We start from the raw sequence: 72089 nt of genomic DNA, 5'->3' as shown, positions 1-72089 counted from the left end.
TCAAGATGCGCTGTGGTGGGCTGCACAGATCTCTACATCACGTTCCAGCCTCAGAAGACACGAGCGAAATGGATTGAATTCATATTTGAAGGCAATGTCCCTGAATGAACTTCAGGCGAGGGAAATGTAAGTATTTTTAAAAATAATTCTGTTACTTGCCCATTCAGTGTGGTGGTTAACGACGTTAGCATGTTGTAGGGGGACTAATTCAAACAGCAATTTATGAACCGTGTTATTTTAGTGGTGGTTAATTGATACAATCGTGAATAAGTGCTGTGTCTCTCCTGAGCAAGCAAGAGTGACAATATGGGCTAACGAGTTGTAGCTAAAGCCCATAGAAAAGAGCTATACAGCTCGCTAGCTATTAGCACTCTAGCTTGCTCAGGAGAGTTTAGCTGCAGAGAGAAGACAGCAATTATTCACGATTGTATCAATTGTACATCTAGGTTTCTTTGGTGTCTGTTGTCAAATCCAACAGCACAACATATCACGGGCATTTAGAACTTTGTGTGGGTTGTGGCCGTAAACAGCTTGCTAGCTATTAGCGCTGTAGATTGCTCAAGACAGTATCATAGCTAATAATAGTAGTTGATAACCAACGGATAATAATGTATCGCTAAAATGTATGATTCCCGTTGTTAAGGTTAGAGAATTCTCGCACTAAAAAGGCATCATTCATAAACGACTTGATAAGCAGCTTAGACTCACCTGCAGTTACCAAAACAGTTTGTCAATGTGGGGCATTTGAGGGTTTTGTGTATAGTACAGCACAAGTTAAAAATACTGTTCACTGTATGATTATTTCATTATGATTTATGAGAAAAATGCCGGGTTGGTAGTATGCCAATTGTGGTGTAGTGAAGCTTCAGAGTAACGACAAGCAGGATGATATTAACACTCTTTACTGAGAACTGTCAGCAGCATGAAAGTACGTGACTAGTAGCATGGAGGTTCACTCTTCTTCTGCCCCATGTACGTAAACTAGCTACCATTCATTACGGAACAGTGCCTCCTAGTGGTAGCACAATATAGAAGAGTATTACAGAACACAACATCTCCTCTTTCTGTAAAAGAATACTCTTACTTACTTCGGCAATAAAATAAAAGAGCTAAATATGATCCAGCATTGGATGACAATTCAAAAAGTGGTAACGGGTCATTCCTGCCAATTATCAAGCGCACAAAGCATAGTTTAGTGTTAACTACATTGGCATGCCCCAAAAATGCATTAACCTGTAATATAAAATAACGCAACCCTAGAATAGCAATAATATCTCTCCAAGAACATACAGTTACGTTAGCCAGGTAGAGTACAAGGAAAGGCTCTAATGTAAGTACATCAGGTCAATAAACAACATAGTCCCGATGCCACTTAGGTGTGACTCTGGTGCGTGCATGGTCTGTAGGAGTGTGTGTAGAGTCCTGTGAGTGTGGTAGAGTGTTGCTGTTTGCATGTGTATCAGTTCCAAGTGGAAGGCGGGCCAGGTGAGTTGCATTCCACTTTTTCCCCTCACTTAGTAGGAAGGTGTTTGGACCCACTCGCTTTTCCACTTGTACCGGTGGAGAGAATCTGGGGTGAGCTTTGGGTGTTTCGCGGGGAATCCTTATCCTCACTCTCTCTCCCTCCTGAAATGGAGGATCACGTGCACCACGCCTTAAATCAGCGTAGTGTTTCATCTTGTCCTGATTCCTTTGAACTGTATTTCGCACTGCAGTAGGTGAAGGCATCACCGAGGCAGACAGAGGGAAAATGTCCAGCTTAGTGCGCATTTTACGACCGTAGAGCAGTTCATGGGGTGACGTGGAGGTTGTAGCGTGCGGTGTTGCACGGTACACCTGAAGCCAGGTTAGCACAGTCTCTTTCCATGGCTGTGTTTGCAGGATGGCTGTTTGTAGGCAGCTTCTCAGGGAGCGATGGAATCTTTCCACAGCGCCATTGGCTGCAGGGGGGTACACTGATGTGCGAATGTGACGAATGCCCTGTGTCTCCATGAACTTAACAAACTCAGCTGACGTAAACTGAGGCCCATTGTCAGTAACAATGTTCTCTGGATTGCCATGGCGGCTGAATGTGGACATCAGGAACTTTATGACATCTGCTGTTGTGGCGCTGTGAGAGAAGGCAAGCTCAGGCCACTTGGAATAGTAGTCCACTAGTGTTATAGCATAGCGGCAGGCAGGGGGAGCTGTTTCAAATGGCCCGACAATATCGAGGCCAAGTTTCTGCCAAGGACCCTCAGGGAGCTGGACAGGTTGCAGAGGAACAGGGTGAGTAAATGCAGTTGTATCATTCGACTGGCAGGCAACGCAGGAGGCTATGCAGGTCTGGACCTCCGAATCCATTCTTGGCCACCAGTATAGTTCTTGCAAGCGCTGTTTTGTGCGTACAACTCCTTGGTGACTCTCGTGTGCCAAGGCTATCAAGGTCTGGCGTACAGAGGTTGGCACTAGGAGTCTTGAACCTCTGAAAATGAAATTGTCTTTAACTGAGAGCTCATCTCTCACCTTGTAGTAGGGAGTCATGTCCTGGTTTACTGCTCTGATGGAGAGTGGCCAGCCACGATGAATCTGTTCCCGCAGAGTAGTCATTTCAGGACATGTAGAGCAGGCAGCTTCAAAGTCAGCCACTGGAAGAGCATGTAGTGTGGACGAAATCTGAGCCACTAATTCAGGCTCCACATCAGCAGTGGCATCAATCTTCTCTATGACGCCAGCTTTCAACAGGCGATTCGGCTCAGCAGAGACGCTTTCTCTGATGGCAAAAGGCAAGCGCTGCAGCTTCTGGCGCACAGGTCTGATGGTAGGACCAAGTTTCACTTCATGCACAAAAGTCTTAGCACACCCAATCCCTGGGGTGTTGGTATCAGTATGCGTTGCAGTGTTTATGGACATCACCGATGTGGGTGGCACTGGAGCTGAGATGAGGACAGTATCCCCTCGGATGCACAGGTCCAAGGCAGTGAATAAGTCCATACCTAACAGTGCTGTCCCTCTCTCCACGATGAAGAAAGTGGCTGCTGTAGAGGTGTTGTCCATCTGTATGTTAGCATGCAGACATCCCAGCACAGGAATGTGATCTTGTGTGTAGGTCACCAGCCTGGTAGAAGCTGCAGACAGCGGAGTGTCACTGAAGGATTTCTGGTAGATGTGATATGGCAATATAGACACAGCAGAACCAGTGTCCACAACCAGCTGCATGGCCTTAGCAGGGGTAGTGGTAGTGGAAACGGTGACATTGCACAGCAGTCTCTTTGGTGCATGGGCAGAATTATCCACGTACAGTATGGTCACATCGGCTAGCTGTAGCTCATGCACATTGCTCTATGGTGCTGAACGGCACACCCGGGCAAAATGTCATCTTTTATTGCACGATTTGCATTGTGCTCTAGCTGCAGGACACTGAGAAGAATTTGCTAAATGCTCGTCTGAGCCACATCTGAAACAGAATTTGTGCAGTGAGGAGGTTGGCATAGCGGCAGCAGTATGGGAAGCAGTATGAGAAGGAGCTTGATTAAAGTTATCTGTATATTGCATGTGGGGCTTGGATTGTATAGCCTGCACTGGAGCGCTATTGCCATCAGTTTTCATTTTTCTAACCTGCTCAGCGGCAGCTTCCATCTGTATCGCCAGCGTGGTGGCTTTTTCTAGAGTCAAATCAAGTTCTAATAACAGTGTTTCTCTTATTTTGTCATTTAGCAAGTGTTCCAGCAGTTGATCTCGAAGCATCTCGTCAGCATTTTCCTTAAAGTCGCATTTCACAGAAAGCACGCGAAGGGCAGTTATGTACTGAGCTACCGTCTCATGTGGAAGTTGAGCTCGCTTTCGGAACATATGTCGCTCCACTACGACGTTAACTTTAGGAATAAAGTGTTTGTTTAGTGCTGCTACAGCCTGTTCTAAACTTGTACCTGAGTCGGGCAGTGCGTAAAAGATCCTCTGTCCTTCGGCGCCAAGGCAGTGTAGTAAAGTAGCTCTCTTGCGGGTGGTTGGCCAAGCATTCCCAGTTGCATTTATCACTAGCATGTAGTTTCTGAACATACGTAGCCAAGTCTCGAACGGTATGGACGGCTCTCCAGGACAAGGCAAAAACATTGCAGGCGCAGGAACGTGTACAGACATTTTGTCAGGTTTGCAGAAGAATCCTCGTCGCCAATTTGTGGTGTAGTGAAGCTTCAGAGTAACGACAAGCAGGATGATATTAACACTCTTTACTGAGAACTGTCAGCAGCATGAAAGTACGTGACTAGTAGCATGGAGGTTCACTCTTCTTCTGCCCCATGTACGTAAACTAGCTACCATTCATTACGGAACAGTGCCTCCTAGTAGTAGCACAATATAGAACAGTATTACAGAACACAACACCAATGTTATTGTACCTACTTTTCTGTGTTGTGAAACTGATATTAGGTGTAATGGAATACAACATTTCTTCAAATGCTAGAGATGTATTGGCTTTTAGTTCATGTTTCATGCATTGCAGTGCAAGGATAATGGTCAGTGAGATGACATTTTATTTACAGTATGGAGTATTTTCCTTTTATTACATTCAGGAAAAAACATGAATAACATTGCTGCTCTTGTGGTTAAGGAAGAACATCTGAACAGTGTCCTAGGCTACATCATGTGGCCTGTCAGACAGATCCTCCAAAGCAGCATCTGGAGCAGGAGAGCAGGACCACCCAGATTCTCCGTCCCAGAAAGCCCCAAGACCAGCTAACAAAGCTTCTGTACACCAAATACCTGTAACGTCTGAGCAAAGTTTACATTGTATTTAGAGAATAAATGGTGACACACATCTATTGAGTCTTCCTTTGTTAACAGTATGGCTACTGATGGCACAAAGTGTGATTTTGTAATCAATGTTTTTATTATAATTGGTCTTTTTTGTATTTATTACCCATGTACTAGCCAGTACATTTAATAACTATGTTTAAAAAGCTCTGTGGCATTCTTTGAAGCAAGTCTATAGAAACAGTTTTTGTATGTAACATGTCAACAGTTGACACATGCAAGATGAGCAGTAAGCAAAGTAAGACAGAGGGAAGATTAATTTATTGTATTTTCTTCCCCAGTTATATTTGTATTGCAGAAATCACTGATGACTCATATGCATAAAAAACAAAACAACTTACTGCTATATTCCCCTTAGACATAAGGCCCATAGTCTGCTCTATAGATGTTGAATGCATTCTGTAGTGAGAACACATTCAATCACACAGCTAAAAGTCCCGGATGATGCACGTTGTTTGGTTTGGAAGCTGCAGTAGTCTTCTTGTTACCTTGAATATTGAAAGTGTAAGTATCATGGAATATAAAACAAGATGACTGCATAATTACAATGTCATTTACAAATAATTTTACCTGTGGCATCTCCCTGCAGCATCCATTCTCAGGCTCTGTAGGCATTTGCTCACACTTGGCACAAATACGCCTGTATAGATAAAGAGTTTTAAAAAGTGACAACATTGCAGGTGAAGTGTATTTGAATGTTGTGTTACAATTACAGACACAAGTTGACAAATACAACGATATAATGAGAAAACAATGTTTGAACGCTAATAAACAGAGGTAAACACGTTACGTTATGTTCTACATCTGTGTTAGTGCCATTTTCCACATTGTAATTTAGACTCAGATTAAGATATTATGTTGTTTAGATTCATATTTAGTGATTGCTCATTATAATGATTGCATAATTGTATTTTATAGTTTTGCATTTCAGTTTAATATATGTTTAGTGTACATGCATTGCTTAGAATAACCAGATATGCATGGGACATAACAGTTGCTTTGGAGTGCGCGTGGTAGTGAGCTACGACGTAGTCTGCTCGCGCATTGATGGAATGTATAAGAACTGTGCGATTTATTTCATTGTTCAGTATTCAGTAAAGACGAAGCGAAAACACTGTTTTCTACCGTTATTAAACGCACTAAACACGCGTAGAGACTCGTTCTTTCCGTCTAGAGTGGTTAAGTGAATGAATATGTTGAAAATGAATTCCTGATAACAAGAAGGGAACTTTAGCCACTACAACCTGCTTGGTCCATTACTGTTGTCAGATAACATTTTACTTTACAGCTGGAGCTTTACTCGTGTAGCAGGCATAATGGCGTTCCCGTTACTTGCATTTACATAAACACTTTTCACAAACAGTAACTTACATAAACACACTGTATTTGTGACATACTCGTACATGCACACACTATTATCTAGCATTGCGATGTTCTCGTCACCGACTAGACCGTATGACCTTAGCCAAAGTAAATACAAGTGAAGTGACAAAGTTTACTTACCATTCAGAAACGTCCTGTTGTACCCTAAATTCTCGAACTTGTTTGGGAGCCTCTTCTTGTTCAGGTTCAGGATCTCGTATCCAGTCGCCATATTTTACAAAACTAAACTTGGTTAGAATGAGTAGCTAAAAACTAAAAGGTTAGAATGAGTAGCCCAAAACCGTAGAGGAGGGGGGAGGAGGGGTTAGCTGGCTCATTAGCATAGGCGCTCAAAACAGCTCACTGACAGAATGGCTGTGTTTGGCAGGGTAAAAAGGATGCCATTAATAATGATCCTTGTGGTATTTTGACCAAAATATGTTACAGACATTTCATTAAGACCCCAAGGAACCATATCAACTTGTGGTAAAATGGCCATACGATGGGTCCTTTAAGGCCCATTTGGGGCCGCAGATATCTATTGTTTCAGACAGTTCATAGATTGGTTTAATCAGAAAGAGTGTGATTTTGCTCTGTAATTTTGCTTGCATTCAGTATATGATAACACAAGAGACAGAATGACAGGGTCATAGTGAAATTTGACAACACAAATATACCAGCTGTGGTGAAATTACCTGTTCTGAGCACCAAAGCTGTCCTGTGGGTAGCCCTTCAGCTTAACCTGTCTGGGCCCTGTGTCTTTTTCACCTAACTCATTAGTTGCTGCAGCTGCTTGGTCTGTCTCTTCCTCTCTCTGACTCTCTGCCTCAGCCTCTCCTTCTGCATGACCCTTTAAGATAAGTTCAAACATTGAAACATTAACTGATCGAAATCCAGAAGCCAATTTTATGGCTTGGCATAAAAATATCATGTAATAATCTAGTTTAGGCTAACCCTTGGAGTAGCCTAGGCCTGACAACAAATGCCTATACATTTCTACCACAGTAGAAGAAAATAAAAAAAACTCCACTCATTTCCTTCTAGACCTGTAGACCACTAACCTCCATCACACCGGCTCCTTCAGCCCTGTCAATCTCCTGCTTCTCTCTCTCATCTGACTGGGCGGAGCTGCCACCTCTCCTAAAGAATGTTCTTATATCCATCTGGTCAATGAATTGGATGATATACCGGTACAATAGCGTTATGAGGGACACTATGACATTTAGTTTTCACTAGCATTAACTGATTATAAATAACAACATTATATAGGGACTGATAATATTGTTTTGAAATACTAGAGATATATCAATGCAAAGAATAGAGAGATGTCGATAGTTATTTCTTGTATTTCGAATTCGCTCGTTCACACTCTTGCTAACTGGTGACAGTTTCTAACAAAGTAGCAAGCTAGCTTAGTTTTAACATAGCCCACTACAATATTCGCTTTCATTTGCCTCATATCAAGTAAACCTAAAGCAGGTAACACTCGTTAACAACTACAGATAGCCACATTCTGTAACTTCTTGTACTTACAATTTCACTCCGTGCATCATTACAGTGCATGAAATGCCCTGTATTGTTATTCCTAGGCTTCTTATTCTTCTTCTTCTTATTATTCTCTTTACCGACTTCTGCGCTTAATTCAGCTTGAACCGCTTAACGTAGAAACTTCGTTCAAACTTTGCTGCATAGGTCTTCTAAACGACACTTATGCTATGTATTTTTCATTTGTCTAAACGTTACACTTTTTAAGATATTAAATAAAAACGAATACAAATTTTCCCATTGACTTACATTGGGCCATTATGACATCATAATAGGGTCATTAAACTGGCTTGCACCTGTGCTTCACTGACACCTGCGCCAAGGTTCCAAGGCTCCTCTTCTCTCTGTCCCTCTCCATTCAACTGTATAACTAGGAATATTATTATTTCCTTCTTCCACTCTTCTTTCCTTCTTCCACTCTTCTTTCCTTCTTCCACTCTTCTTTCCTTTCTTCTTTCTTTTCTTCTTCCACTCTTCTTTCCTTTCTTCACTCTTCTTTCCTTTCTTCTTTCCTTCTTTCACTCTTCTTTCTTTTCTTCTTTCCTTTCTTCACTCTTCTTTCCTTCATTCTTTCCTTCTTCCACTCTTCTTTCCTTCTTCCACTCTCCTTTCCTTTCTTCACTCTTTCTTCCTTTCTTCTTTCCTTCTTTTACTCTTCTTTCCTTTCTTCTTTCACTCTTCTTTCTTTTCTTCTTCCTTTCTTAACTTTTGCATTTCATGCACTGGTATTTCCTTCAGGAAATGCATTTTCTAGTTTACTTTGCACTCCTTGTCTATAATACTGGCTGTCGTTGACGAGAGACGGTACTAGTGCCTGGGGTTTATATCGTAAAGTATGATGAAAGGCTATTGGATTATGAGTTGAAGGGGGAGTAAACATACAAACCAGAACGCACGCACAAGTAGCATGTTAGAGTTATAAATAACTTGTCCGTGTCAGAAACAATAGTTTAATTTTATTTCATTTTTTTTTTTTTTTTAAGCCAATAATGCCAAATGATTTGGGGGGGCTGAAGAACATTTTAGGGGGGCTTCAGCCGCCCTAAAATAGGCCTAACGACGCCCCTGGCAATAAGGCACAATAAGAACGCAAGGTAGACTACACCTCCTTTATGAAAACGGTGCAAAACTAATGCTAGACGGTAAAAAAAAAAAAGACAAAAAAAGGAAAAAAGATAGGAAAACGAATTATTCCTTTCCTAGAAGGCCCGCAAAAGCCTAATACCATAATACCGATTCCTAAGTGTTCCTCCTGGACCAGGTCCCTGCTACTGCTTTTCGCCTAGTTTCATGAAGATCGGTCAAGTAGTTTGTGTGTACCTGTTTACAGTAAGACAGACAAGCAAGTCGCATCAATAACTTGTTTGCTGTAGGTGGCACCACTGCTTCTGCAGAGAACTCATCTCAAACCACTGAGTCATCTTGGGAGAAAAAGAAAAAACACGAACATAGCCGTTGTAAAAGCTAAATGGAAAGAGACAAAAAGATGCAAGTCAGATGCCAAGCTGGCCTTCTCTCTTTTGGACAGAGAGATTAAAAAGATGTAGGCTATTGGCTGGCTCGCTATGACTGTGGCACCTATCGCAGCGTCTAAATAGGCAGTAACCCAGACTCTGGCCCGCCACCTAGTGGCGAGGAAAAATACTGGCCCGCGGCCCAAGTTACTTGCCGACCACTGGTGTAGATCATGTAGCTAACCTTTGCTTGCATTAAATCTATCCCTAGTGTCTGCAATTGTCGTGGAAAATTCTAAAAGTTCTCAAGAAACGTCTCAAGGCAAACAGCTATGAATATACTGAACGGTTTATTTCAGAGTAGTTAACTGCTGTTGAGCTGGTCCATGGAGCATATTGTAGCGTAGCTCGGATTCCGCTACACGGACTGGTGTTGTTGTTATGCCGCGGTGTATTGTGGGAGTACTACACCGCAGCTGTTAGCTTAGCCACAGTGCTATCTGTTGTGTATGTCCCATTGTTGTGTGTGTGGTTGATGTAGAATTGTTCCTGTTCTGTATTGATGTGTTTTGTATATATAACTGAAGTGTCAACCGTATTTATGTGTTATAGATGTTGTGAATATAATCCTGTGTATTTAGTGTTAATCTTTGTACGAGTATGAATGAGTGTTCGAGAACAAGTAAAAAGTTATAAAACCATTCAACGTCTCGAGCCCATTCTTATCTTCGCCACATTGGTGTCAGAAGTGGGATTGACGGAGATCAAGAATGTACACGCCATGGGGAGCACCTGGAGGTGCCACCGGACCGGCGAACTACGCAAGGACCACTCTGCCAGGCTACGGGATGGAGCAGTCACCGCTAGACGCACCACCACGACGCCTCTTCGAGGGAACAGACGGCGCCAGCGGCCCGCGGCAGAGGAGCGACACGAAGGGGGACGACATCGCCTTGCCCACCGTGGACCAGCTGCCCGCCCTGGAGCCGCTATATCCGGGACAGCTGCAGGATCGACGGCTCCCGATGCCCACCCTGGACGCCGGACCCATCTACAACCCGCCCCGGCGAGCGCCCATGAAGCTGCCGAAGTACCATGGAGAGGGACTGCTGGAGACCTACTTCGTCCAGGTGCAGCTGGCGGCCAATTTCAACGGCTGGTCGAGCGAAGAGACCGGCGTGCAATTTGCACTCGCCCTGGAGGGAAAGGCGCTGCAAGCGCTGATGGACTTATCGCCGGGCCAGCACGGCAGCTGGCCGGCGATCAGAGACGCGTTGCAGCGCCGTCTCGGACAGCGGGTGTTCACCGACGACGCACGGGAGAAGCTGGCCAACCGCTTCAGGAAGGAAGGAGAGAGCCTCGGGGCCTTCGCCGCTGACCTGAGGTTCTACACACGGAGAGGATATTCCACCTTTGCGGATGCCGAGCAGGAGGAGCTCACACTGCAGGCGTTTGTGCGAGGTCTGCGCCCAGAACGGCTCCGAGAGCACATTCGCCTGAACTTTCCCCACTCCCTGGCTACGGCGCTGGACGAAGCAGAGCGAGTGGAACATGTCCTCTGCGTCTCAAGACATCAGATACGACAGGCGGACGTGACCGGGGAGATCGACGAGGACGAAGTGGTGACACGACAGGCAGTGGCGACCGACGCACGTCGATACCCCAGGCGGAGCCCCGGACAACAGAGGAGGCAAGACGACGGCTGCTACCGATGCGGCATCATCCGACCGGGTGTTCTACCCAACACCGACCAGCCAACACCACCGGGCTGGGTAGCCACAAAGACACGCATCGCGACAGTAACTGGAGAACAAGCGTCAATGAGAGGAAGAAAAGCCCTGACAGTCTCCATTGCTGGCCGCACTGTCCAACATTGGTTCTGGCTGGCCAATATCCAAGATAAGAGCATCATTGGCTTGGATCTATTGACTCTGTGGGGGGCTACAGTGAACATAAAAGACTCTCAGCTTCACATAGGCAGAGTGACCGTGAGTCTGCGCGCCGTTGGAGAAGAGTCAACGACAAGAAGCGCTGCAGCAGTCAGTGCCGGGCCGGCAGCTAGAAGCTCATCAGCTGTCAGATAACCGAAGGCTGGCAGTCCTCGACAAGGTCCGCTCCACCAACAGCACGCCCCTCCCAGCCCGGGCCAGTCTCCGCCCACCGCCACAGCAGAGCCAGGCTCCGGAAGAACAACATCACGCCGGAAGCAAAACAACGCAGGGCCGAGCAGCTTCAACACTACGACACCACAGCCGTGCGAGGAAACAAGGCAAGCAGTCCAAGACCTGTGTGCTCGTAGTGAAGAAGGGCTGCTGCCTGCCCAAAAGCTCCGACTACGGCAACTGCTGCAGGGATTTATTGACATTTTCGCTGCACGAGACGAAGAGTGTGTTGGCACGAGATTAGTGCAACACGACATCAACACGGGTAATGCTCACCCGATTCGCCTTCGTGTCGCGGTTGCCCCTAGCCAAACGGGAGGCAGCAGAGCAGCAGATTGCGGAGATGGCGGTAGCAGGGGTCATCGAGCCCAGCAACAGTCCATGGACGGCGCCGGCGGTCCTAGTAAGCAGGCCCGGGGTGGGTAATCGGGAGAATCGGGAGAGTTCCCGGTGGGCCGCTTCACTTCTGGGCCGGTCGAGAATTTTATTTTTTTACATTTGTCACGTTAGTCCATCTTCTTTTAAAGTAGGCTACACACGTTCCGCATTCTGACACCTCAGCCTCTGCATGGGTTGTACCATGCGAGGGAGTTCTCCCCTCCCAAATAGAGTTGGTTGGGTCCATAGCCCCTCTTTTCCAAAAAGTTTTCTCAGACTACCGATAGCTGGGCCGGCCCTTCCCCAACGATACGCGTCAGAGAGGATGGATGGGAGGAAGAGGGGCTGAAAAAGCCAGGTTGAAAAAAAGAGGAGGAGGATGCTGCCAAATGTGCCAAGCTTACCGATTTATTTTCAAGAGGACAAACACAAGTGGCAACTGGTAAAGAGAGACATAGGCCTAATGATTAGCAATGTAACTATTAGGCTAACGTTGTAGCGTTGGTTAATATCGTTGTAGCGTTGTCAACCTATTCGCAAGCAAAATATTACCAGAGATGGAGCTTGAAAGCAGGACCTGTTCCTCCTGCAAAAACTGTGCCATTTGTGTCCATTTAATATTCTCACAGTACAACCTCCTCACAGATGCTTATCATGTCATTGGGTTAGCATATAAGTTTCTGTTGACTTTGTCCATCACACAGGTTGCATGTGAGAGAAGCTTCTCAACCTTAAAATTTGTGAAGAATAGGCTACGAAGCTTATTGAGTCAGGACAACTTGGAGGCTTTCATGTTAATGTGCACAGAGAAGGAAATCCTCATGTCTATAAGCAACGACACAGTTATAGATAAAGTGGCTGAAACCAGTGCACTGCTTAGATGCTGTACTGATGCTGTAGATCAGGGGTCGGCAAGTAACTTGGGCCGCGGGCCAGTATTTTTCCTCGCCACTAGGTAGTGGGCAAGAGTCTGGGTTGCTGCCTATTTAGACGCTGCGATAGGTGCCCCTTACGTGACCTCGCAACAACTAGGCCTACATTAGGAATGGATAGGTCTACTAAAAACAAGTAATGATAATAAATCATGTGAATGCCCATTGGTGGTCTGTTTGAATAATTTCATTATTTGAATGAACTATATTAGCCCCCTCTGTCAATATGGTCTCGCCTATTGTGAATAATAGCAATGATGGACTTCTTTCAACATTGAGCCTCCTAATTAGACCTAGGCTACTAATTGGAGTCTATCTTAGGCTCTTTTATTTCGAAATAGTTGGTTGACGCACCTCCTTACAATGCAACAATGTTTATTGTTTTGGGTAAATAGCGTGCAGAGGGAAGTTACGAAAGAATTAGCTGGGAACAATGTCTTTGTCAAGAGTCTGAAGAGGAAAGTTGACAACCAAAACAGAGCCTATGAAGGGGAATGGAAAGACAATTTTGCGTTCATCTTACCCGGTTTCACTAATGGAAAGCCCATGTGTCTCTTATGTAACGAAGTTGTTGCGGTTTGCAAAATATAAACCTATGTTTTTTATTTCGCAATAATCTTGTTGAAACACTTCTGTCGGGCTGAAGTTCAGTTAAAGACGAGTGATGAAATTAAGAATGCAAATCATGGTGCCCTGGTGTTCTCTGTCATTTCTGCTTAGCATCAGCTTGCCTAATTTGTGAGCCTGTCGACCGGGGGAAAAAACGCTGCAAAAGGTTCTCCTTACATGACCTCGCAACAACTAGGCCTACATGGAGAATGGATAGGTCTACTTAAAATAACTAATGATAATAAACCATGTGCATGAGCCCATTGGTGGTCTGTTTGAATAATTTCATTATTTTAATTAACTCTATCTTAGCCCCCTCTGTTAGGGTGACCAGATTTCCCGGACCTAAAACCGGGACACTTTGCGCGTCAGTTATGGTGACTACAGTAAGGGTACATGAATTATGAATTGTTGTTGTGCTTTACTTCATTCCTTTATATCTTATTAATCATCAGGAATTGACATGAGTTCATAGCCTCTCATTCATGACCTCATGCATGAACAACACATCAACTAAAACATTAGGTGGGTACATTATTAGGCACAATTTGTCTTCAAATCAGAATTTGCGCAGTGATGACCACATTGTTTTGCATAAAAAGAAATAATCATGATCATACTTATTAAATCACAATTCATAATGATGTGCCGTACCTAATGCTTCAGTTGTGTTGTTCATTTATGAGGTCACGAAAGACATATGAACGCGTCAATTCCTGATGATTCATGGGATATTAAGGAATGCAGTAATACATAAATCATTAATGACATAATGCATAATAATACATATACTACATCAATGAATTAATGCGTGAATTCATGATAATTGTATCCTGTACCTTTAGCGTAAAGTGTTACCAGTGTTATTCCAACAACACACGCACACCCTATTGGAAACATTCATTCCGTATATTTGTTACATGAGTGAATTTGCAGAAGTATCATTTATTGGCCAACGTCCCCTCCTCAGCAGCCCGCTTGAGCTCACCACTTCCAGCGCCAACATTGCTAAAATAGGTGGCTACGCTGCTAGCCCCTGCCTCTACCCACCTATTACGTTTGGCTGTTTTCATATGATCTTTAACATCTGCGCTACCACCATGGCTTACAGAAAATGAGGTTTTGCAGTGTGTGCAGAACGCTGCATAATCATCGCCCTGGACTAGCTATTGATATAGCCTGACCGTAAAACGAGACAGATAAGAAGAGGCTTTTGCAACAATGTTTACAAATATACATTGTAACGCTGGCTGCACAGATTATGCAGACACAGACCGCTACGATTGACTGACACACACACACACATTGTTCAAATCATACGCTGGACGCTTTATTAGTCTTTCTACATGGGTTTAGTTAATGATCGGGCTATAATAAGACCACATCGGCTATGTAATCGCTGACAACCGGGACAATTTCATAGTGGTTGGTGTAAACCGGGACATTTTAGCATCCCGACAGGTTTTTGCACGTAACTCAGAATCGGGACTGTCCCGGTCAAACCGGGACGTCTGGTCACCCTACCCTCTGTCAATATAGCCTTGCCTATTGTGAATAATAGCAATGATGGACTTCTTTCAACATTGAAATTGAAATCCTAATTAGACCTAAGCTAATAATATTTTTGCAACACTTCTGTCCAGCTGAAGTTCAGTTAAAGACGAGTGATGAAATTAAGAATGCAAATCATGGTGCCCTGGTGTTCTCTCTCACTTCTGCTTAGCATCAGCTTGCCTAATTCGTGAGCCTGTCGACTGAAAAAAAAAAAAGATTACAAAAAAAAAACTCGGCTACGATCGGAATAATCTGACGGGCCAAAACAAATCTGAATCAGAATTGGCCCGAGGGCCGCCTGTTGCCGACCCATGCTGTAGATGCTGTTGGTGCTATTTGCAATGTAACTGTATACTGTACTGTGAGTTGAACTGTAAACATTAGTTCAATATGCCTCTTTGTTGAAGAGTGGGATACGTTTCAAATGCTTTATTTATTTATTTCTGCTTTTGTTAATTTATCAACCTATCCTTGTGGAATAGTGGAATATTTTTTGTTAACTTCACAGCTTAAGTGGATTATTATTTAACCTTTACATTATTTGTTGAACCATGGTATTAATAAAGAGAAAACTACAGGATAGTAAGAGCTGAACTGTTGCTTCATTTATCCAATTTCCACTACCATGGAAAAAGTGGGCCGGTCTTGGGCCTGAAATTCCCGGGCTGAAAAGTGGCCCCACTCCGGCCCTGCTGGTAAGGAAAAAAGATCAGTCATGGCGGTTCTGTGTGGATTACCGACGACTGAACGATGTCACACGAAAGGACTCGTACCCCTTACCACGGATCGACGACGCCCTCAACGACATTGCTGGGTCGAGATTGTTCAGCTTGCTGGACCTACGGAGCGGGTATTGGCAAGTACACCTGACGGCAGAGGCCCGCGCCAAGACGGCGTTTTCCATCGGGCAAGGGCTATGGCAATTCCGAGTCTTGCCATTCGGACTATGCAACGGGCCCGCCACCTTCGAGCGCTTAATGGAGAGAGTGCTCGCTGGTGTGCCACGGAGTCGCTGTGTGGTGTTCCTTGACGACTTGCTAAGCCATGCTGCGGACTTTGAGGGGGCTATGGCTAACCTGCAAGAAGTGTTCGAGGCCATCCGAACAGCAGGACTCCGATTACACCCACGGAAATGCCATCTGCTGCGGAGACAAACAGCCTTCCTCGGACACATCGTCAGTGAGGCCGGCGTGTCTACTTCCGTACAAATAAAGTTTGATTTGATTTGATTTGATTTGATACTGATCCGGGCAAAGTCGCCGCCGTGAGAGACTGGCCAACCCCCCACAACGTCGCTGAGCTACGGAGCTTCCTGGGGCTGGCCTCCTACTACAGGCGCTTCGTCAAGGGCTTCGCCGACATAGCTACCCCGCTGCATCGACTGACGCAGAAAGCGCAGCCCTTCGACTGGAGCGCGGACTGCGCCAACTCATTCAACAGGCTGCGGGCAGCGCTGGTGGAGGCACCAGTGTTAGCATTCCCCGACCCCACTCGCTCCTTCATCCTCGACACCGATGCCAGCGACGTGGGTGTTGGGGCAGTGCTATCGCAAAAAGGTGAGCACGGAGAGCAGGTAATCGGCTACTTCAGTCGAGCCCTTAGCCGACCAGAGAGGAATTACTGCGTCACGAGAAGAGAGCTGCTGGCGTTGGTCCTGGGGATAAAGAATTTTCGGACTTATCTCTATGGAAAAAAATTCCTCCTACGCACAGACCATGCCGCCCTCACCTGGCTGTTGAACTTCCGTGAACCAGAGGGGCAGTTAGCTCGGTGGCTAGAAACACTGCAGGATTTAGACTTCAACATCCAACACCGGGCTGGCAAACTGCACGGCAATGCAGACGCACTGTCGCGACGACCGTGTGTGACGACGGAGTGCCGGCAGTGTGAGCGTCACGAGAAGAAGAGCACGGCGACGGCTGAGACAACACACGACCAGCATCCGAGAGAGGCAGATGTCCGCACAGCCAACACCGCGGACGCAGCGCCAGCCACAGACAACGAGTGGGAGGTCTTCGACAGACAACAGCTGCAGCAGATGCAAGAGCAAGACCCTGTCCTCACCAGGCTCCGTTCTTGGGTGGGAGAGGGGCAGCGTCCACCGTGGTCTGCTGTTTCCGCTCTGGATCCAGAGACCAAAACACTGTACTCGCAGTGGCCCAACTTCACCATCAGAGAAGGGCTGCTGTATCGCCGCTGGCAAAAACCATCTGGACAGCGCGAGACACTACAGCTGCTGGTGCCTCCCTGTGTGCGTGGCCAGGTGCTACGGATGAACCACGGCGCGGTGGGGACAGGACACTTTGGCATCTCAAAGACATTACACCGACTCCGGTCACGGTTCTACTGGCCGGGTTGCCGCCTCGACACAGAGCAATACGTGCATTGCTGTGACGCCTGCACAGCCAGGAAAGGGCCCGGGCGGCGGTCCCATGCCCCACTACAGCAATACCAGGTCGGGGCACCCATGGAACGAGTCGGCGTGGACTTCCTCGGACCTTTTCCCGTCACTGAGCGGAATAACCGCTACATCCTGGTGGCAATGGACTACTTCACCAAGTGGCCCGAGGCGTACGTCACTTCCGACCAGAGTGCCGCAACAACAGCAAAGTTCCTGGTGAACGAGATGTTCTCTCGATTCGGCGCCCCGGAGGAGCTGCACAGCGACCAGGGGAGGAATTTCGAGGCAGAGGTGTTCAAGGACGTCTGTCGGTTGCTGGGGGTAAAGAAAACACGGACTACCCCACTACACCCCCAGAGCGATGGATTAGTGGAACGCTTCAACAAGACGCTGGCGGAGCAGTTGACCATCACCGGCAATCGACAGGCGGATTGGGACCTCCACATCCCCATGGTCTTGTGGGCGTACAGGAGCGCAGTCCAGGAGAGCACCGGATGCACACCCGCTGCCTTGATGTTCGGCCACGAGCTCCGGACGCCGGTGGATCTGGCGTTCGGACCACCCCCAGAGCAAGCGGTCGAGGGCGCAGCAGGACTGAGTTACAACTACTGGCTGCGCGATCAACTCCGGAAAGCGCATGAACTCAACCGGGAGGCGCTGCACACGGCGGGTACACGGCAGAAGCGCGCCTATGACAACCGCTCTACTGGACAAAACTTTGCCACTGGCGACCAGGTGTGGGTTTACTCCCCGCAGCGGAAAAGAGGTATGTGTCCAAAGCTGTCTAGCAAGTGGTTAGATAAACTGTCGGATGTGGTGTACCGGGTGCAGCTAACAGGGCGTAGAAAAACTGTAGTCCTTCACCGTGACCGCCTAGCACCCTACCGGCCTTTAGCTCGCCTCAGTGGGGAAATAGAGACTGTGGGGGAATCGTCCACTGGGACTGTAACACCTCCGCCTGCAATGAGGACGCCATCGAACCACTCAGGGCGTACCCGCAGGGCCCCTGCTCGTCTTCAGGACTTTGTAATGCAGGCTTGGGTTCATGAGGACATGTAACCCGCCTGGAGGGGGCTATGTAGCGTAGCTCGGATTCCGCTACACGGACTGGTGTTGTTGTTATGCCGCGGTGTATTGTGGGAGTACTACACCGCAGCTGTTAGCTTAGCCACAGTGCTATCTGTTGTGTATGTCCCATTGTTGTGTGTGTGGTTGATGTAGAATTGTTCCTGTTCTGTATTGATGTGTTTTGTATATATAACTGAAGTGTCAACCGTGTTTATGTGTTATAGATGTTGTGAATATAATCCTGTGTATTTAGTGTTAATCTTTGTACGAGTATGAATGAGTGTTCGAGAACAAGTAAAAAGTTATAAAACCATTCAACGTCTCGAGCCCATTCTTATCTTCGCCACAATATTCTAAAACTGATTGTTCCAATCCTTATCCTTGATTGTGATTGGCTAAATCGCGTTCCATGCCGTTGTAAAATCCAGCATTACCTTTCAAGTTGTCCTCATAACATTCTATGATAACATTCCATATTACTGCGCATGGAATATTTCAAAGAAAGAAAGACGTTACAAAACTGACGCTGGCCTAGTAGTCAGGTGGCTTAATGCAAAATTTAGGCTCGATCGTGACAAGAGTGATAAAAGCATGAAATTTGGCACACAATTAGCTTATACCCTACTAAAAGATATTAGAAGGGGTGCCCAAGTGAAACTGCTCATTTTTTCGTTTTAATGAGATATTAAGTTTTGACCTAAATCAAGATATGCGTTACCTGTGGTCCGATTTTCAAAACGGTTATTTTGCCTAGAAATGCTTACCAAATAAGTAATAAATCAGTTATTTATGCATGTTTGTGTTTTCTTGTTTGTTTTTGATATCCACTAGTTTAAACAAATGTCCCTTTAAGTAGCAAAACAGACAAAAAGACTTGTGCCCGTGCGCGCGCTCATCCAAGATGGCGGGAAAGACGTAATTCTGCTATATCTGTTAGGTAAAACCGTTATTTTACCACCATTTAAAACCATATTTGCATTTGTATCTTTTATATGTATAAGGACAGTAATATTTTATTAAAGATTTGCTTCAACATCATTAAAATAGCACCAACAAAGGCGCATTACAGTACCAGTAGGCTACTGCAGAAAAAACGGTAAAATTGGAGCAGATTGAGCGTGTCTTTTCCTACATCAAAACTGATCATATGAGGAATGTGCTGTTATAAATTGACAAATGTGATGATGAAAAATGAACAAGTCAATAGCATTTATCGAGCTTATCGAGTACATAGAAGAATGTAGCTATTAAAAAAGGAACTCATATGTTTAAACTTTCTGAGCTGTCGTTGTACATCAAGAGGCTTGAAGATATTGGAGTTAAGAAAACTATAAATAAAACCAGGTTAATCAATGTCTTGCTAGAACATTACAAAGAGACTCTTTAAGAACAAACTGATGGAAGAAACACCGTTTTAGATTTCCGGGATGCAATAAGCAGGCTATTGAAGGATGCTTTGAAACAACACAACTTTTCAGAAGACGCCGAAATTCTAGCGAGGCCTGCAACAATTGTAGGCTAAGGAAAGACATTTTTGCACACAAAGGATTTATTTTTTCTGGGTGCTTTCCAATGGACTGCCATTCAAAATATTAACCGTCAAGCTTAAAGTCTCTCGTTTCTATCATTCTTTATGGTCTCAACATAGAGGATCAAGAGAAGTCTGAAAGCCAGGCATGTTTGGCCAAAACTGGCCAAACTTGCATTTCAGCATCTCGTGAGCCACCCCTACCACTATATGTTCGGCTAAATATGCATAGCTCCACTAGAAGTAAGACATTGATAGAAAAGATATACCAAATGGGCATTTCTGTTTCCTATGATCGTATCATTGAGATAGAATACTGGCTAGAGACGTCTCTTTGCGAGCGCTACAAGGCCAGATTGGAGTGCGCTCATGTTCTTAAGGGCTGAATTTGTGATAAATCGTTGATGAGTGCATTCACATGAATTCTACAGGCATCAATAATTATAATAATAATAAATACAAGAATATTTGTATCATTAACAATTACGTTTCACATTTATAGTCATGATTCTACGAGGCTTCGTGATAAATAAATAAATAAAGAAAACGAGAACGCTCGTTCAATTTAAGAATCAGTGCACACTTTGGCCGTTTAAGAACACATTTCCAGGCATTCATGACCGGTGGAGATCTTTTCTTAGGTTGAAGATATTAAAGACACTTAACAAAATGTGCGAGAATGAGGTCCATTGCTCACAATCCCAGCTCCACGACATCAGTCTCCTCATTTCACGGAACTGGTATCAGCATCTTTCAGTTTACAACAGAAAGTGTGCCTGGCGAAAATAGGCCCCCACTAGTTCTGCCGTGTGGAACAGAGCACCAAGGATAACCAAAGAGCTATGTAACGGTCTCTGCAGTTGCAATACGCACAAGTTCAGTTTCCGTTCCAGCCTGCAAAATAACACCACTTCAGGGCAATGTTAGCATTAGGTTTGGATGACTATCCCAAAGGGTCTATACTGTATGGAGAGAGCTGATTACGTGCACCTGCAAACAGCGCTGCTCACGTTGCAAATGTGTTCAAGAAAAGTTGAGATGCAAGCCAATGTGTTAATGTGATTGTCCAGAGAGCAAATCGTAGAGCTATTTATAACAGCACATTCCTCATATGATCAGTTTTGATGTAGGAAAAGACACGCTCAATCTGCGCCAAATTTACCTTTTTCTGCTTAGCCTCCTGGTACTGTAATGCGCCTTTGTTGGTGCTATTTTAATGATGTTGAAGCAAATCTTTAATAAAATATTACAGTCCTTATACATATAAAAGATACAAATGCAAATATGGTTTTAAATGGTGGTAAAATAACGGTTTTACCTAACAGATATAGCAGAATTACGTCTTTCCCGCCATCTTGGATGAGCGCGCGCATGGGCACAAGTCTTTTTGTCTGTTTTGCTACTTAAAGGGACATTTGTTTAAACTAGTGGATATCAAAAACAAACAAGAAAACACAAACATGCATAAATAACTGATTTATTACTTATTTGGTAAGCATTTCTAGGCAAAATAACCGTTTTGAAAATCGGACCACAGGTAACGCATATCTTGATTTAGGTCAAAACTTAATATCTCATTAAAACGAAAAAATGAGCAGTTTCACTTGGGCACCCCTTCTAATATCTTTTAGTAGGATATAAGCTAATTGTGTGCCAAATTTCATGCTTTTATCACTCTTGTCACGATCGCGTTGTTAAGCCACCTGACTATAGAGGGGAGAGAGATTATGGCAGTGACGGGACATAGGTGCGAGTCGTCACTGAAATCGTACTGGCGTCATCATCTGGGACACTGAAGCGTCAACATCAAGATACCCCTGTCGCCGCACCAGCAAAGAGGAGCCCGTTTGAAAACTATTTCAACAATTGCACTATTAATGGCGATATACAAATTAATGTGAATAAATAAGCACCCCTTTTTTGTCGGTAGCGCAAGTGTTCCATCTGGCTGTTGCGTGGCAACGATTTATTTAGGAACTATACTTTGTAGTGGCGGAAGAATGACGGTTTGTTATTAAACTATTTTATTTCTTAAATTTAATTGTCGTTATTTAATGAAACCATATCCGATATTTGTAGTGACAGTTTCGCTTCGCGTCGTGCCTAACAACTCCCCTTACCTGTTCTAAAATCAGCGCAAAACACGGCCTCTTGGGGCGTATTGCTTAATCAAAACCCTAAGCTTAAGGCAAGAGCGATCAGGCAGACTGACTCAGGAAAAAGTTCCTGAGCCCATTTTATAGATCTAGCCACCTCTCTTCTTCCCCGTACCCCTGTTCTTGCTTACCTAATCAGAATTAACCACATCGAGAACCTTTGTTCCGGGTGTCCGCAGGGTTTTAAAAAGTATTAAAAGGTGATAAATCAAAATTGCCAAATTTAAGGCCATTAAAAGTGTTAAATGTGGTTTTAGAGTTTTTTTTAAATAGGTATTATTTTTTCAGACTATCAAGTGTCCTATTCTGATTGAAATTATATCTGCTAAAGTTCGCGTCAGTTCGTTTAAATGCGGGCTTTAGCAAAGCTGGGCACACAATCAAATATCTTCCGTATCAATCCTGAAGTCTCAACTTTGTATGTTTGATGCTTTGTGCTTTGTGGTCGTTCGACATCTCAAACACTTTGCGCGCTTCAACTGGGTAGCCAACTGGCTGGCTTACGTTTTTTTTAAGGCCCCGTCAGACCATGACGTTCTGGTCAACGTTCTATGATGTTAGAGGAAACGTTGGTAATCGTCCATGGTCGCTGGAATTGCGCCAGAAGAGCTTTGTGTGAAAGCTGGTGGACGCTGTAATCGTCGGTGATCGGAGGAGAACGCTGGTCCAAAAAAAAAAGTTTTGAACATGCACAAAAGTTCTCATGGAGATCAGCGTTCTTCAACGTTTCATTTAAACGCTGGAGAACTTTCGTGGAACGTTTTATTAACTTTGCACGCGTTTGGCTATCATAGTCAGTCGTTGGGTAGGGTAGACTGAGTACAGTTGATGCACCCGAAATAACTTATGTGCGCAGCAATCCTGAGACGTGATTTTTAGTTTGGACATGCCTACTAACGTCCTCTTTGATCCAGAGAAATTTGAGCACCTAACCCATCTCTCGTAGGAAGATATCGGCGAAAGTTTTTTCACCAAGGGAAGATCTTCTACAATTAATATATTAACTGTAGTAAAGTGTATTTACTATTTTAGCATTCAAGCCACTAGGTGGCAGCAGTAGTCTGGAGTGGGTGGTTGGTCTGGGTGGCAGTTGGAAGTTTACCTGCATGCTAGCAGTTGGATAAAGCTACCTGCATGAAACTGTATTGTTGGATTACGTGGTAATAAACAGATTGAACATAAAGTGGTTCAAGTTACTACAAATGGCGACGAGGATAAAAGCACAGTGAAGAAGCTTCTGTGAAAAAGTGTCACAAAACGGTTGGATAAAGGACGACGTGAACTTCTAGGAGCAACATGGCCAGTTTGGTAGGAAGCACGTTACCGTTCAATAGTCAGGAGCAACCTTGGGAAGAGTATTGTGAAGTCCAGCAACATTTTTTTGATGCCAATAAAATTGAAGAGCCAGAGAGGAAGAGGGCTATTTTGTTAAGCTCAGTGGGGAGCCAGACGTACAGTTTGATAAGGAATTTGCTCAGTCCTGCTAAACCAGGAGATAAAAGTTATGATGACCTCGTGAATCTGTTAAAGGAGCCATCGTATGCCCATTTTTCCACAAGTTGATATGGTTCCTTGGGGTCTCAATGAAATGTTTGTAACATATTTTGGTCAAAATACCACAAGAATCATTTCAAACAGCACCCTTTTTACCCTGTCAAAAACACCTCCCCACAGATTGACCTGTTTTGAGTGCCTGTTCCTTTAAATGCTAATGAGCCAGCTCCCCCCTTTTTTGTTTCTGAATGGTAAGTTAACTTTGTCACTTCTAAATTTTTTTTTGTTTGTACATTGGCTAAGGTCTCACAGTCTTGTTAGCGGTTTTGAGAGCATAGTGGTGCTAGAGATTCGAGTACGTGAATAGTTTGTGCATGTATGAGTATGTAGCAAATACAGTGTGTTTATGTAAGTTACTGTTTGTGAAAGTGTTTGTGTAAATGCAAGTAACGGGAACGCCATAAAGATATAAATGCTACATGAGTAAAGTTCCATCTGTAAACTAAAGTGTTATCTTACAACAGTAATTGACCAAGCAGGGGTGGGGGTAACGTTTTTACCTCCATTAATTAGCGTTTAAACCTTGTTTACTTATTAAATCGTTGTATTTGATGACTTATGACTTATTTGATGACTTATGTCTGTAATATGAACACAACTTTCAAATAAACTTTACCTGCAAAGTTGTCACTTTTTAAACTCTGTTTATACAGGTGTATTTGTGGCAAGTGTGATCAAATGCCTACGGAGCCTGAGCATGTATGCTGCAGGGAGATACCAACAGGTAGTGTGAATTCATTTTGAATGGCACTGTAAATATGAAGTCATCATCTGTTTTATATTCCATGTCACTTACACTTTCAATATTCAAGGTTACAAGAAGACTACTGCAGCTTCAGAACCCAACTACATGTATGGTCGATCACCCAGGCCTTGAACCTGTGTGTTTGAACGTGTACTCACTACAGAATGCATCGAATGTTTATAGGGCAGATTATGGGCCTTCACGTCTAAGAGGAATAGAGCAGTAAGTTTTTTTTTTTATGCATGAGTTAGTCATTTCTGCAATACAAATATGACTGAGGAAAAAAATACAATAAATGACCCTTCCCTCTGTATTACTTTGCTAACTGCTCATTTTACACGCGTCAAATGTTGACATGTTACTTATCAAACACTAAAGGCACACAAAACTGTTTCTATACACTTTTATTGTCAGGAAGATTGCTAGAAAGAATGCCACAGTGCTTTTTAAACATAGTTATTAAATGTAATAGCTGGTACATATGTAATAAATACAAAAAAAAGTATAATAAAAACATTGATTACAAAATTACACTTTGTGCCATCTGTAGCCATACTGTAAACAAAGGAATCATTTATATATGTGTATCACCTTTTATTCTCTTATACAATGTAAACTTTGCTTAGACGTTACAGGTATTTGGCGTACAGAAGCTTTGTTAGCTGGTGTTGGGGCTATCTGGGCCGGAGAATCAGGGTGGTCCTGCCGTCCTGCGTTGTGCTCCAGATACGAAGAGTGTTCCCTGATGCTCAAGGAAGGTATACGGGGTTCAGACCTGCCCTCGATTGAACCTTGACACATAGCTGGCTACAACTTCCCGCTTGTCAGGTTTCTCAAACTGGGCAAAGAGATCCGCGGGTATTGGGATCTTCAGCACCTCATTCACATATGGGGCCGGGTTCTGAAAAACCTCGTGAAAGATGAGGTCCAACAGGTTATCCACGAACTCTGTAATACAAAAAAAAAATACAAAACTTTTACATTGTTTTTATTTATTGTTTATATTGTATTTATTGTTTTATTTTTATAATTATTTTGCAATTATATTATTCTATTTATTATGAAGACCATTTAAAGACAGCAGTTAATGTATATGTTATTTAAGTTTCACATACTGTTTGTACATTGTTTGACTTGGTGGAATTTCAAATAAAGCCTGTGACTCACGGAAGGTTGGCTCTGCTTTCACCGGCTTTGCAGTGCACTCGCCCTTCTTGTATTTTGGGAAGTTCACTTTAAATAGCGGCTCACCAGCTGAACTTGTTGCTTGGGGACGCCCAGCATTTTCATTGAAATGCAGGACTGCCAGGTAGAGTCTTTGGGGAGAAAATAATACTTATAAGAGCATGTGTGTATGCGTGTATAATAGTTTGTATAATACATAATAGGTATACATTTCTTTGAAAAATGATCGTACTGTTACCTGCAGAACATTCCAAGAAAAGGAAAGACTACGTTTTTGGGCGCAAAACCGCAGAATGACGCTGTGGAAAGACTCCAACGACGAGGTCTGGTTAGTGAGGGCTCAGCTTCCCCACATCTTTCAGAACCCTCTTGTTGGTCAACACCTTCTCTAATCTGCTGAAGGCTGGTGTCCCTGTAAAAAAAAGGGGGAAAACATAACTATAGATTCAAAATGATTATGGCATTGGTTATTAGGTTTGTTTATATATATGTATTTATACATATATATTGTACATGTATATAAACACAAGCCTTACATTTACAATGCAAATTGGGTGAACATACCTGCCGTCAACCATTTGCTCTTGTCCCTTGAAATGCGTAGTGGATGCAAACACTGGGGGAAAACAGGGTCATCATGGGAGTGGATGTCTTGGACATGGTTAAGGAGGGAGGTCCACTTTGCCACTCTCTCTGGCCCTGATGTTGATGTAGCGGCTGTCCAGTAGATGTGGTTTTTTATGCTGGGGAGCCACTTCTTCAGTTTCTCACATTCTTTGTTCTGGGCAATCTTGACAAGTTTCTTCGACAGTCCTAATGATAAAAATAAACATTTTAGTCATGCACGGACACCTTATCATCATCATCATTATTATTTATTCAGGGTGAATTGACTGAGCACAGGGCTCTTTTGCAGCAATGCCCTGATTGAGGGTACATAATACAGATGAACAATAAATAAACAAACCATAACAGACAAAATAAATAAACAAAACACATAGAACTCAGAAATTAAGTATAAAAATATATGTTATATATTGAAATATATAATGAATGATCCCCACATAAAGTCTAAATAATGTTCTAAACAGGGCATGTCTTCAATATATTGTATGAGTGAGTGAATTAATTAATTACAAAATTGCCAATTATGAAAACTTTCTGCTCTGATTATAGAATAAGGAAATCACCAGTTTGTGATCATTATTGATGTGCTCCATAACTTTGATAATGAACAAAAGTGGTGTGGGGAGAAAGCATACATAGATTAACCAAACATAGAGTTTTCACATGTGAACAGGGACTTTCTTAGCCTGATGAGCCACCTGGTACACAGACACAGGAAATAATACCTTTTTCCATGTGCCAAACATCGTAGTAGTGTGTGATGTTGGCCTCCCTCAGGAATTTCTGGATTTGAGGGTGGCGGTCTGTGACAATGCTATCCAATGTCACACCCTCGTGCCTCCAAGAGAGCGAGGCTCCTTTTCAGACCCTCTTTCTCCATGTGGTAACTCCCTCCGACTTCATTGCTCTGATTATGAAGTAATGGTTGACCAGCTTTATTTCTGGACTTTGTTCACATATCGAACAATCTCAGTGAATTTATTTCATTTTCATTATTTCAGTAGTCATGACTATCTTCCTCCCTCTGTTTTTGACCATGCCAAGGTTTTTGTGAGCAGCACAGACTTCCTGTCTGTGGTGTTATTCACACACACCTACCCCCCCCCCCCCCCCCCCCCCCCCCCCCCTTAAGTTTAGTTTACGCATTGGAGTTTATGTTACTCACCTGAACCAGCTGAAGATCAATAATAGTGTTGTTCGTCAGGTCCATCACCGTGTAACTGCCAAACTTGGCACAATGTCCTTCAAAAATAGATGTAATTATTTTACTTTATAAGTCATTTCACATGTCATTGTATGATATGTTGTTTTCTTAGTAGCCCTTAGTCTAAACAAAGACATTTTCATGGAAAAGTAACTGTCAGTATTACATACCTGGTGAGTCAGCCCTCAAGTCACCACCTAGAATGACTTTCTGTCGCTGGCATAACTGGTCCAACATGCCATCCTGCGCTGTTTTCCAGCTGTGTACGATTGCAGGCTCTATGTACATCCGGGCGTGCCTTCGAAATGTGTCATACTGAAACATCCTCAACTGCATTGCCCGGAATATCTGAGGTCAAAAAAGACACAGGACTCTTTAGTACTGCTTTTGGGATTGTGTGTAGATACAAATGAACACATATACAGTGGGGAAAATAAGTATTTGAACCCCTGCTGATTTCGCAAGTTTGGCCACTTGCAAAGAAATGTGTGATCTATAATTGTAATAGTAGGTGTATTTTAACAGTGAGAAACAGAATATCAACAAAAAAATCCAGAAAACTGCATTTTATAACATTTATGACTTAATTTGCATTTGATGCAGAAAATAAGTATTTGAACCCCTAGCACAACATGACTTAGTACTTGGTGGAATAACCCTTTTTGGCAAGCACAGATGTCAGACTTTTCTTGTAGTTGGTCACCAGGTTTACACACATCTCAGGAGGGATTTTGGTCCACTCCTCTTTGCAGATCCTCTCCAAATCCTTAAGGTTGCGTTTTCAATGGGAGGGAATGAGGGAATGAGGTTCAAGCCCAATATTCCACATTACATGGCCCCATCCATAGTCCCTTCGATGCAGTGGAGTCGTCCTGTACCCTTGGCAGAGAAACAGCTCCAAAGCATAATGTTTCCACCTCCATGCTTGACGGTGGGATGGTGTCATATTCAGCATTCTTCCCCTCCAAACGCGGCAAGTCGAGTTGATGCCAAAGAGCTTGATTTTGGTCTCATCTGACCATATCCTGTCTCCCAATCCTCCTTAGAATCATTCAAGTGTTCATTGGCAAACTTCAGACGGCCCTGTACATGTGCTTCCTTGAGCAGGGGGACCTTGCGAGTTCTGCAGTACTTCAAACCATTACGGCGTAGTGTGTTGCCAATGGTTTTCTTGGTGACTGTGGTCCCAGCTGCCTTGAGATCATTCACAAGCTCCCCCTGTATAGTTCTGGGGTTATTCTGCACCTTTCGGATGATCACCGATACCGCACGAGGGGATATCTTGCATGGAGCCCCAGACCTAGAGCAGTGTTTCCCCTACCGTTATATTAGGGGGGCGCCCCGCCCCCCCAACGGCACCCCCCGCCCCTCCTGGAAGGTCAAGTTCATTTTGTTCAATTTTATTTTCTATAAAGCGCCAGATCACAACGGAAGTCATTTAAGATTACCTTTCCTATAGAACAGGTCTATAGCTTGTTATTTTATTAAACAAAATAAATAGCCTTATGTTATTTATCACGACGGCATGTCATTTCTGTCTCTACATGGTCGCGCGATTACAATTCTCTGCTCTCTGTATCACGCATGGCGGAGTTCCGCCACTATGCGCACAAACACACACACAAACACGTGCGCGCACACACAGGTGAGCACGCTCCCACCAGCGGACAGAATTGGGCTTAAGAATCAGTGCACAGCTACGGACACTTAAGCTTTAAAAAACACATTTCCAGGCGTTCATGAATCCAGCGATCTTTTCCTAGGTAGGGTCGAGAAAGAGGCCTAATGAGAATGGCTACAACAGACGTGGAAACAGAACGTACGCCCATGTCCGCACCGAAAATTCAGAAATAGATCTGGCTTCCATTTTTTTAATCATTTTCCGCGAGTTGTGCGTGGCCCTTTTTACATAGAGTCTGGTAATAAATCTATGACATGTAATGAACATTATTTATTTTGCTGTGAATAATGAAGGAAGCAATACATCTGATTATTTCCCAAACCCTCAAGAGCTGTTGCCATGGAGATTTAACGTTACTTTCTGTTTGAAGATAAGGTAGCAGCTAGTGTTGAAGAATGGATGACTTTAAATTGGACGACTTTAAATTAATATATGAAATTGAACATTAACACCTATACGGATAAAATAAATAAACAAGGATAGCAAAACAGATTGATAAGCATAGAATGAGAACGGCAGAAACACAGGCCGGACGTTAGATGACAGGACAGATCATAGTTTTTTTTCGTCATATGAAGGCTGAGACATTCATAACATTTTATTCAGTCTTACTGATGGTCCTTTTGTAATGCCAACATGTGCACTTCGTTGTGGATAAGTAAAGCCTATTCTGCTACATTTTTGTAGTCTGGGTAATCTTTTGTTTGGCATATTGGTGAGGTTATTAAGAGGACCATTTCTCAATCGTTTTGTTCTTGATGAATTAATGTTTGTTTATTAATCAGTTATTTTTCAACAAATAATTAAATTATAATTACAAAGAGGACAATTCGCAACTTTATATCCCAACTTTCACTTGTTTTCGGCAATTTCATTGCAAAAAACACCTACAAATAAAAACTTTCATCGGAACTTTTTGGAAAAGCTCCTGCGAAATCAGGAATTTTAGGCCGCAAATATCTCAAAACATTTTCTTCCAGAAGGCCAAAAAGGTAAACTGCAGTGACAAAAGCTGCACACTTTGGGGATAATTGTCATAAAAAGACATGTTCCGATGTTTAGTTCAATGTACAGTTAAAATAATTGTTCAGTTGTTATATTGACTGCTGTCATTAAAAGAAACACATGAACACCATGATTCCTTTAAGCGTTTGTGTCGGTGGCCGCGCCGCGCCGCGCACCGTGCCCCCCCCCCAAAGCTGTAAACCTAGGGGAAACACTGTAGAGCGATGGACAGTTGTTTGGTGTTGCTTCCATTTACGAATAATCGCACCAATAGTTGTCTGCTTCTCACCAAGCTGCTTGCCGATGGTTTTGTAATCCATTCCAGCCTTGTGCAGGTCTACAATCTTATCTCTGACGTCCTTGGTCAACTCTTTGGTCTTGCCCATGGTGGTGAGGTTGAAGGTGTGAAGTATGATTCTTTGGACAGGTTTCTTTTATACACATCACCAGTTGAGATCAGGTGTACCTTGTTAGGCCTAATGAGGACTAATCTGTGTGCTTCTTGGGCGCATAACTGGTCATTGGGAGCCAGAATTCTTGCTGTTTGCTTGGGGGTTCAAATACTTATTTTCTGCATCAAATACAAATAAAGTCATAAATGTTATAAAATGCAGTTTTCTGGATTTGTTTGTTGATATTCTATTTCTCACTGTTAAAATACACCTACCATTACAATTATAGATCACACATTTATTTGCAAGTGGCCAAACTTGCGAAATCGGCAGGGGTTCAAATACTTATTTTCCCCACTGTATATATATATAATCTCACTCCAGAAAATTCAGATGATAATATTCCATGTTCAATTAATTACTACAAGTGAATTATGTTGTGAATTAAGGTAAAGTCAATTAACAATTACCTTCTCCAGTTTGAAGAAAGATGCACCAGTGGCATACACTGCAGCTGACAGTTGGATGTTCCCAACAGGAGTGCTACCAAGAAGAGGCTGACTATTCCATTTTCTGTAGAACTGACAGTGTGGGCACTTCTGTTCTACAGAGAGGAATGTCCCAACCCTTCTTGTTTGCACATCTGTCACCCGCCGACACACAGGGCACACCTCAAACAGCTCCAGGAGGCAGTTTTCATAGACAATATATGTGGGTGTCTTATGAACAGGGTTGGAAGATTCCATTCTATTAAAAAGACAAAGATTTCACCCAAAAAAATTAACTTCCATGCTGCTACAGCTAAAAATAAGTGTAGGAATGTAATTCATCTGATTATAAAAATGTTTATATTCAATATTGAGTCACTCACGTCTCATCTGCTGATTCAGTCAAGACTGTGACTGAGTCATCGGGATCATAGCCAGAATCCTGTGGTTCTCCGAAATCCATACTTGAACTTCCCTCAAAAGGGTTGTCCTCTTCCTCCTCCAAGCGAGGTCTCTTACTTGGCCTCTTTACTGGTGTCGACGTTAGGAATGGCTGTGATGCTTTGAAGGCCACAGCTGAGGTTCCAACACCAACATCAGTGCAGGGCACAGTTTTCTGTGTGCCTATGATAAAACAGACATTCAGTATCCTTGGAGTCACAACTAATAAAATGCTGTTACAACGTTAACACGGAGACACAATCAATGACATGATGAACTAACTGAGGGTAAACAAACCTGTACTTTTGTAGTGAGGTTGCAGTGTTTTCACAGAAAGCTGCGTGCCAACTGTGCACATCTTTGGTGAATCCGTTTGGCAGGCGACATGACGTACCCTAGATGTGCTTTCCTAAACAACAAAGCAGCAATGTTATTCATGTTTTGGTAAATGCAGGTGAGTCTCTTAGCTGCTAATCACGTCGTTCATGAACAAATAAATTCCCATTTAACATGTATGACCCTATCATTGTTGTGTCGAAACCCGAAAGGTGTCAACAGGAGGGCTAATTGCCTTGAATCATATATGCAGGCGGACTATTAACATCTCTCCCTACCCCAATACAAAGCCCTTTCACAAGGAATTTTTTTTTGGATGAGAGAACTATTTCTCATAAAGACAATATATACTTCGACACAAATTCCACTCCATAGATATCCAAACGAACTATCTACTGTATAAGTAAGCATTAATCAAATAGGCTAGCTTAACCGTTCACACAAAAATGCGTTAGCCACCTGTTGGCTCCTACACAGTACAACATGCTAATGTCGCTAACTTTTACACAAAGCCTATCCTTTCACTGTCAGGTTATTTTGTGTCAACAATTAATCTCGAAAACCTTCAACTACCAAACTAGTGCACAGTAATCGTGTTGTTTGCGGTAGGCACTATATACCCATGCAAACGTAAATTCTCACAGGAATTACATCAAACGAACTGCTGTGCAAGGCACATGACTAGCCTAAGGAATCACATAGCCAACAGAGAAAATCATATTGGCCACACATCTTTAGCGAATAAACTGCAAGAGCTATATACACCAGCCGGCCCCGAGGCTAGATCTTACACGCTAATGGTAAAGTTATTGTTAGAGAAAATTAGATACAAGTACACATTTCCCCAAAACGCAACATGCTATCTAACATCCCCCAAGCCCTCTAACATTGGCAACGTCCCTAACCGCCCAAACTATTGACTAAACGGTCAAAATATATTTTTTTAAAGATACTTACAATTGCCTCGTCTGTACTGCGACGAATAGATGGTACCGATCCCGCTTGCAAGGTCAATCTTGTTGCCAGTCCAGCGTTATATTGGCCCAAATTGGTAAAACAGTCCAATTCAAAATGGCTTGCGCACACCAACAGACTTTTGCCAATTCTTTCCGGAACATTACCATTAAATATGAATTCACTCTTGTCTCTTCTGAGGCTGGGACATTATGTACAGATCTGTGCTGACTTGTGCAGCCGACCACAGAGGTATCCGAGGTTTTCAAAAATGAAGTGAAATTCTTTGGCAAAGATCCTATCTATAAGTGAGTGTAGAGGGGGCGGGCCAAGGCCATGTAAGAGAGACGCCCAAATCATTGTGACAGGACACTGTTAAGGAAGCTCATTCGCTGGCACTCAAGCATGACGTTTCTGACGTACAAGAACCATAACAAATCGCGGGAGTTGTTTTTTTCCAGAGTTTTTGGGTCGGTAGACATGCCAGATACCCAAATTAACGTGTAGAAGCACTAAAAAGGTGGAATTTTCATAATATGTCCCCTTTAAAGGAACACTTCAATCCAAAACCCAATTAAATAGTTCAGCGTTTCAAGCTCTTCTCCAGAGCCAGGCAATCAGGGGAAACTGTGTTGGAGTATGTTGCGGCGTTGAGGAAAATTGCGAGCGACTGCCAATATGGAGATAAGCTCACCGAAATGCTGCGAGATAGACTGGTGTGTGGGATTGGAGAGGAACAGATACAACGTCGTTTTTTTTTTTAGTGACTGGGCTAACCTTTGATAAGGCTCTAAAAATCGCGCAGGCGATGGAAGCAGCCAACAAAGACGTGCGTGAATTGCAGACTCAGTTGTCGGAGTCCTCGTCTGCAAGCAACCAGGACGTGCACAAAATGGCTGCTGCGCGATCAGAAACTAGAAGAGCGGCAAGGCAGGGCACATTCAGAAAATGTGTAAGTCTAGATTCTCACTGGATGTATCCTTAGATAAAAAGGGGGAAAAACAGCAGACAAGAAAATGGGGGAAACCCCAGAGAACACATCATGTCAGTGGTAGAGAAGGGAGTGAATCAGAGGAAGAGGATGTGTTTGTGATGAAGAGCATAGGAGACACTGTTATCCCAAAAGTTGCACCTCTCACCATGACATTGACAGTTAATGACAAGAAAACCAAGTTTGAAGTAGACACAGGTTGTGGGGTGACAGTAATGAATGAGGCGGATTTCCAAAAGCTGTGGTCAGGGAAAATCAGGCCAGAACTGGCAGATGGTTCCATTAAACTGAGGACGTATACAGGACAGAAAGTGGAAATATTAGGAACTGTGACTGTCGCTGTGAAACACAAGAAAACAAGGAAAGACTTGCCGCTGGTGGTAGTGCCAGCCAGGTTCTATTGCTCGTAGCTTGAATATTCTCTCCCTTGTACGTCGCTTTGGACAAAAGCGTCTGCTAAATGACTAAATGTAAATGTAAATGCACCAAACCTGCTTGGGAGAGGCTGGATTAAAGAACTGGGCTTAGAATGGAGCTCAATAAATCACCTGACGGGCGCAAAAGCACAAACATTGCAAGATGTGCTAACACAAAATGAGGAAGTGTTTAAGGAGGAATTGGGTAAGCTGAGGGGGCCACCAGCAAAACTCTATGTGGACAAGGAAGCAGCACCCAGATTTTTCAAACCAAGACCAGTGCCGTATGCAATGAGAGCAAAAGTTGAGGCTGAATTGGATCGATTGCGGAGAGAGGATGTTATAGAGCCAGTCAAATACTCTGAATGGGCTGCTCCTCTGGTTCCAGTTTTGAAACCTGACAATACTGTGAGGCTGTGTGGGGATTATAAATTGACTGTTAACAGAGTGTCAAAACTTGAGCAATACCCGATTCCCAGGATAGAGGACTTGTTTGCAAACCTGTCAGGGGGAGAGAAATTTAGCAAGTTAGACATGAGCCATGCTTATCATCAAATTGCTTTAGATGAGGAGTCAAAGAAGTTTGTGAAGGTGAATACTCACAAGGGGCTTTTCACCTATAAAGTATTACCTTTTGGAGTCTCTTCCAGCCCGGCTATTTTTCAGCGCACGATTGAGGGAGTCCTACAGGGGATACCACACGTGGCGATTTTCCTGGATGACATCCTGCTGACGGGCAGAAATGACCGAGAGCACCTCCACACTTTGAAAGTAGTCTTGCAGCGACTACAGGATGCAGGGCTACGACTCAAGAGGAGCAAGTGCACGTTCATGGCAAGTGAAGTGGTTTTCCTGGGCCACAAAGTGGACTCCATGGGCCTGCACCCAATATCAGACAAGGTACGAGCCATTGAAAATGCACCACCACCATCAAATGTGACAGAGTTAGAGGTCTATTTGGGTCTTCTAAACTATTACAATAAGTTCCTGCCCAACCTATCAACTGTTTTAGCTCCTGTGCAAAAGCTACTGTGTAAAGACACTGAGTGGAGATGGAGAGCAGAACAACAAGCTGCATTTGAAGAGTCAAAGAGACTACTGCAGTCCGCTGAAGTCTTGGTCCATTATGACCCTACAAAGGAAATAATCCTTTCATGTGACGCATCTCCATATGGTGTAGGAGCGGTGCTATCTCACAAAATGCCTAATGGGGCAGAGAGGCCCATAGGATTCATGTCTCGCACACTGAGCAAAGCTGAGCGCAATTACTCTCAGCTAGATAAAGAGAGCTTAGCTGTAATTTTCGGAGTTCAGAGGTTCCACAAATACATCTATGGCCGTAGGTTTACAATTGTGACTGACCATAACCCGCTGCTGTCACTGTTCAATGAATTGAAAGCAGTTCCCCAGATGGCTTCTCCACGCATTCAGAGATGGGCAGTGACGTTACGGGCATACGAATATGAGATCCATTACAGACCAGGGAAGGATCATGGAAATGCTGATGCACTCAGCCGCCTGCCATTACCCGAGGTGCAGAAAGCAGAAGGGCCAGAGGAGAGAGTGCTCATGCTGGAGAATTCGGACATTACGCTGGTGTCAGCTGACCAAGTGAGATCATGGACTAACAGAGATGCAGTGCTGGCGAGAGTTAGGGAGATGGTGCAGAAGGGGTGGCCACAAGAAATGGAGGGAGAGGAGTTCAGGCCATACAATGTTAGAAAAAATGAATTAAGTGTGCAGAACGGGTGTGTGCTCTGGGGAGCACGAGTCATTGTGCCTAAGCCAGGCCGAAGTGGCGTGTTGAAGCAGTTACATCAATGCCATCCTGGGGTATCTCGTATGAAGGCGTTGGCGAGGAGTTATGTGTGGTGGCCAAGGCTGGACCAAGATGTGGAGAATGTGGTGAAAACCTGCAGCACATGCCAGGAGTACAGGCATAACCCACCAGTAGCTCCACTTCACCCGTGGGACTTGCCGGCCCGGCCCTGCCCTGGCAAAGGCTGCATGTCGATTACGCAGGCCCTTTCATGGGAAAAATGTTTTTTGTGCTCATTGATGCCCACTCAAAGTGGATGGATGTATATCCAGTAGTTTCTTCCTCTTCAGCTACCACCATTGAATGTTTGCGAGTTAGTTTCAGTAACCATGGATTACCAGATCTATTAGTGTCAGACAATGGTACTTGTTTCATGAGTGGGGAGTTCAAGGAGTTCCTGCAGAAAAATGGCATACGGCATACGACATCAGCACCCTACCATCCCTCCAGCAATGGTTTAGCTGAACGAGCCGTACAAATTTTTAAGCGGATGATGAAGAAGTGTTCTGAGGGCTCTTTAAGAACAAAAGTGGCAAGAGCTTTATTCGCATATAGGACAACACCACAGACCACTACAGGGTTGTCACCCGCAGAAATGTTGATGGGTCGAAAACTTCGCTGCTGTCTGGATTTGATACATCCTGACCTGAAAAAGAGAGTGCAAGACAAACAAGGAAAACTGAAAGAAAACCATGACAGGAGGGCAAGAGGCCGACATTTTGGAGAAGAGGATCCTGTCCTCACCAGGAATTTTGGCCCGGGACCGAGATGGATTCCTGGACATGTAGAGACAGCGACAGGGCCAGTCTCCTACAAGGTGAGGCTGGCGGACGGCGGGGTGGTCAGGAGGCATGTAGACCAGATCCATTCAAGAGCGTGTTATCCTGTGGAGAATCCTGAGGTAGAAGTGGGGGGCTACACTTCACCTAGTTCCGATGCAGCTCCGTCGTCAGGGCCTACTACACCAGAACTGGTAACCCCTTCTGAACAGGAGGACACAGAGACGGCGCCTGTTCCTGACAGGGACGAGAACCAAGGGACTTTGGGGGAAAGGGTAGAGAGTCCTCATGCAGGGGGAAGACACTCATCACGCTTGAGACGGCCTCCTGCATATCTGGAGGACTTTGAGACATACTGAAAATGAAGATGCACACACTGGATATACACTGACACATAATTGTGTGATGGACTGACAAGGACTGATAACACACACAAACACACACACTGATATACATAAAACAAAAAAAAAATAATAATAATGAATAATAATAATTCTGTTCTGTTCTGTAAATTTAGTAGGTACAGTGCTGTTGGAGAATACTGACCTGCGGTTGGGTGTTAAGTAATTTACCTCATTAAGATTTTGTTCCTGCTTAAAAGGGGGGAGATGTAGTAAAGTGTATTTACTATTTTAGCATTCAAGCCACTAGGTGGCAGCAGTAGTCTGGAGTGGGTGGTTGGTCTGGGTGGCAGTTGGAAGTTTACCTGCATGCTAGCAGTTGGATAAAGCTACCTGCATGAAACTGTATTGCTGGATTACGTGGTAATAAACAGATTGAACATAAAGTGGTTCAAGTTACTACATTAAACATACGTGATCAACAAACGCAACTTACATCATTGCAAACGTTATTCTGTGCACTATACATCTACATATTCAATGCTATCATGTCATGCAAGGTCATTGCATAATCTAGCGAAAAGCGGAGTGGAGGGTATATGCTTGCTTGAGCCAGCATGAAGTAGATGTAGCCTACTGAACTTGAACATAGCTGAGCACTGTTATAGCTGGTGCTGTTCCATGGCAGATGGATATGATATGAAGACTCTTGTGACATGGACAATGTGTGTGGATGTGTTGATGTTTTCTAATAATAAACATTGAGAAACACAAATTCAGTGTCAAATTTAAATCATTTATTTTAATAACATAAAACCCCAGGAACAACGCCCGTTATTTCGTAAATCACAGTAATAATAACAGTAAATCTTCGTCCGAAGACATTGCTAGTGAAAGAGGCTTTGTATTCTTCTTACTTTCAGCAGCATTTATCATCTTCTTACTTGCAGCAGCGCTAGTAGCAGAAGCCCCCCTCACACCTTTTCGTGGTCTTGGCGGCATGATGTTCACTGTTCAGATCAACTGAATCCACTATGATTTTCCAGCGTTTTATACCCGTTTGACCATAAAACCCACACGCCAGCAAAACGCTTTTCTGTCATTATTCACACGTAAATCACACTCTTAACACGCTCTTCTAAGGTTGACTTATCGTTTGCCGCGCTGGAGTGACACAGCAGCACACGTTTGTCGCGGACCAGTGACACGTCACTTGGTCGGTGTTACACACTCCTCATGCGTCAGACCCACGCTAGTCATGTGTCAGTCCTACGCATTTATTTCGTTAGTAACACGCCAGATGTGTCCACATCGCCCTAGAACGCTCGAAATTGAACGATTAGAAAGTTCAGAGAACGTTGACCAGAATGTCATGGTGTGACGGGGCCTTTAGGCATATCTTCAACCTCCAGACAACCATCATCGTCGTCATGGGCAAATGCAAGTTTTCTGACAGCTGGGTGCAAGACACAGCGTTTAAGGACTGGCTCAGGCATGTAAAATAACCGGCAGGCTTATTGTTCGGTTTGTAAAAAAAAAAAAATCAATGTCAACTGGATGGGAACTAATGCACTTCGGTCGCATATGCAAACCACTAAACATAAAAATGGAATGCGTTGTCGGAGAGAGCAGTTCATTCTACCACTCTGCCAACTGTCTGTGCTGCTGCACCACCACCACCGAAAACTAGTGCCACGGTACAAGCCAACGCTACGGCTCCAGCAACTACGTCTGACCTCCGGGTGACTATGGGCGCCACACCAACGCTGCGTGCGGAGGCTCTGTGGTGTTCAAACACTGCAGTTAAACACCACTTATTGAACTCCAACGAATTTCGGAGCTGTTTAAAGAAATGTTTCCCGACTCTGACATTGCCAAGTCATTCACGTGTGGTAAAGACAAAACTGGCTACATCATTAAATTTGGATTGGCATCGTTCTTCAAAAAACAGCTTATTGATGGCATCAACAATGTTGGGCCATTCGTGTAGATGTTTGCTCATGAGTTCATATTAGGCCTATAGCGCATGAGCTCATATTAGGCCTATAGCACAGGTTTATGTTAAAATCAAATTATAGCAGTTTACCAGTTCACGTAGTGGATGCCAGTTTGTGAAGTGATATCAGCAACAATTCATATAGCAGATGCCAGTTTATAATGCATCAACAGTTCATGCAGTGAATGCCAGCCAGTGTGCTGGAACTATCTCTCCATTGCACATTTAATGTAGTTTGTTTTATTTTTATTCACAAAATGAAATAAATGTGTGCAATATGTGGTCAACATCAGTGAGTCTCTAAATCTATTATGTTGTGTATAGTGTTATATATGTCAAAATCTGCGTAAATGATAGAAAGGTCGCTGATTAACACTTGCAACTCAGTGTCGTGATGGTTTTAAAAAAATTCAGAAGGTAGTAAAAAAAAGGTATTCATTTTAACTAATTAAATTGCTGTATATACCCTGTGCAGCGTGCATATTGCACAGTTTCCTGTGTGTATGGAGTCTGGAGACTGCCTGTCTTGTGGCCTCTCAGAAGCGCCTTTCTGAAGCCCTGTGACCCTGTCATGGCCTTTCAGAAGCGTCATGGCCTGTCTGCCACGTGATTTATCAGAAAAGGCGTCTCTGCCACGTGGTTTATCAGAAAAGGTATCTCTGCCACGTGGTTTATCAGATAAGGCCCTTCTGCCGTGTGGCAGACTTCTAACTGCTACTTCTATCTGTTGAGATGTCCATGTTCCAGTACCACCAATACACACATTATTCAACAATACAGTCATAAGTAGGTAAAAATACGACACAATCTTTCGACCAGTGTGTTAGCAGCAGCTGGTCTTGTTGAAGCCAGAAGGATAAAGCTAATGTGCCCACATAATGGGACCATGCTAGTTTAGACTAGTACCAGCAGGCTAGCAACTCAAAAGTGATATTAACTGGTGATAAGTAAGCCTATATGATCCCTTGGATAGTAATAAGGCTATCGCTGTTCCCTGTAATCTCTCAACCAATGTCAGCAGTATACTAAGCATGGTTAGTGTCTGTATTAAATTGATGAATTACTGTGCAGGAAAAACAGCAGCCTGAAGCTACAGATGTAGAGCAGGGTGATGATGAATCAGCATCAGGGTTTCAGGTGAGATGTTGAATTGTCCATTTTCCACAAGTTAGTACACAAATGTTAATATATTTTATTATGATGCTGAGACCAAACATACGCCCTTGGAATACATCCAAGAAGACCACATATTAGAGGGAAATCTGATTCTGCTTCTCCCCTCTGGTCTCACACATCAATAGCAATAGCCATAAAAAAAACTGATTATGCAGTAACAGATGGTTCAATCCTTTTCATGTACACCACTGTGTTGTGTCTCACGTACACAACACCCAACAGCGCAGGCCCCCGTGTCAGGCAGCACGTACAACAAAACCCGCATAGAGACCGTTAGCTTTCTCCGCAGGGGAAGTGGGTCGGTGCAGGTTGCATTAGTCTGACTGAGAACACAACATGTTGCCTGTGGTCTGTGTGTGACACGTAGGCTTTTTAATGTGACTAAATGAAGGACACGGCCAAAGCAAGCACTTCAGTTAAAGGTGTTATTTTATTGGTCCGGTTTCCGGTGTCAAAAGTCCACAGGGGAAGTGGTTGGGTGGTTGTGGGGGAGTTCCAGGACCTCAAATGCATATATGAGTCATACAGACCATGCATTTGCAGGTATATATAGATATACTACACTACAGCAACAGGATACGGCGGTTGTGCTGTCTGGCAAAACGGCCCACAAATAAATCAAGATCCAGAGCCTTGGTCCTTCTGGACTCTATGCTCAGGACAGTTTCAGTTTCAGTTTGAGTGTGGAGAAACTGCGTTCGCAAGAGGCTGAGCTTACAGGAAGGGTTACAGCAATCTTGCACAGTCTAAAGAGCTCAAAGAAAACCTCCCTTTATGGCTCCATAAAATAAACCAGCTTAACTTCACCACTCTGTACCTTTCTGTCCAAAACTCTCTAAAATTGATGCTCATGCCCTAAATCATCAGTGTCAGCATTATACAAACGGCCAAATGAAAAACATTGCTCTCCTTTAAAAAGGCATTACTCTGGGGGCTGAGACTGTATGCTTCTCATGAGCTCACAGTTGGTATTGGAGAAACGTCTGTCCAACTCATTGAGCATGCTGTCAATTACAGGATAGAAAAATGACGTGCAAAACATATCTTTGTCACGTTCAACCTCCCTCTGACCAATAGAGCTTAGTGTGCAGTAGCCACTGAGTCTAGAGCTCAGACTTTTCTGACGTTTCCCCACTGACGTTGTTGCAGAATCACACTGCTCACAAATATTCAATGCTTCATCCCACAACTTATCAAAGAATGACTCCTGCCTGTGGTCTTTCAATGTCTGGACTAAAGCATTGACTAAGTCAACAGCTCTTTACAGATCAACAGTTTGTGACTGTAACATGTCAGACAGTAGCTTTGTCTCCCCAAACAACTTACGCAGAGTAACAAGATGTACAACAAATTCCAGGTCAATTTGAGCCAGAAAACCTCGGGCCTCAACAGTTTTTTCACCATGGCGTTCTTGAGCAATTTCTTGCAGTGGTCGTTTAAGGGCAGGTAGAGTGTCCATAATATTACGCAGGGCTAGAAATCGGCATGCCCAACGTGTGTCGCTTAAACGTTGCAGCTCTCTTGTTCTGCCATACATTTCTCTTTGGAGAGACATTTTGGGTGCACATATGAGGTAGAGGTAAAAATATAAAGACTCTGTAACAAAGAAAAAAACTCTTCTGTTTCTGGGACACTTTTGACTACATCAACTAACACTAAATTGAGAGAATGTGCACTGCAATGGATGTAGAAGGCAAATTTAGCCTGTTCTCTGATCCTTGCCTGAACCCCTGAATGCTTACCGCTCATAACAGCAGCGCCATCGTACGCTTGGCCTACAAGGTTATTTTTGTAGTTCAGGCCATAACGTTCCAGTAAGTGCACAATTTTTCCAGTGAGCCCTGCTGCATCTAACCTCTCTGCAGATTCAAAATGGAGAAAACTCTCCTTAATGGCCCCATTGTAATAGTACCTGAGTGTGAAAGAAATCTGCTCTTTTTTAAAATATCCTTTGTTTCATCAGCCATAATACTAAAAACCTCACTGTTCTTCACTTCTTCTATGATTTCAGACCGAACCATTTCTGCCAAACAACCCAAAACCTCATTCTGGATGATCTTGCTTGTGTACTTTGCATTGTGAATGGAAGTTAATCTTCTCTTAACAAGTGGGTCGTGGTTAGCAACAGTGCTAAGAATTTCCCTAAAGTTTCCTTTGTTGTTGGACTCTTCACATTCATCATGGCCTCTTTGTGCTATGTTTTGTGTAGCTGTAAGTTACAGCACTTCCCCAACTGTTTTAATGTATGCCCGATTTTCTTGTACTTGTTTAGTGTGTTCTTTGTCAAGGAGATTTGCTAGTGTTGCATCAGTTTTAACAGCTCTTTGAAAACCCCTCCATGCGATCATTGCACACTTGTGTCGATCAGACTTTGCATGAACTGAAAACCATGCATCTTTCATAGTTGCTTTTTTCCAGTTTCTAAAACCAGGTGTTGAAACAAAAACAGTGTCTGGGGCATTTGGTGTGCTAAAATGTCTACAGTCCATCATGACAGAATACTCCAGCCATGGATGAATTTTATACCAGTTTGGCCTGAAGCTCAGTCTTCTGTCCCCCATCAAAGTGGTTGGGAATAGAGCTTCAAATTGGGCTGTACTGGTACATCATTCTTGGACTTGCTGATATCTGTAGAAAGATGTACAGTAAACATAGGGCGCAACTACAACATGTCTTTACTTATGCATGTACAGTATATCTGCATGTATTTTAAAATGTAGGCCAAGCATTTACTTTAAAAAAAAGAAACGTTAGAGCCTTATTGACACAAAAAATAATTTACAGCAGAATGCCTACAATGCCATTGTAATTGCACTGCTTTGCAAATAGTAAGAACCTTCTTCATCACAAACCTGATGGTGCAGTACTTGATCCACATGGATCCACTTGCTGTCCCTCTGGCTGTTCCTCTCTCTTACCCTGTATGTTTTCATGCTCTTCACCTCTTCTTCATGCTCTTCACCCTCTTCCTCATGCTCCTCACCCTCTTCTTCATCCTCCTCACCCTCTGGAATTTCCCTCTCTGTGTCAGAGCCCTCACTTTCATCACATGCCCTCTCTCCAACCTCCACCGACTCCTCTGGCTCTCCCTCTTCCTGCTCCTCAGCTCTCTCAATACCTTGATTTGTTTCTCTCACTGCTGTTTCTTTGACTTTTTTGTTCACTGGGGCAAAAAAGGACTCTATATCCCTTCCTCGTTTCATAATAACTATTAGAAGAAAAAAACGTAGGAGCATGCATTTCATTTTATTGCCTAACCATCCCTCCCTACTTAACACGGGCAGATTGTGTAGACCTAGCAAGGATACTGACATTTGGATATTCGCTTCTGCTTCGATGAGTTTGCTTAGATATGATTAAGTTTCTAAACATATCGAGACCAGACATTTACAAACTTGATTTCATTATCAGTGTGAGGAACAGCAGTAACACGGTTATGTGCAAGAACATCAAGTCACTTACGAGATGAAATCGTTTTGCTTACCTTACCGACTCTTGCAACAGGAGAAATCGTAGCTCCTCTCTCCAATAGTAGTTGCTGAGCTGTCTGAGTTGCTGAGTGTTGAACGTTGTGTCGCATTAGTTCCGCTTTTGGCGCTCAGGTGTAAAATCATAATAAATTCATAATGTTTTTATTTGGTCAGCACGGGGTGGCCACAGGGGTGGCCAGGGACATGTCTACGGGGAAACGGGCCACCCCAGGCCTCCGTGTAGAACCGCCACTGGTGTGCACGTGTGTGTGTTTGTGTGTGTGTGTGTGTGTGTGTGAGAGAGATAGATAGAGAAAGAGAGAGAGAGAGAGATAAAATGTAAATTACTGAAAATAAATGAATGAATGACTGGTAAATCTCTGCATGAAGTGAATCATCTTATTCTTTGGGCATGACGTTTATGAAAAGTGAACATGTCAGTAATATTATTGTTGTCAGTTAAATCCAATGTAAAGTGCTTTATTTATGTTAATCTTGATGATTAAAACAAAAAAGGCAGTAATTTGTGCAAAAGGAGCCCCAACCAAGTATTGAGTGCATACATTAACATACGTTTTTGTGTTTTGAGTTAACTAGCTGATTAGAGCTCTTCTCAGGTGGACATTTCTGTATTTAAAATTCTTTATTCTAATATTTTGAGATACTGGATTTTTTATTTCCATGAGCTGTAAGCCATAATCATCAAGATTAAAACAAAAAGGCTTGAAACAGGCCACTTTATGTGTAATGATTCTAAAATATATGAAGGTGTCACTTTTTGAGTTAAATTATTGGGAAAAAATGAACTTTTCCACGATATTCAATTTTTTTGATGACATGACAAGAAGTGACAAGAAGTGCTGAATCATCAGGAACAGTTTCCAGGATAGTCTTCCAAGCACGTGTATGGTAGGTTGAAGTGTACAAGTATCCAAGGGCCATGTTTAATTGTGGCCAATGGATTGTCAAGTCCTTCCTTTCCCACATGGGGCGCTGTTGGCCCTGGGGGGCAGGTCCTCCCCAGACCTTCAGTGCTCAGGTGGGCTATCCCCCGAGCCTTTCTGTGTGGAGTTTGCATGTTCTCCCTGTGTTCACAAGGGGTTTCCTCCACTAAGAACCCCAACAGAAAAACATGCAAAAAGAACAGAACACTCCTGTCCGTCCCTGACCGAGACGGACGGTTCAATTGGTCCCCGGGCGCTGAGAAGCTGCCCACTGCTCCTGGAGGATCCTGGAGGAGGGACGATCCGGAATGGGTTAAAGGCAGAAGTTGAATTCACGCCGACCTCAGGCCTGCGTGTGCGTGTGTGTGTGTGTCCTGTGTCGCCTAAATATATAACACGTGTGTGTTGCAGTGAGTCGTTTGTGCAATAAAAAACTGACAGCAGTCAGCCTTGTTTGTTGTTCACTTTAGTGTGAGTATGTGTATCCCTGGAGAAGGGTGGACAGTCCATCACCTTAGCATGAGCCCACAGGCTGCGGCAGGCCAACTCTGATAGAAATTAGATATTATATGGCGGGCCAAATAAAATGACACCGTCTCCCATTCAAATGAAATCGGCCTTGAGTTTGACACATGTGATGTAGTGCTTTCTCACATCTGGCATTTAGTTGAACATTGAGTCATATTTATTTCTTGTTGTTGATATATAAGAAGTACCTGAATACATCAAGGGCGTAGGTTTGCATATGGTCCATAGGGACTAGTTACGACCAAAGTTTGGGAAAGACACCGCACCAATATTTAGTTAATTTTAATTGCCTGTTAGAAAAAAATATTTTGCACAATATATTTGCAAACTCATTCGTATAATTATCTATACTATGTTGTCGCCCAGAGGGTGAAAAATACATTTCCAAGTTTTCCAATGCGCCCTCGAGCCTGCGAGACAAGATGATGTCATTTCATTGGCTGAAGAGGCTCACGTTCGCAGCATCCAAGAAGACCACATATTAGACCACATATTAGAGGGAAATCTGATTCTGCTTCTCCCTTCTGGTCTCACACATCAATAGCAATAGCCATAAAAAACTGATTATACAGTAACAGATCGTTCAATCCTTTTCATGTATACCACTGTGTTCACGTATATTTGCAGTTACTTTTTTGGACAGCTTTCTGCATCTGCACTGTCTTCCGATTGCGACCGTTCAGTCTCACATCTCACGTACACAACACCCAACAGCGCAGGCCCCCGTGTCAGGCAGCACGTACAACAAAACCCGCATACAGATAGCTTTCTCCGCAGGGGAAGTGGGTCGGTGCAGGTTGCATTAGTCTGACTGAGAACACAACATGTTGCCTGTAGTCTGTGTGTGTCACGTAGGCTCTTTAATGTGACTAAATGATGGACACGGCCAAAGCAAGCACTTCAGTTAAAGGTGTTATTTTATTGGTCCGGTTTCCAAAGTGTCAAAAAAGTCCACAGGGAAATGGGTGGGTGGGGGTGGGGGAGTTCCAGGACCTCAAATGTAGATATGATACGGTACTGATGGATCAGATATGTACAATACTGTAAGGCAGCACGTACAACAAAACCTGCATACAGACCGTTAGCTTTCTCCACAGGGGAAGTGGGTGTGTGCTGAGAACACAACATGTTGCCTGTGGTCTGTGTGCACGTGTGTTTGTGTCACGTAGGCTCTTTAATGTGACTAAATGATGTACACGGCCAAAGCAAGCACTTCAGTTAAAGGTGTTATTGTATTGGTCCGGTTTCCAAAGTGTCAAAAAAGTCAAAAAGTTTAACAACCAAAATGTATTTCAAAACAGCAATTATAAACAAAAAATTCTCCAGGTTACAACAGAGCAATATTGCTATACCAATTGTATTTTCACAGCCTTGTTTCTCAAGCACATCCACCTTGACTACATACCCGACTTGTGTCAACTCCACTCTCTCTTCAGAGGGCTAGATATACACCCTGTCCCAACCCACTGGAATAGACCAACTATTCCCTCATGTCAAACATCCCATAGACCATACATATACATACTAATTTCAGGTTCCAGTTAGTGACTGAATGTCATAATTAACAACACAAAGATCTCATTACAAAAGTCATTCGTGTCAATAACAGAGCCCCAAAAGTCCTACTTGGTTATAGATTTAGTTTTTGTTAATATTAAGATGTCTTAAATGTATCTGTTATTTGTGGTTGAAAGCGGGTGTATTGGGACAAAGTCACCATCACCTTCATTTTTTTGAAAAAGGCAACAGCAGGTAAGGGGAACATTTTATGAATAATGTGTGTGCTCCCAACCAATCCGTTGCAGTTGAAAGACCATAAATGATGTACTATAAAACATTGTTGCACACATTATTCATAAAATGTTCCCCTTACCTGCTGTTGCCTTTTTCAAAAAAAGGAAGGTGATGGTGACTTTATGAGCAATGCTGCTGGGCAACCTGTATTGTGATTAGATGACAAGTTAGCCGTTGACATATACAACTTTGTTGCCCAATTAAAATATTATGGTCCTGTGTATCATCACCTTAACAGATGGGAATAGTCTCAGTAAAGATGATTAGTGGTGGCATGGAAAACATTTAAACAGGAAACAGACTGTGAAAAGAATACAACACCAATAAGATGGTATGATATGAAAAACTGCATATACTGCATGCAAACATCAGCTGCTTTCACTATTCCTCGTGTAGTGAGGCAGTGAGGTCATGTACAGTCAACAAGAAGACTGATAATATTGACAAAACTAGTAACTGATTAACAATGACTGTAAAGGGTGTGCTTCGGGTATGGTGGTGTCGCACTGGTGTGTCGGTAAGAACACCCCTAGAGTCAGAATGCCGTTTATGGGTTTACTACAAGAATGCAGGCAGCACAGTAATGCACAGGGTTCAATTCCGGCATAGCCAGCAAAATACAGACACGTTTTGTATGTTTGTGATACTTTGCTGCAAGTCACTGACGAACTAAGTGAAAATGCAAACCAACATTCACCGCTAAGATACATAAACGAGCGAACTAGTTGCCGTGCTGACTAATCAGGTGATCATAACTACTCACGAGAGTAGTGCCTCGAAACAGATCTCAAAGTTATAGTTGTGATTGAAGAGGTTCTAGTGGTCGTCCCTGTAGACCAGGGGTCTCAAACTCCTGGCCCGCGTGCCAGATCCGGGCCGCCGGCTCCTCGGAATTTTGCAAAAGGTTCCATTGATTTGAATGGGCCACCCCAACGTTTACCGCTGCCATTGGCAACGGGTTTTGTGCTTCTACTTCACATCTTTCATATCATTCCGCAAGTAGTCCAGTCATTTAACGTAATGGAAACTGTATTGAAGTCAGCAACTAATGGGTTGCTACCAGGGATGGATTACCTACCGGGCACAGGCCCAGGAGCCCATGACAGAGCCTCTGCATGAAGTCGCTGTTATTAATTTTGCATTTCTTTTTGCATTGTCAAAGGGCTTAAGGCTAAAATACACTGGCACCCACCGACGCGTGTCAAAACAGCGCGTCCATTATATTTCGCATTATATTTCGCACCCTGGCGGCGGCGCACTGCTCTATTGCCGCCACGGTTCTATTCTTGGTTATTTTATGGAAGAGGAATATCAGTCATGTGTGTTAGTTCTCACGAGTTATAATAAAGTAATCAGTTTATAATACTGTGTACGTGTACCTTTTGACATTTTATGACAATCACCTAGGTACATAAAGAAAAATGTTGTTCCATCATGATAAAAATTATATGACACGCTGCGCCGTGGCAGAGCTGGTGTATTTCAGGCTTAAGTCATTCATGTCAATAACAGAGCCCCAAAAGTCCTACTTAATAACTGAAGGAATATCCTAAACATTCCTGTGTTTGTAATATGTGACACCATGGCTTGCTGTGAATTGGTTTTAGATTTTGTTTTTAAGATGAGAAATGTATCTGTTATTTGTGGTTGAAAGCGGGTGTATTTTGTTAACTTGTTGTTGGCTTCAATTGAGTGTACCTGCGCTGTGTTAAAAAATGTGTGTGTGTGCTGTAAATCCTTTTGAGGTACAGGTGAATGTAGTTATTGTGCTGTTGAAAAAATTATATTTAAGTAATGTTTTGCGAGTGCACAAGTAATTTTTTAGGGCGCAGGCGCTCGCGTGCAAAGGGGGGGCCTTTTACACATCCAGGCCCAGGGGCCCATGGTTTCATAATCCGTCCATGGGCGGCACACACAGCAGCTTTACCCACATCCAGTGTTGGGGAGTAACGGAATACATGTACTGGCGTTACGTATTTAGAATACAAATTATGAGTAACTGTATTCCGTTACAGTTACAATTTAAAGTACATTTACATTGTTGAAATCAATGGATTACATGACGGTACTTCTCTGTTTCAGGAGTTGATGCACTCTCAACAAATGAAAATGAGCTATTTGCGTGATCAGTAGCTGCTAATGGAGTCGGAAGAGGAGCTGGTGCAAGAGCCGGCACAGAGCCAGGGCAGGAATGCTTTTCTATCCTTGAAATTTAAACAGCATTTCACGTTAAAGAAAGAGAAGGGAGAACGTAATATAACTGTGCAGTCCAACCTCCTTTCAGCGTCCAAAGACTCTACCTCCAACCTGAAGAAGCATCTTAAAGAAAGTTTATTTTTTAATTAGCCAAGGGTAGTCATCTGCTGTAGTTGTACTGGTCACCTTGCTATTTTATAGTTGTATCAGCCAGATGTGCGACTTTTCATTCTCCTATATGCTGATTTACTAGGTCATTGGTTCGATTCCCGCATGGGGTGCTGTTGGCTCTGGGGGGCAGGTCCTCCCCAGACCTTCAGTGCTCAGGTGGGCTATCTCCCAGGCCTTTCTGTGTGGAGTTTGCATGTTCTCCCCGTGTTCACAAGGGGTTTCCTCCACTAAGAACCCCAACAGAAAAACATGCAAAAAGAACAGAACACTGACCGAGACGGACGGTTCACTTGGTCGCTGGGCGCTGAGAAGCTGCCCACTGCTCCTGGAGGAAGGATGATCCGGGATGGGTTAAAAGCCGAGAGTGAATTCACAGCGATCTCAGGCCTGCGTGTGCGTGTGTGTGTCCTGTGTCGCCTCCATATATAACATATGTGTGTTACAGTGAATCGCTTGTGCAATAAAAACTGACTGAAAGTCAGCCTTGTTTGTTGCAAAGGTAAAACCTACATGAGGTGCGGGAAATGTAAAATGTTCCTATGCATCACCAAAAAGAAGAATTGCTTCAAGGATTAGCATTGTTAAAAGGAAGAGATTTGCTTTCCAGTCTTTTTTCAAGATGATTTGTTTTTTTATCTTGTTTGTACATTACTACATGCATTCTCACGCACACACACACACACACACACCCACCTATACACACATAGTTAGATTTCATCATTACACCTGCCCATGGACACGCACAGATACATACACAAACACACCCACCTATACACACATAGTTATATTTCATCATGAAACCTGCCCATGGACACGCACAGATACACACACACACACCCACCTATACACACATAGTTATATTTCATCATGAAACCTGCCCATGGACACGCACAGATACATACACACACACCCACCTTTATACACACACACACACACCCACCTATACACATATAGTTATATTTCATCATGAAACCTGCCCATGGACACGCACCTATACACACACACACACACACACACACACCTATACACACATAGTTATATTTCATCATTACACCATTACATCTCCTTTGTCTTTCTTTCTCTTCCTCTCCTCCTTTTTCTGTACTTCTCCTGTTCTTCTTTATGACTGTGTTAGAGTGCTGAGTATTCCATCTGCTTTTGTCTCTGTCCCTTACTCTCTTCCTCCCTCTCTTCCTCCTCATGCATTTTTTTGTCTTTCTAATCATGTTCATACCAATCTTACTCTGCGAGCCTTGGCCTCAGCAAATTTTATAACTATGGAGTGCTAAGCTCAGAGCACGATCCTCTGCCTTTAACTCTGGTGACCCGGAGGCTTTGGGGAAGTCCAGATGTGACCTACGGACGGCTATCAGAGATGGAAAGAGAGAGTACAGGGACAAGCTGGAGTCCACCTACCTCAGCTCTGACCCCCGACGCATGTGGGGTGGCCTGCGACACATCACTGGCTATAAAGGGAGAAATAGCAGTGATGATCAGCCTGCCGCCTCTCTACCTGATGACCTCAACACTTTTTACGGAAGGTTTGAGGCAACCAACCCCCTTCTATCCGCAAGACTGGCCGAGGACCGGGCGACTGCATTCTGTCCCTGACCGTGGCTGACGTGAGGCGAGAGCTCCAAAGGGTGAACCCTCGGAAGTCATCCGGGCCCGATGGAGTTCCAGGCCGCGTCCTCAGGGGGTGCGCCGACCAGCTTGCGGAGGTATTCACCTCCATATTCAACCTCTCACTACATCTGTCTAAAGTCCCTACCTGCTTCAAGCAGGCCACCATCATCCCCATACCAAAGAAAACATCCATCACCTGCTTAAATGACTACCGCCCTGTAGCACTGACCTCCACCATTATGAAGTGCTTCGAGCGGCTGGTCAGAACCCACATCTGCTCTACCCTTCCGAACACCCTGGACCCATTTCAGTTTGCATACCGCCCAAACAGATCAACAAATGATGCCATTGCCCTAACAGCGCACACCACCCTCTCCCACCTGGAAAAGGGCAAAACATATGTGAGGATGCTGTTCGTGGATTACAGCTCAGCATTCAACACTATTGTGCCTGCCAATCTCGTCCCGAGGCTCAGGAGCCTGGGTCTTAAAACACCCCTGTGCAACAGGATCCTGGACTTCCTGACGAGCAGACCCCAGGTGGTGAGAATGGGCAATCACACCTCCTCCTCACTGACCTGGAGTACCGGGGCCCCCCAGGGCTGCGTACTCAGTCCCCTCCTGTACTCCCTGTACACGCAGGACTGTGTGGCAACACACAGTTCTAACATCATCCTGAAGTTTGCAGACGACACTACCATCCTGGGTCTCATCTCTAACAACGATGAGACCGCCTATAGAGGTGAGGTAAGGGGCTTGGTTCATGGTGCCAAGATAACAACTTGTCTCTCAACGTCTGCAAAACCAAGGAGATGATCGTGGATTTCAGGAAGCTGCAGAGGGGGGGGGGGGGGACCCCATACACATCGAGGGAGCTGCAGTGGAGAGAGTATCCAACTTCAAATTCCTCGCTGTGTACATCAAGGATGACCTTACCTGGTCCATGCAAGCAGGCTCGGCAGTCAAAACTGTCCAAAAGCGGCTATACTTCTTGAGGAGACTCAAGAAGTTTGGCATGTCTGCTAAAACCCTAATAAACTTCTATAGATGCACCATCGAGAGCATCCTCTCAGGCTGCATCACTGCCTGGTATGGTAGCTGCTCCGCTGCCGATCACAAGGCCCTGCAGAGGGTGGTAAAGACAGCGGAGCGTATCACCGGTAGCCATCTCCCCTCCGTGCAAGGCATCTATAACACTAGATGCCTGAGAAAAGCACGGAACATTGTAAAGGACCACAGCCACCCAGGCTATGGAATATTCACATTGCTATCAGTGGAGTAGAGAAATCCATACAACTTAAAAAAGTTCTCCATGTATGAGAATCTCTAGTCTTGACCAGGGCAGTATCAACTAGGTGTAAGAAGAAATCTTCTGAAATGTTCCTCTGCAGTTGAAGTAGTTTCCTCTGTGCCCTCATAGTCAAACTGCCTTTTTGTTTTTTTTCTGCCGAACGTCTGGCCAGATCATCTCCACCTCAATCTTCTCTGCAATTTCCCTGGCATCTATTTTGGCGGCATTGAATCCGTGCTCCCTGAAATCTTGGAGGAAGTCTATGACTGCAGAGATTTCCCTCTTCATGGTCTCAATGCTGACTTTGGGGCCCTGTAGGATCTTACTAACTTTGTTGATAACGTACAATACATTGTACCACACCACACAACTTACCATAAATGGCCATCTCTTCAGTTCCCGGCAGAGGCTTGAAGCACTGGATGCACACTCTGAATCACTCTTTTCTATGGCGAAGTCATGTAAAGCCTCCAGGGCATTCAAAATGTCTGGAAGCTGATATCGTACAGCTTGTACAGCCTCCACACGGCATTCCCATCTGGTGGTTGACAAGGCCTTGATGGTTAAATCCTTCACATTCACCTGGAGAATGGCCCACCGTTGAACAGAACCCCTAAAAAGATTGTAGAGTCTCTGTAACACACCATAGAAGTTAAGGAATATTGTGGAGGATTTGGCAGCATCCCCAATGACCAGGTTCAGTGTGTGACTTCCACACAGATTAACGTGTGAATAATGACACCTTAATCGCCTGTTGGCGTGTGGGTTTTAGGGTCAAACGGGTATAAAACGCTGGAAAATCATAGTGGATTCAGTTGATCTGAACAGTGAACATCATGCCGCCAAGACGACGAAAAGGTGTGAGGGGGGCTTCTGCTACTAGCGCTGCTGCAAGTTAGAAGATGATAAATGCTGCTGAAAGTAAGAAGAATACAAAGCCTCTTTCACTAGCAATGTCTTCGGACGAAGATTTTCTGTTATTATTACTGTGATTTACAAAATAACAGGCGTTATTCCTGGGGTTTTATGTTATTAAAATAAATGATTTAAATTTGACACTGAATTTGTGTTTCTCAATGTTTATTATTAGAAAACATCAACACATCCACACACATTGTCCATGTCACAAGAGTCTTCATATCATATCCATCTGCCATGGAACAGCACCAGCTATAACAGTGCTCAGCTATGTTCAAGTTCAGTACATCTACTTCATGCTGGGCTCAAGCAAGCATATACCCTCCACTCCGCTTTACGCTAGATTATGCAATGACCTTGCATGACATGATAGCATGGAATATGTAGATTTATAGTGCACAGAATAACGTTTGCAATGATGTAAGTTGCGTTTGTTGATGACGTATGGTTAATAACATATTCATTGTAGAAGGGACATGATAAAATCAAAAAATGTTAGGTAGGTAAAAAAACTTTCGCCGATATCTCCGTACGGGAGATGGGTTAGGTGCTCAAATTTCCTGGGATCAAAGAGGACGTTAGTATGCATGTGCAAACTAAAAATCACGTCTCAGGATTGCTGCGCATGCAAGTTATTTCGGGTGTATCCTGTACCCATGTCTCAACTGTACTCAGTCTAACCACTACGATAGCCAAACGCGTTAGTAAAACATTCCACGAAAGTTCTCCAGCGTTTAAATTAAACGTTGAAGAACGCTGGTCTCCATGAGAACTTTTGTGCATGTTCAAAAATGTATTTTCGGACCAGCGTTCTCCGCCGATCACAGACGATTACTGACGATTACAGCGTTCACCAGCTTTCACACAGCGCTCTTCTGGCGCTATACCAGCGACCATGGACGATTACCAACGTTTCCTCTAACGTCATAGAACATTGACCAGAACGTTATGGTGTGACGGGGCCTTCAGTGCAAGAAGCGAACTGTGAAACACACTGTGAAACCTATGAAAAGTGACAGTGGTATATAGAAATACAGACCGCGTTAGCCACTTCACGATCGCGATTTTCTTTCATTCCAATTCTTGGATGTAGGATTTCCCTCCCTTTGTAGAAACCTGTTGAATGGATACATTTGGTCTAGGAAGTCCTAATTGTTTTGTTGTCAATTTATCTTCATTAGTACGCCGACTAAAAAGGAGTTTCTGTCAAAGAGCGAATCGAGTTGTTGCACTGAACAGGAGCCATCTTGACAGAATATGTCTCTGTCGAAGCTGTATGACGTTCTTATAGGCTTTTACGTCCATTACTTATGACACGGCATGGAGGGGCGAGCCCTCCCAGAAGCCATAGAGAATGCATTGAGAGCTCTGTTTTGTGAAAAAAATTGATTTAACATGGGAGTCAATGGGAGAGGTCTGGGGCGATTTTCATTTTGCCCCAAATCGCCCAGAAGGGGCGGGGCCATTTGAAGCACGACTTTTGCCTTGACTGCCTGGTTGTTACCTGATTGGACAATGACATTCAAAGGCAGATCAGACGGTCTAGTGGTAGAATCCAACAGAAAAAAATATAACATTTACATTAGCATTTAGTCATTTAGCAGACGCTTTTATCAAGCGACTTACAAGGAAATTGCATTTATACATCAGGATTTTTTTTTTCCCCTGTAGGCAGTGCGTCGCCCCAATCGCCCTTCCTTTTTCTTACAAACACAGATTACATCAACCACAAAAGGAACTTCCTTTTTTCTTACACAGACCTGAACGGTGAATTTGCCATGTCAGTGCCCTGGTGTTCTCTCTCATTTCTGCTTAGTATCAGCTTGCCTAATTCGTGAGCCTGTCGACCGAAAAAAAAAAAAACGCTGCAATAGGTGCCCCTTACGTGACCTCGCAACAACTAGGCCTACATGGAGAATGGATAGGTCTACAAAAATAACTAATGATAATAAACCATGTGAATTAAAAAAGATAAAAAGATTTTTTTTAAACTCGGCTACGATGTGAATAATCTGACGGGCCAAAATAAATCGCTGGCAGGCCAGAATTGGCCCGGGGGCCGCCTGTTGCCGACCCATGGCATAATGTGCCAGATAACCAGACCGAGCTCTCCCAACACTTCTCTCCATGTCAAGATGGAGATAGTAGGTGGCAGGGCCGGAGTGGGGCCACTTTTCAGCCCGGGAATTTCAGGCCCAAGACCGGCCCACTTTTTCCATGGTAGTGGAAATTGTATAAATGAAGCAACAGTTCAGCTCTTACTATCCTGTAGTTTTCTCTTTATTAATACCATGGTTCAACAAATAATGTAAAGGTTAAATAATAATCCACTTAAGCTGAGAAGTTAACAAAAAATATTCCACTATTCCACAAGGATAGGTTGATAAATTAACAAAAGCAGAAATAAATAAATAAAGCATTTGAAACGTATGCCACTCTTCAACAAAGAGGCATATTGAACTTATGTTTACAGTTCAACTCACAGTACAGAAGTTACATTGCGAATAGCACCAACAGCATCTACAGCATCAGTAACCGCCTAAGCAGTGCACTGGTTTCAGCCACTTTATCTATAATAACTGTGTCGTTGCTAATAGACATGAGGATTTCCTTCTCTGTGCACATTAACATGAAAGCCTCCAAATGGTCCTGACTCAATGAGCTTCGTAGCCTATTCTTCACAAATTTTAAGGTTGAGAAGCTTCTCTCACATGCAACCTGTGTGATGGACAAAGTCAACAGAAACTTATATGCTAACCCAATGACATGATAAGCATCTGTGAGGAGGTTGTACAGTGAGAGTAGCCATTAAATGGACACAAATGGCACAGTTTTTGCAGGAGGAACAGGTCCTGCTTTCAAGCTCCATCTCTGGTAATATTTTGCTTGCGAATAGGTTGACAACGCTACAACGATATTAACCAACGCTACAACGTTAGCCTAATAGTTACGTTGCTAATCATTAGGCCTATGTCTCTCTTTACCAGTTGCCACTTGTGTTTGTCCTCTTGAAAATAAATCGGTAAGCTTACAACATTTGGCAGCATCCTCCTCCAATGCCTTTCTTTTTTCCAACCTGGCTTTTTCAGCCCCTCTTCCTCCCATCCATCCTCTCTGACGCATATCGTTGGGGTAGGGCCGGCCCAGCTATCGGTATTCTGAGAAAACTTTTTGGAAAAGACGGTCTATGGACCCAACCAACTCTATTTGGGAGGGGAGAACTCCCTCGCATGGTACAACCCATGCAGAGGCTGCGGTGTCAGAATGCGGAACGTGTGTAGCCTACTTTAGGAGAAGATGGACTAACGTGACAAATGTCAAAAAATAAAATTCTCGACCGGCCCAGAAGTGAAGTGGCCCACCGGGAACTCTCCCGATTCTACCGATTACCCACCCCGGGCCTGGTAGGTGGCCTCTAGGAATTATGTACCAGTCCCAAAACCAATCACGAGGGGCATATGCAAAAACCTGTGAATAATTAGCTTTAAAAACACATGTAAATCATTAGATGCTGATGAAGGTGTCCTGCTGTTAAACATTACCAGGATAAGTGTCACACCACAGTGTTGTTGTATAAAAAAGTGTTGATACTGAGATAAAACTGTTAATGTGCTATGTAATAAAATGTGCTATGTGATAAATTGTAGAGGCCTGAGATTTACACCATCCCTCTTTTTCACTGAGGTTTCACATGTTTGTAATATTAGTTAATCTAGTTTATTTTCCATTCATGTTTTAATTCTGTCTTATTCATTTCTATATTAAATTATTTGTATTGGATTTCATACATTCAGCTGCACACCCATTGACAGACACACATTAACCTTTGTTCATTTTCATTCATTTTGCAGAGATCAGTTCATTTGGAAACATTGCATAAGCATAAGGTGTCAGATAACCAGACCGAGCTTTCCCAACACTTCTCTCCATGCCGGCAGACACATAGGTCGTTGTGTCTGCCCATCTTCACAGCTTCACTGAAGATAGTAGGTGGCCTCTAGGAATTAGGTACCAGTCCCAAAACCAATCACGAGGGGCATATGCAAAAACCTGTGAATAATTAGCTTTAAAAATACACCACCAAAAATACAATGTTAAACATTACCAGGCTAGGTGTCACACCGCAGAGTTGTTGTAGAAAAGTGTTGATACTAGTAAAACTATTAATGAGTCTATGTATGCTTGGCTTTCTGCTAGTCTTATTTCACTGACAGTGATGCATACCAAGGAGTGCAGGTGACAAGAAATGGGCCTTGCTAGCTAGAAGTGTGTGCAGAGTGTCACCAACAGAGATGAGGCTAACTTCCTCTAATCATAAAAAGTACCCAGTGCGCTGACAAGGGTTGAGGTTAGAGAACCAGATTAGAGCAGTTTTGAGACCTGTGTATGATTGTTCACACGTATGCAAATGATGGTTTCCTCTGAACTTTGGGCGTGTGCTCTGAGAACTTGTTAAATAGCTCTCCCGGAGCTCTGCGAATTAAAGTGCCTATTGTTACAGAGACACTGAGATACCTTCTGGAATATTCCTAGCGTTTTTTTCCCAGAAAGAGAATTCCCTTACCAGGTAAGTTATGGTGCTGCTGATTTCATGGGATACGACTGAAATCAGCCCGTGAAATGCCTGTGCATGGACATTTATTCTGGCTGAATTTGGGTCTTACCTTTATTTGTCAATGAGATTGTTTCACTGCTGATGACTTGACTTTCCTATTTGTTTAATGTCTGTTGTGAAAAAGCTTAACTTGAATCATTGTTCAAACAATATGCATGCTTTATGTTTAGGGGAGGTTATACTGAACTAAAGATAAATCATAGTGTAGAGGGGAACCTTTGTAAACATTAGTTTCAAATTCAGATATTTCAGATGTAATTATGTTCTTGTTGCTTCTAAAACCTTGGGATATATTGATTTTAAGAAATAGTCAAATAACTCTTGCAAAGTATGTAATGTCAAACTGTCATTTGTGAGCAGAGTCCGTTGCTCCCGTCAAATTCTTTGAGCCCGATATTAGACATTTTTCTGATTGAGAGGGACATTTGTCAGATAAATGTATCTACTAGGGCTGAACGATTTGGGAAAATAATGTAATTGCGATTTTTTTTTTCTCCCCAATATTGCGATATGCGATTTTTTTATTTTATTCTCTTTTTTTCCCCAACAAAACGTAATGAATTATTTAAATATGACCAACACAATATTAAATACATTTAGTGTAAAATATTCTTTCCCACATTTTACATTTTTATTTAACTGCTCATTACAGAAACAAGAACAACAAATCGGTGGCTTTGCCACTGTGCATTTAAGTCATTTAAACAAAGTCTTTATAAGTATAAACACAAGGCATGCACTTTTTAAAACACTGTGCGCAAAATGTACCATCTTAAGATTTTTTTTATTTATTTATTTTTTAGACCACATTGTAATCGCGCACGTTGTGGTTAGAAAATCGCGTTCTCATATCGCGATTTTAATCGCAAATGCAATTGATCGTTCAGCCCTAGTATCTACCCACCCCCAACCATCAATACCCCCTCTGTATGTCTCACTTTGAGTTTTTCTCTCTCTGCTCTATCTCTCTGTTCTTTTGGTCTTATTGTTGTTCTCCTTTTCTTTTTCTTTCTTATCCAATCTCTATATTTCTCTCTCTACCTCCTTCTCTCTCCACAGTATCATGTCCCAGGTCAGTATTCGTGTGGGCGGTGAGTGGGTGGTGAAGATGTGTGGCGACGGGAACCAAACCCTACGGAAATTGGGACAGAGTTGCGCTCATCCCTCTAAAACCAAGGGTGGCGCTGATCAGCCCAGTTTCTGGGTCAGGAGGTGTGCTGATGGTGCACTGCTGGATCTGGACAAGCCAATCGGAAAAGTGCTACGCAACAATGACTTCGTTGACCTTGGTAACTGAACCGATCCGTACATCCACAGCTGCATACTTAAAATCGAATTAGTATGCAAAGACAGATAAAGAATTAAGCAATTAGTCTTAAGATTCATTGCTTGGGGCTTACATTAAAACTGATATGGAATGCCAAGACAGTTATTAGTATACCAAAAAGACACAGAGTGAAGAAAGTCTCCAAATCAGCCTTCAGATTCACTGCATGGGGCATGCATTCATTCCATTCATTAATTTAATTAATTTCATTCATTGCATGTGACAGAACTAAGATGGGCATACTCTCTGATGGGTGACAGGGTGTGTTTCTCTTAACTAAGAGGGGTGCTCCTCTTTTGCAGTGATGGACGGGGACTGCTGGTCACCACCAATTGGTCCCGTGTTTGCTTGGTATCCTTTTATGCAGTATTCAGATCCTTTACTAAGTAAAAGTATGCCAACATGGCATGTAGCAATACTCCATTACAAGTAAAAGTCGTGCATGAAAAATCCTACTTAAATCCAACTTAAAAGTACATGTAGTACAAGTACAAGATTAGCAGCAAAATGTAGTTAGAGTGTTAAAGTAAATGTACTGGCTCGTCCCTTTGACTGATATATTATTATATATGTGATCAAGATTATTAGTACAGTCAGGTTTGAAATAAGAGCACAGTCGCAGATGCAGTTTAAACTTCAATTCCTTGGTCTTTAATAACTGAGAAGTAATCAACAGAGAATATACTCTTTTCAGAAAGGCAATAAACAAATAGCTTCACACTTAAGTAACTTCGAATGCCTATGGATTCAGTCCATTCAGAAATATTCAGAACATAGTCCAATAATCAAGGTCACAAGGCAGTCCAGGATCAGAGCACAAACATCAAACAGTGTAGCAAAGTTTTTCAAGTGGACAAGGCAAGGGAAAGATCAAAAGACAGGCAGGGTTCGATACCGTGAGTAAGAGAGAGAGAGAGTCCAGGCAAACAATCCAAATCGTAATTCGTAATTTGTAGTCAGGGTATCCAGATCCAGAGTATCCACTTCCAAGTGGCAAACAAGTGTTTCAAGACAAAGGGCTAATAGCATGAGAACATGAATGAAATGAGCATTGACAAACAGCGTCCTGTTGCTTTTAAAGTCTGGTCGAGCCGGCCTCACGCCGCCTCCTTTGTGCCCTCTGCTGTCTTGGAGGGCACGCTGTGTCTTGGATCGTGACAAATACTGAAGCATCAGTTACACGAGTTACTGTTGTAGGTGCTGGAGGTAGAGCTAGTTTGAACTACTCCATATACAGTTTTACATACAGGGACACCAGATGAATCTGAGTGGGTGTGAGATGATTAGTGGGAGAGTAAAGAAGAAAACACAAAGTTCTAATACACAGAAAATGTTTTTGTTCAGTTTTTTTATTTCAATCTTTAACAATATGTTGTATTTTAAAAGCTTGTTGCATCATCCATTGTCTAAAATCTTCATCTAGAAGCTGTCAAAGAAATGTAGTAGAGTAGAAGGTAATATTTTTCACTAAACTGTAGAGGAGTGGAAGTATAAAGTAGCATAAAACAGAAATACTCAAGTAAAGTACAAGTACCTCAAAATTTTACTTTTGTGCAGTAGTTCAGTAAATTGTTCTTAAGTAAAGTACTTGAGTAAATGTACGTAGTTACTTTCCACTACTGCTGTAATGCCTTGTGTCACTAGTTGGTGGTGATCTTCTTTGATCTCCATCATCTTTGCTGCACCTTTTTTTCCTTCACCAATATGTAGTGGGCAAACAGAATGGAAGGAACCAACAGAGGTGTGTGCTTCATTCATTCATTCATTCATTCATTCATCCATTCATCCATCCATTCATGCATGCATGCATTCATTCACTAATCCACTAATTCCTTCATCCATTCATTCTTGCATTCATTCATTCACACATTTATTTCATCCCACATTTATTCCATTATTCATTCACTCATTCACTCTTATATTACACAATAAAATAAAAGTCAGTCATTCACTCATTCATTAATTCACTCATTCCCCTGTCCACCTTTGTGCTGATGGCAAGACACTGTTCTTCTGTGTGAATGTTTTCAGCCAGGACATGAGGGTGAAGGGCTTTTTGATGCCTTGTGTCTCCTTAGCTATCTGACATCTTAAGATTATTTATACTCAAGCATCAGTGTGTAAGCAGCGTGTTACTGTTGTAGCTGCTGGAGGTGGAGCTGGTTTGAACTACTTCATGTACAGTTTTACATACAGGGACACCAGATGAAGCTGAGGCGTTGTGAAATGATTACTCCTCAGCTTCAAACCTACACTGAACTACCATATTCTGTATGATTACTGTGCCATTTTGAGTTGTTCTGCTGTTCGGACTCTTGTAGTACATTGCCCTGGATGGGGAAAGCCTGACCACGTGCGACCTGGTCCGATTGGGAAAAGGCCTTCTCAAGATTAAGGTAACATACTGGATGATCAGCCAAGCAAATGTGATGTCAGTCAGCATGACACTTGGAGTTTACTCATTTTGCGTACACCTAAAGCTAGGGCCTATAATGGCAATATGTTTTATTAGGTGTTAACATGTCATGTGTGTGAGGGATAATGAAGAAGGACCATGAATTCTTGGTGTGGTTGTTATCCTATATCACATTGATCACACCACTTCAACACTATGTGTTACTATGTGCAGTGCAGTCATAGCAACAAGGGATAAACATGTGCAACTCAAGCCAGGACATTGTTATAAGACTGCTGCTCTCCTAAATGTGGATATCAACTCAAAACATTAACCATGTGCTTGTGTGCTCGTGTGTGTGTGTGTGTGTGTGTGTGTGTGTGTGTGTGTGTGTGTGTGTGTGTGTGTGTGTGTGCACGCACATATCTTAGCTCACAGAGAAGGCTATAAAGAAAGTCAACGATGCCAGGGATGTCATTGAGTTAATCATCAAGGAGAACCGAGGTGAGACACACACCAAACACTCACACAGTGTCTGATCCACACCTCAACACACACAAAGTCACGTTGGGTTGCACCTGTCTTTGGAGCCAGTGGCTGACCTGTGTCATTTTGACCCTACAGTCGTCTATGGAATAAACACTGGCTTTGGGAGGTTTGCTCAGACCGCCATCTCAAATAATCAACTCAAGTGAGTTTAGAATTAACCAATCAAGTTGTGTGTGCAAAGTTAAGTGGTTTTGTTGATTGCGTTGTCTTTTAATTGTAACACAGTTACACAGTATTACAATTCGCTAACTAATAAATGTGTGTGTGCCTGTGTTTATGTTTGTGTTTGTGTGTGTATGTCCATGCATGTGTATGTTTGGTTTTCAGGGAACTTCAGGATAACCTGATCCGTTCTCACAGTGCTGGTAATTCATCAACTTCTGTTCTCTGTCTTGAAGATTATTGTCAACTGGAAAAGATAATAGTTGTACTTCACGTGTTTGCATTTGGGCATCTTTGCCTATACGTGTGTGGGTACATCTGTATGTGTGTACGCGCGCTTTTATGTCTGTATGCGTGCGTGTGTATGTGTGTCTATAGGTGTGGGTAACCCTCTGAGTCCTGAAAGAACCCGCATGCTCCTCGCTGTCAGGATCAACGTACTGGCTAAAGGATTCAGCGGCGTTTCCATGGAAACTCTCCAGGCCACAGTAGCGGCCTTCAATGGTGAGCTAAGAAATAACTCTTTTTGAGCTGTAGGTATTAAAACAACATACACACACTCGAACATAAGATATTTCTCTTTGTTACATTTGTCATCACTGTGTATTGAAAGAGTTGAAAATCAGAATCACCACCTTATAATCAGAATGAGGGTTTAAAGCAGCAATAAGGAGTTTTTGGCTTGGAGCTCCCCCTAGGGGCGAAACCTGTTGAAATTTGCTTTCCTCGTTTATGACAAACTAGCGAGTCAACAACTTTGCTGACACAGTCAAACATCAAGCAAGTGCAAGACAAGACAAAGCAGGACAGCAAATAAACTACTCACTAATCCAGCAGAAAGATGGCTAGCTCTGAATCGAAATCGCTACCCGATCCTAGTCGCGCATGCTCAAACACAAAGGACCGGGCGGCTCCAGAAATCCTACAGACCGCAGTCATTTCCCTACAGACCCCGATGGCAATGGCGGAGAGGCCATTCTCCAAATTAAAAGTAATTGTAGTGGCACAATTTTTTTCAAGCTGTTTTAAGGTAGAACTGTTACATAGTGTTAGGTAACGCCAAAACATTGCGTTCACGCAATACAGATGCATACGGCCGCAACTGTGTCTTCAAAGTATACTTGTTTTGCTGTTGCGGACACATCACTTAAGTGCACAAACACAATCACTCAATCACTGTGTTTGAAATAATATCTCTACTTCGTATGAATCTACAGCAGAGATCGTCATTTTTTTATAGGTCTATAATTTTCTCCTCATAACCGTTTACTCCTCTGTTTAAATAGCAATAGCTGATAATCAGAACTGCCCAGATAAGAGTGTGTTTGTATGTGTCTGTGTGTTTGTGTGTGTAGCATCCTGCCTGTCGTGGGTGCCTGAGCAGGGTACCGTGGGGGCGTGTGGAGACCTGGCTCCTCTTGCCCACCTGGCACAGGGGCTGATGGGAGAAGGGCTCATGTGGTCTCCACAGAGCGGCTGGGCCGACGCCACAGCGGTGGGTACCCCTCACTCATGTCAAATATCAGTATTCGTATCACCTAACCCAAGTGTGTAACAACAAAAGTATTTATCTCTCTCTCTCTCTCCATTGTCAAAGTAAATATCTATTTAACATGGAGTATGATGTAGATAGGAGACAAAATCAACAAGAGTGTGTATGTTGTCTCCACGCACAGGTGTTGCAAGGCCACGGTCTGACTCCCATCACCCTGAAGGCTAAAGAGGTAACGAGAGGAGATCTTATTGACACTTGCTGTGTGTGTGTGTGTGTGTGTGTGTGCGTGTGTGTGTGTGTGTGTGTGTGTGTGTGTGTGTGGCTGTGTGTGGCTGTGTGTGTGGCTGTGTGTGTGTGTGTGTGTGTGTGTGTCTGTGTGTGTGTGTGTGTGTGGCTGTGTGTGTGTGTATGTGTACGTATGGCTGTAGATCTCATTGACCTTTTTGATGAGAAATGGAACAGATCTTGTGGTAATAATTACAATAGGAATTATAGCAGTAGTAAGAGTGGCACTTTTATAAATACTCTCATCTCCCTGCTCTCACTCTCTTTCAATCCTTTCTTTGAGTGCCCAAAGAGATCAAAATGAATTAATGCAATCACAGAAAACGATACCTTTGCAATACATTGACAATCACATTATGCTCTACCTCAGTCAATATATAGTCTCTGGTGTTGTTTCTTCAGGGCATTAATGTGGTTAGATGGCTAATTTATTTGTCTCTCTCTCTCTCCCTCTCACGTACACACACACACACTCTCACACACACACACACACACACACACACACACACACACACACACACACACACACACACACACTTCTGGTGTTGTTGTCCCCAGGGCCTCGCTCTGATCAATGGGGCCCAGATGATCTCGTCTCTGGGTTCGGAGGCCTTGGAGAGAGCTCAGGCCATCGCCCGCCAAGCTGACATCATCGCAGCTCTCACCCTCGAGTCGCTCAAAGGGACTCCCAAAGCTTTTGACAAGGGTACGCACTAATTCTCAGCTGTCTGCCTGCCTGCCTGTCTGTCTGACTACATGTTTATCTGTCTTTCTATCTATATGCTCATTTGTGTGTATATGTCTGCCTATCTCCCTTGTAGTCCACTTTTGTTGAACTCTGAATGATTGTGAGTGTGTGTGTGTGTGTGTGTGTGTGTGTGTGTGTGTGTGTGTGTGTGTGTGTGTGGTTGTGTGTGTGTGTGTATGTTTGTGTGTGTGTGGTTGTGTCTGTGTGTGTGTGTGTGTGTGTGTGTGTGTGTGTGTGTGTGTGTGTGTGTGTGTGTGTGTGTGTGTGTGTGTGTGTGTGTGTGTGTGTGTGTGTGTGTTAGTGTGTAACATCTTCTCTGTTCATTCTCAGATATCCATGCTTCGAAGCCTCAGCCAGGTCAGATTGAGGTGGCCTTCCGCATGCGCTCTGTGCTGCCCTCTGACCTCTACTCCTCTGAGATCACAGGTGAGTGTACACACACACACACACACACACACACACACACACACACACACACACACACACACACACACACACACACACACATTCTCTCTCACTTACATATTCTCCTTTATACACACACAAACACACATACATGGAAGACATAAAATATGTGCTACCACACAGCATACTCACCTGCACATACATGGAAGGATAAAGACGTGTGGGTGTGTGTGCGTGTGCGTGTATGTGTAAACATCTATTCTATATGTCTTCTACAGGGGGGTCATATGACCGGGTCCAGGATGCATACACACTACGCTGCTGTCCTCAGGTAGGAACACACACCTTGCTTGCATACACACACACACAGACACAAAACCTCACCCACACACACACATTCTGACACATACTAATGTCATCTCTGTACATGTGTAACAGGTGCATGGAATTGCAAATGACACCATTGACTTCGTCAAGAAGATCCTGACCACTGAGCTCAACAGTGCTACAGACAATCCGGTAGACCAACTCATGCCCTTACCACTCTACCTCCAACTACATCAACCCATACATGGCCCTTACCACTCTACCTCCAACTACATCAACCCATACATGGCCCTTACCACTCTACCTCCAACTACATCAACCCATACATGGCCCTTACCATTCTACCTCCAACTACATCAACCCATACATGGCCCTTACCACTCTACCTCCAACTACATCAACCCATACATGGCCCTTACCACTCTACCTCCAACCACATTAACTCATACATGGTCCCTTTACATCTCCACCTTATGAAGCACTACAGCTACCCACAGCTGATCCTGTTACATCTGCACATATTTCCTCTGGGTACTTGTGTTCTTTGTGTTATGGCACACATTTAGGCTTAAATGTTAAACTGTACCAACTCCTCCAGCTGGTGTTTGCTGAGAGAGGGATTACTATCTCTGGAGGAAACTTTCATGGGGAATATCCAGCAAAGGTAATATATTTTATACTTCATAGTAGGCTAATCTGCTCTCACTCTCTCACTCTCTCTCTCTCTCTCTCTCTCTCTCTCTCACACACACAACACACAACACACACACACACACAGATAGAGAGAGAGACACACACACACATACACTTTCAAATACAAATACAGAAACTAATGTAGTTAATTTACACAAAAGATTAAAAAACCTTTTTCTTCTTTACTGGCACAAAATACTAATTTTCTCTTCCTTTCTCCTAACACACACACACACACACACACATATATGCATGCATGCTTGCTCACGCACACACACACACACACACACACACACACACACACACACACATACACACACATACACACACACACACACACACACACACACACAGGCTATGGATTTCCTGGCTATAGGGGTGCATGAGTTGGCCAACATCAGTGAGCGTCGCATTGAGAGACTGTGCAACCCTTCCCTCAGTGAGCTGCCTGCATTCCTGGTCAAAGAGGGCGGCATCAACTCTGGCTTCATGATTGCACACTGTACCGCTGCAGCACTAGGTGTGTGTGTGTGTGTGTGTGTGAACATGAAAAGTTAATATAACGACAAAAAAAGCCTCAGTGTGTGTGCACACTTACTTATGCATTTATACATAAATGTTTCTAAGCCATATAGGTCTGTTTGTGTGTGTGTGTGTGTGTGTGTGTGTGTGTGTGTGTGTGTGTGTGTGTGTGTGTGTGTGTGTGTGTGTGTGTGTGTGTGTGTTTGTGGGAGTGTAGACATGATTTGTAAATGTGTAAATTGTGTGTGTAATTGTCTTTTCAGTTTCAGAGAATAAGGTGCTGTGTCACCCCTCCTCTGTGGACTCTCTGTCCACCAGCGCAGGCACAGAGGACCATGTCTCCATGGGGGGGTGGGCAGCACGCAAGGCCCTCAGAGTAGTGCAGCACGTGGAGCAGGGTAAGAACCCACTAGAGAGAGAGAGAGAGAGAGAGAGACCAAGAGGGAGAGAGAGAGAGCATTTTATCTAAAAAAAGATTACATTTCACTCAACATGATCTCTAAGTCTTATTCAGAGAGCTGTTTGTGATGGTAGTGTTTTTTACAGAACCAATGTAGTGTAATGTAGCTGCTAACTATTCTGATATGTTATGTCTCAGTGTTGGCCATTGAGCTGCTGGCTGCCTGTCAGGCCCTGGAGTTCCGTCGCCCTCAGAAGACCACACCCCCCCTGGAGCAGGTGCACAAGTTGGTCCGGTCTGTAGTCAGGTAAGAGAGGAATGGAAACAGCTTGACAGCTTACCCACAGTCTGTATGGAGCAACAGACACTTTAAAGAAGAGCTGTTTTCCCATCAGGCCTTGGGACAAGGATCGAGCCATGAGCCCTGACATTGAAGCTGCACACAAGCTCCTGTTGGAGGAAAAGGTAAAGCAGTCTCTCTATCTCGCTCTCTCTCTCTTCCTCCTCCAACCTTTCACATGCTTGACCTTGACACACACATGATGCTAGTCTCTCTGGCTCAGTACTCTTCCAACCCCTATCCCCACCCTCCCTGCCCCTGTTAGCATAGCTTCATTTGTTTCTCATATACTCCCGCTACATTGAACATCTCTACCACCTCTATTATCTCTCTCTGTCTTCTAGAAATGAAGCATGCTCCTCTTTCTCTCACTCCCTTTACTTTAGGGTCATGAGCCTCATTCTTTCTGTTTCTTTCTCTCATACATCATTTTTAGTTTTACTCATGTTAACCATCTGACCTTAGAATCAGCTGTCAGGCATCATGGCCTACCTCTGTTTTTGACATTAGAACTTTGACCTTTGCAGGTGTGGGAGGCTGTGAGGCCATATGTGGAGAAGTACAGGCAGATGGAACAGAAGACAGCTCTGTGAACACCCATAATCCTTTGCATGTGGATACTGACTTCCAAGGCCTCCGTGATGACCAGTCATGCCAGTCGGTGGCAGCCTTGTCCAGTTACCACGTTAAAGCAGCAAAGTATTTAGTCAAAACCACCCTAGACCATTCATATATTTTGCACAACATTAGGCGTGAATCATCTAAAGATTTGTTGAAAAATGTAATCAAAAGAATTTTAACATCTGAATTATTTTCAAAATTACGAGCCAATTAAATTGTACAGCATGTTCTGTATTGACTGTATGGCAACTATCTTGTGATGTAAATGTCCAAACTTTGTGAAACTTGGTAGACATCAGGACTTTCCTTGGAAGTATGCCAAATTATGTGCAGTTTTATCAATAGGGGGCGCTATGACTGAACTCAAGAACTGCTCACGCCAAAAAGTCCAAACTTCAAACGTGCTTTAACGCTTTTACATTTGTTAATCCCCAGTGATCACCGCTGCGACTATATCTAATGGATTATTTTTAACATTTTGACAACGGTAGCTAAATGTGGTGAACAAAGTAGCTTATTTCTTATTTGCAATTAGTGCAACTATGCAAAACTGTGCTATTAAAATGTTACCGTTAATTTGCTGTGTTTGTTTTTGTGTATGGTCCTGATTATGTTTGTGTGTGTGTGCCTCTGTGTGACCATGTGTGTGTCATGTGTAAAATGTATATAGCCTACCACTCAACATAAATAAGTGCAATAGACTAAGCTCGATAGATCCATTCCCATCTGATTCTGACACTCATCTGATTCCCTTCACTTATCAACTCTACCTTGACTAGCTCATTCAAATGGAGGGTTTTCCACAGTGAGGACTATCAAATCAATAAGCTGAGAGTAGGAAATCACTACACACCCTTTAACAAACCCAAAGTGTACACTGATACAGCGACTTTATTAGGGCATCAACATGATCCTCAGTGCTGCCTGCCATCAACTCCATCTGGGCATGAGGAACTTTCAACATTTTCTCCACAACTCTGCTCTATGGTTAAAGAATAACTGAATATATATTTCCTCTTTTTCATTTTCTGTACCACTGCCAACATTTTACTGATTAATAGTTCAAAGAATAACAGTAACTGTATGTTTACACAACAACCCCAGCACCATTAGCTAGCTACCTCAACAAACAGACCCCCGCCATGAGTTCAAACTCGCAGGAAATTACGTCACTAGCAAACAACACACAGACACAGGGAAGACAGCGAGTAGTATGGGCTACACACGATTCCAAATTCTGTGGAGCGACTGATCAAACGTTAACCCTGCAAACAGCCAACGACAGAATGCAAACATGGAATCTGCAAATAAAGGTAATCGTCAAAACACAAGGCGTTCCGAAATTAACCTTAGTAACCAATGGAATACTTCTCTTGAGATGTAAAAGTTCATCCAACTATGTCAAGTATGTTCTTCCAACTATGTCCGCTATAACATTTCACTTTAGCTTTTGTTTGTTTTGTCATTGTTGAAAACGAAACCAAAGTTTTAGGTCATACTGTAAAATATACACAAAGGGGTTTTATGTTTCGTTTCCTGTGGCAAATCATGCGAACTAGCTAACATTACTGCAACCTCTTGCTAGCTAGCCGTACTGACTGACAAACTTGAACAGACTATCAAGCAACCTTCTGTAGCCTGTTTAGCAAATCAGCATTAGCATAGGTGGTATATTGTTTTTCAAACCCTGCTGTCCCTCACACGTATTCGTCCCATTGTGGTTGATGTTCACAGTGAGATTCAAACTGGCAGTCGTAAAGGTACACCGTAATAGCTAGTTACCAACTTCAGTACGTGAACGTGATTTGTTTTCATTTAGGTAAAGCAAAGCGGAGACATCTGAACTCATCTGCGTGCGTTGGTTTGGGTCAGAGTAGAGATGGGGCTCAACCTCTCACCGAACCCATAATGGTCCCTCGGAGCAGCAAGGACCCCAACCGTGGACTATACCCCAGAAGCCCCACTAAGAGACGAAGACAAGGTATGTGGGAAGACAGCCAAACATGAAATGCGCCGCGTTCTTACTGCTGCTTTTAATACACATGACTGCTGTCTGTACAAAGTACAAAGTAATGTAGCCTACCTATGCACCTGAACTGTTGTACCATTTCATGGTTGTGGCTGGACGTTGCCTAATTCAGATGTAAAGGACTGCTGCATGTGTGTGTTGGCTCCTCTGATGGCTTCATTAAGTGGCACTGAAAAACACTATAAGTAAATCAAAGACTCACTGGGATAGGTTAAATCCTCCACAAAGAAGCTCTAAAGGCTATAGTTTTCCTCTTAGAATATGAGATTGTAGCCTATTTTATGACATATTTGCATTTCCTCTGTTGTGACAAGATGGTTGTCCTCTGTGTTGGTTACTATGCAATGGATTTGTGTGTCAGACACCGTCACTGTAGTGTGTCAGATACTATAATAAATGTCGGGAGATATTCATTTGGAGATTTGCTTTCCCAGCCCCAGATGGCGCTGGCCACCAGAAAGACATCACCCAGTTTTTCCCTGTCACTGGTGTTGTGAGGGTCAGCCCCCAGAAATCAGTCACCCCGAACAGAGAGGAGAAAGATGGGAGGGCCGAGGAGGTGGTGAAACCCTTGAAGATCAAACAGGAGGTGACATCGGAGGAGGAGACGACCCCTGTTAAACTAAAAATGGCGATTAAAGAAGAGATTAAGGACGAGGAGATGGACTACATGGAAGGGATTACAGAGGACATGTTTTGGGGAGATGATGACTTTGAGCGCGAGGGTCTTACCCCCTCAAAGACAGACAATCCAAATCTGGACAGAGGCGCCGGCTGCAGCAGCTGGGGGGCACAGCCGCCTCTCAGCGCCCCGGCCTCCCGGAGGCTCAAACTGGAGGATGAAGATTTGGATGGCGAGGGAGACCCCGCCGAGCCTCTCCCTGACTCGCTGTTTGGGCTGCTGGGGGTGCGCGAGGGGCTGCTGGAGCCCCAGGGACGCCTCCAGGACCTGCCTGGGGAGGTGCTGACGCAGGTGTTCAGCCTGCTGCCCGCCGCCGACCTCTACGGGACCATCCAGCGCGTCTGCAGAACTTGGAGGAACATAGTCACTGACCCAAAGGTGAGGGGGAGGGATTATTAATGTCAGGTCAGGGGCGGAAGGGTGGTCCTAGACTCAGGGGAAAGTCATAATGAAATTCACATATATCACAATACATCCCCCATCACATTATAACCTTTATAAACATTATATAGAATGATGATGTTAGGGAACTTGACTCAAATGTCATGGGTGAATGAAAACGTGAGGCGGCTTCTACAGCTTTATAAATAATACTTCTTTTGATGTCCTGTTCAGTTCTGTAATAATGATCTTTGTCGGTCTGTGCTTGTAGTTCGTGCCATGGAAGAAGCTGTACTACCGCTACCAGCGGCGTGAGTCAACAGCAGTCAAGGAGCTGGAGGCCATCTTGAGGGAAAACCACCTGATTAAAGATGAACTCAGCCTGGTCAACATGTTCCGGTACGCTAGAGGATTTGCTGCTGTAGTTAGACTGGTTTCTATAGCAACAACATATACCTGTGAAAATGCATAACTGACACTACGTTTCTTAAACAGATAAAAGTGTCTGTTAAATGACTAGATGTAAAAGATTCTTTACACACTGTAGCTGGATGTGTTAGTATAAAGTCTCGGTCACCCACTGGTCTTACTGTAGGCTCTGGGGCAACTAAAAGTCATTACTTTGGCCGTTTATGCAGGGCATCTGCATGCAGCCTAGGTGTAGGCAGGCCCGGCATCTGGTGGGGGCAACCGGGGAAGTTGCCCCAGGCCCAGCCCAGGAGGGGGGGCAGGAGAGTGAGTGATCCTCACTCATAAATGTTGGCCTTTTTTTGGTGTAATATTTGTTGTTGCGTTATTTGGTTTGAAGACATGATGCTTGCTGTCAATTCATTGATCTTTTTACTACAACATTTAGCCTAAACAACATGTCCCCCTATTATATTGCAAAATTGTTTGGTCTGAGGTTACATTAGGGCGTACCAGAGAATTGGCCGTATGTAAATTCGCCCACACCCCTTTATTTACAAAATTGTCTTATGAGCAAATAGAAAATAGGGGGGGGAAAGAGGGCATTATACAGGCAAGCTACGTTTCTAAAACAAGACAGACATGCTGAGGCATCAAAAGAGCAAGTGGGGACATTGCGGTCGATAGGTTTGCTCCTT

The 72089-nt window shown here is 43.5% G+C and overlaps 2 protein-coding genes and 2 long non-coding RNA genes across 4 annotated transcripts in view; 2 read left to right on the top strand and 2 right to left on the bottom strand.

Annotated features, from left to right (window-relative positions):
- The window catches only part of LOC122128601, a 12309-nt gene extending 2760 nt beyond the window's left edge, over positions 1-9549 (bottom strand). The window contains exon 1 of the long non-coding RNA XR_006151479.1: positions 9277-9549. This is a non-coding gene — a long non-coding RNA (uncharacterized LOC122128601). The remainder of the gene's footprint in view (positions 1-9276) is intronic.
- Positions 9550-31265: 21716 nt separating this feature from the next.
- On the bottom strand, positions 31266-33065 carry LOC116218175. The gene is made up of 3 exons (XR_004162715.2): positions 32556-33065; positions 31560-31671; positions 31266-31445 (listed from the first exon to the last, which is right to left on the bottom strand). It is a non-coding gene; the product is annotated as an uncharacterized LOC116218175 (long non-coding RNA).
- A 24346-nt stretch (positions 33066-57411) lies between these two features.
- Positions 57412-68467, top strand: LOC105903172 (histidine ammonia-lyase-like). The gene is made up of 21 exons (XM_031558449.2): positions 57412-57574; positions 58682-58911; positions 59252-59300; positions 60660-60690; positions 61271-61345; positions 61776-61848; positions 61969-62035; positions 62221-62258; positions 62434-62559; positions 63411-63550; positions 63732-63779; positions 64394-64541; positions 64914-65009; positions 65267-65319; positions 65427-65507; positions 65914-65979; positions 66363-66528; positions 66794-66928; positions 67129-67237; positions 67326-67395; positions 67798-68467. The coding sequence occupies exons 2-21, from the start codon at positions 58686-58688 to the stop codon at positions 67861-67863; spliced, it is 1863 nt and encodes a 620-aa protein (XP_031414309.1). The 5' UTR covers positions 57412-57574; positions 58682-58685; the 3' UTR covers positions 67864-68467.
- A 392-nt stretch (positions 68468-68859) lies between these two features.
- The window catches only part of fbxo18 (F-box DNA helicase 1), a 12790-nt gene continuing 9560 nt past the window's right edge, over positions 68860-72089 (top strand). The window contains exons 1-4 of the mRNA XM_031558448.2: positions 68860-69204; positions 69711-69872; positions 70355-70980; positions 71255-71382. Of these exons, the coding sequence (XP_031414308.1) occupies positions 69186-69204; positions 69711-69872; positions 70355-70980; positions 71255-71382 (935 nt within the window). The 5' untranslated portion in view covers positions 68860-69185. The remainder of the gene's footprint in view (positions 69205-69710; positions 69873-70354; positions 70981-71254; positions 71383-72089) is intronic.

The sequence above is a fragment of the Clupea harengus genome, chromosome 21, assembly GCF_900700415.2.
Source record: "Clupea harengus chromosome 21, Ch_v2.0.2, whole genome shotgun sequence".
NCBI classification, from domain to species: domain Eukaryota; kingdom Metazoa; phylum Chordata; class Actinopteri; order Clupeiformes; family Clupeidae; genus Clupea; species Clupea harengus.
Note: the sequence above shows the minus strand (reverse complement) of the source record. Positions and strands in the feature narration are given on the sequence as shown.

Bases quoted from the DNA above. Each gene is read 5' to 3' on its own strand.
- LOC105903172 (XM_031558449.2), top strand. From the start codon at position 58,686: ATGTCCCAGGTCAGTATTCGTGTGGGCGGTGAGTGGGTGGTGAAGATG. The intron at 61,849-61,968 runs GTGAGACACACA...TTGACCCTACAG, and splicing joins AATCATCAAGGAGAACCGAG to TCGTCTATGGAATAAACACT. The intron at 65,508-65,913 runs GTAGACCAACTC...CAACTCCTCCAG, and splicing joins ACAGTGCTACAGACAATCCG to CTGGTGTTTGCTGAGAGAGG.